The sequence below is a fragment of the Mytilus trossulus genome, chromosome 10 (assembly GCF_036588685.1).
Source record: "Mytilus trossulus isolate FHL-02 chromosome 10, PNRI_Mtr1.1.1.hap1, whole genome shotgun sequence".
NCBI classification, from domain to species: Eukaryota; Metazoa; Mollusca; class Bivalvia; order Mytilida; family Mytilidae; genus Mytilus; species Mytilus trossulus.
In genome coordinates this window covers 36,437,120-36,502,297 of record NC_086382.1, presented here as the reverse complement: position 1 = coordinate 36,502,297, position 65,178 = coordinate 36,437,120, and the positions used below count along the sequence as shown (strand labels likewise).

Here is a 65,178-nt window from a genome sequence, read left to right as displayed (position 1 = left end):
ATGTGCATGTTTTTTTTTAACCTTACATTTTTAGCAAAGTATCTTTATCGGGTCAAAACAAGGTTTAATTTAATACGGTTAATAGATTAAAAAAAAACCAACCGATTTAAATCTTAAAGTTCCTATGTAAAGGAGAGGCTAAGATACCAAAGCGATATACAAACTCGAACTCGAAAGCAAACTGACGATGATATCCAATAATGGCAAAAAAAAAAAACACGAAAATTGCAAAAACCTCAGTGCACAAAGCAAAATATATAGAAAACTAAAGACCCTTGTGAAAAATAGGGGTAATTTCAGGATATAAGTAAGAGTAAGCAATACCATATTGCACCAGACATGCTGCTCATGTAAGTACAAAGCCGGACAAAATTCGGTAGGTTCTTGGTCAATCAACAAAATGTTTAAAACTGTTATCTTTTGGGGACTTTTAGTCAACAACACATACTTTATCGACTAAAACAATTGTTACAAAAAAATGCATTTGACAGAATATACATGTAATTAAGTTTTGTAATACAGCTGAAAAAAGTCAGAATATTTACAAGACATTTATACAATATACAGTTGATTGAAGATATTAGAATAAGTGGTCATTGGGTGCATGTAATACCAAGTTAAAAATAATCTGAAAACAAGCAAGTGCTGTGCATGGAGTAAACGATAACATCCTGGTTAAAAGAGCTTTTATGTAAAAAATTGGATGAGATGACCTCTCTAAGACTTTTTTTTTATGTCTGCGGATTATGGGGAGAGTGTTGAGCGATCACAATCATGTCATTTATTTGTCTGTTAAAAAAACCAATAGGTTGTTTGATGTCTGCAATGTTTGTTCTCTGTATGCTATTAGCTTTAAGTAGCCATATAATAAGATAGGACGTTGTTTTTTTCTTTTGAATTGTTCTACAGTTAGTATGGGTTTTTGCTTATTTTTTGAAGGTCATACTGTGAAATGAAGTTGTATACATCCTTTTTAATAGAGTTTTGATGATAGTCTTCAGTCTCATTAGCAGCTGAACACACCACATCTCCTTATTTTTTATACAACTTCAACACTATGGTGCCATAAGAGCGAAAGCAAAAACAGCACAACAAAAAGAGAAAATTTACTATAGTGAACGAACAGATTATCTTCAGTGGTACATTTTGAGAAATTGTCCGTGTTAAACGAAATATAAATTACGAAATGCACAATTATTCGGTACCTTTTCTCATTACTGTACAGTGTAAAATTTCTTCAAAGTAAGTTCACTGTGACACATTAGTTTAGTATAATACTTAGAAAATTCGTAATTATTGCAAGACAAATATCCTCATGTAACAAGATTTACGAAGTCAATCTTCCAATGACGGATATTCTAAGAAGATGAAAGCGCTACAAGTTAAATTCGGAATGAAACGTCAAAATTATTCAACTGAAAAAAATACATAATTTATAATGATCGTTACTCTCTGATAACGCATAAAAAGCAAAACCAATAAATTAATTTAACTTAAAGTATGTATACGTCCTATTCTTAAATTTTTGTAATATATATATCTACATGCATTTCGTACAGTAATTAATTACTCCATCTTTATCAATATGTGTCAGTTAAAACAACATTTTTATGATGATTTTTTGCCCCCTGCAATTTGAGGTCGTTTGATCTTCTTAATTACTGCAGCAGACCACAGGTATCTAAGAAAAGCAGACGGCAGTTGCCAAGGTCACCGAGAAGGTCACATTCCGGACATTATTTCTAGTTCTTATGATTGAACTAGTAAGTTTGTAATCTATGATGCTCAACCGAAATTAAACAGTTTCATATTTCTTATTTTCACGATATCATATTTATGCTTAATACATTAAAAGAATATAAAAATATCAGTAATTGACTAATGGCAAAATATATCACACATTTTGAAAGACATAATTAAGTTTGATGTTATGTTGTTGCTGTGTTTATTCACACATGCAAACATGAATGGAGTTCTTTATTGCCCCCATTGCCTTCTGATACATAGTAGCTAGGTTCGAGCAGAAACGAATAAGGCTACGTCCACTTGTATTTTTGTCCATCTAATGAGCTAAGCCTTTTTCAACTGATTTTTATAGTTCGTTCTTATGTTGTACTATGAGAAGATAAATTAACCAATTTCTGTTAACCAATTCGTTTATGGTCCGTGCAAAAAGTTAAAACCCTATGCTTCTAAAGTCAGTTTGACTTCTGTATCTAAAAGAAACTGTTCATAGTACACGGTTTAAGTTTTTGGACGCTTCGTGTTTAATGTTTTGGTTAAGGTAGTTTTTGATGCAGTTGAAGTCCAATCAACTTGAAACTTAGTACACATGTTCCCTATCATATGATCTTTGTAGTCTTTGAAAAAAATCAACGGTCCACAGAACATAGAAAATAAAAGCAAGCCGCCTGAGCGCAAAAGAAGGCTACATCGTTGCGGGAGCTAATTCAAATATTTTAAGAAAGGGACATTTATAACCTAAGTCGAAGCGAAATTGACAAGACCGTGACAAGAAACGGAAAACTACAATACGACAACACTACACTAAAGACTGAACAACCTCACTAAACGAAGCAAGCTAGTTTGACCTCTTTTTCGCTCTTCATTCTGTCCAAAACATGTCTTTAAAATTGACGCTTCACAGTACTTTTTCCAATCACTGACATTGATAAAACAGTTAAAATCTTAATGAAAATCATTTAATGATCTTCATTTTTTTGCACATCTGATTGGAACCAAAGCGGTTCGGGTGTTTCCTAAGAAGAGCACTCGTTCTTCCCTTAGATTAAAACCGATTTAACTTCCCATTTTATTATTTCAATCTAAATTGTGATCCAACCCATGTTAGTAGTATAAACTGAAAATGGAAACTCTCGCATAAAACTTTATTTTTAGTACACTTAAGCCTGCATCTTATAATTGTCAAGTTTTTATAGTCGTTATTATTATGTACAATGCATTAGCTATATGTCTTAAAACAACCCATATCAAATCTGCTATAATTTGTAAGACTAAAATACCAAAGATACAATCAAATTAAAAAAGAAATAAACATAATAAAATAGAAGGAGATAGATACCGAATTAGCTATTTTAGAATATGATAGACTAATCGAATTAAAATCTATACCATATGACTGGAATGCCTATTGGATTCTCTGAGTGACGTTTGGGGAATTGTACTGGTTATCGGATAGAAAACCGTATCCTGCAAATTTAAAACCAACATATATAAGACTTCGTATTATATAGAAATTTTCTTACATTGCTTTTGAAAATATTCCCTAAAATGCATTAGATTATGAAGCAGTAAATTACTCATTATGTGTTTCAGCATAAAGTTGGTTTACTTAAAGTACTTTTACCATCGCATAAATTCAAAAGTAATAGATCGTCTTGCTAGAGAACTTCAGCCATACTCGGATTCCCTTTAAAATCAGATCCATCGAATGGAAAAGTTCTCTTAGCAAATGTAAAATCTTTTTATGTGATTAGAAAAAGTATGTTTTTGTTTATCTTTTTAACGCGTGAGGTCATCCTCCCTTCCCACCATAAAATAAACCCCAAAACAAACTCGAACATATATATTTGAAAAAATGTTTTAAACAAAATAAAATCTTTAAAGGGGCATATGTCCTTTATCCTAATTTAAAAAAGACACACCCTAAAAGCAGGATTATAAACTTAGAATGAAATGATGGAGAAAAAAAAATATTTTGATATATATCGAATTATTTTTGAATGCGTATTTTCCTGTCTGGCTGGTAGGTTTTGAAAATTTTATAAGACGCAGAAAGAATGAAAAATTGACACTACCTGATTTTTGCGGTGCAAATGAAAGTACCGCCCATGTCGAGTCGACATTGCGATCAGTGTACGTGGTACTTCTTTTTTTTATATATAAAATAAAGGATAACCAATTACTGAAAGTTAAGTTTTTGATCTTCGTCTGGTACCCATGAGTATAAAATACCCGATTATTTCCGCGCCCCTGCATTGCAAATAACTTACAACTCCTAAATTGTAAATATAACTTATATGTTAGCCCTGCCTTTAATGTTCAACAAAATCATAAAACTGAATTTCATTTTTTCTTTAGTCCAAAGTCGATACTTACAAATGCCGAATTGACCGCCTAATAGTTCTTCATACTTTCAAGAGCAAAATTCAAAAACTGTTTTGACATAATCATCACTGATCATCACTATAAGTCTAGAGTATCTAATAACCATTTATTGCAATCACTAAAAAAAAACCAAGCTACAACGACCCTCAGCAACGAAACACCAAAAGGAGTCAAAACATTGGCATCCCTCCTAAAAAATAACCCAATAAAACAACAGTACACACAACACTTCAGTGAGCAACACTATTACTAAACCAGCTGATGAATTGAGGTTGTCCGGAAGGGTTGTCATACAGTTCAACACTTTAAACCGAAAAATCACCAATACCACCCTATCCCCAAAAAACCCACACACAACGAAAAAATAATAAGACAACCTTAGCTCATCAATTTTCGCCTCAGTCAATCAGTTCTTCATTATATGAAATATATATAAATCATACTAGTATATCAAAGGATTGAAGCCTAATTCAAGATATTCTGGCAATAAAATTTCCAAACTATCGATGACGTACAAAAACTGATTCTTAATCTTGATAAAAACGACCTGAAGTAACAGACGAGATTTAATGAAGTATCTGGTTTTTAAGAAATATTTTCAGATCATTGACAGGAAGTTGCGGTGAGGATAAGATAAGACAATTCTTTCTGATCCCGAGGTCACACCAATACTGCGACTTGTTCGTCAGAGATCTGCTGCTGTGTGTGGGAGATAAGATCTATGAGAAACAATTTGAGTCTTGAATATGTTTGTTTTGGAGTTAGACCATGCTGAAGTAAGACTGTGGAATATTGTCCTGTTAGTTTCAGGGTAAGTTAAATATCTACGGACAGTTGCTTTAAGGTCATTGCATAGTATTTGCATTTTAACCGATAACCGTGTTTTAGATGACGAAGCTGAGATCATTGTTGTACGATTGTATTAATAAGATAAAATATTGAGGCTGAATATAGTTTTATAATGCAACTAGTTTCGTGTATATTATGCAATCATACCACAATAACAAGGAATTAATCGACAATTCGATGTTTTATTGTTATTATAAATTACGAACACCATTGCATCAATTAAGTTCGATTAACTTCGAAATCACGATAATTTTCTTCTGCATTATTATTATCATAACTAATCTAAATGACTGGTGTAAATTAAAAATACGGCAGAAATTTGAATATCGTTTTCATGTAAGAAACTCAGAAAATCACACTTGACCATGACAGTTGGAAGTGAGAACGTCCTTTCTAGCACTTCTTGTGACCACTTGGTTACAGCTGTTGTTTTGTAGAATCGAAAAAAAAACCCAAGCTAATAAGTTTAAAAGTTGTTAGAGAAGATGGTAGCCAAAACAGGCAAAAGTCAGCAAAATAACCCTTTTGGTCTTTGTCTTTCTCACAATGAGACAGTTGCAAGATCTTCTGGTTTGACTTGTTCGTTGATGATATATAATTGTTCTTTTAAAACTCTTTAAAATGTATACGTTTTATGTCTATACTAGCAAAATACATGTCTTTATGATAGTTAAAAATCAGACACTCACAAACATTTTATGACGTGGTTGTTTTTGAATTTTGTTTGCTATCACGATGTTATTAAATGTATAATGACACCCTACTTTCATCATACTTGATGAACCATTATGAACTATGGCTAATTTTTTTAAAGACCAACTCCCAACTTATTGATGGCTATCATTTTGCATGACCATAATTGAGACTCAGATACATCAAATCGGGCTTATGGGTAAAGTTTGACTTTATTCATATTTTCTGTAATTTGTAAATTCAAAATAGTTATTAAATATGTATTCAAAAACATTATAAACCCAAAGCGGTTCCTAAAATTAAGGAGTAAACCGATTTGAAAAAAAATTATCGACCTTATTTCCAGGCCCGTAGCCAGAACTTTTTTTCCAAGGAGGGGTTATTTGTACTCACAAACTTGACCTAAACAGTCACAATTCGAACAGAACGTTGACTTTAACAGTGCTTATTTGTTTTCAAAGGGAAAAGGGGGGGGGGGGGGGGGAGGTCGTCCGAACCCCACTGGCTACGGGTATGATTTCCAACCTTCTTTCAAGACACAACTTTATACACTAGCATTAACCAAATGTAAACAGAGTGATACTCTGTATACAGATTGATTGATTGATTATGTGTTGCTAACTTCCAGTGGCAAATATTTCATGCATGTCAAGGGAGATAACAAATTAACATTAATTCCAATAGGTAGATCCTGTAATAGACTGCCACTAGAAAATGTGGGTATATTGAATATAGCAAAAATCTAACAACAGGCCACTCACTGATCTGCCAAAGATTTGTTGCAAGGATTTTAAGCGTACAAAGTTCGTCGCACTCTCCCTACACGAGATATCGGAATTAACGTTCATATAACTGAAAGTGGCTGCGTACTTGTTACAGTACATCACACAAAACCAAGCGGACGCTCCATTTTGGCAAGGATTTTACAAAAAACCAAGAGCGTTGTCGGAAAAAGACCTTGAGCGACCATATTTCTAATTTCCATTCATCCTTCGGGTGATACCTTATAGAAAAGATACGATTTGTAAGGTGGTCGACCAAAGGTACCGCCGCACGGACATTCTGATCACTGAATGCATCCCGCCTACTTGTGGTCATGAAATGAAGATAGCCTATCCTCAAAATTGATGATTATAGTTGTTCTGTAAACACATCAAGGAACCCTTATGATGAATATCTTCATTACTATAAAATGATGATCAGTCTAAGTGTCATTGATATATCGTTGTAGGTTATAAGTAGATCATAACTAAGATATATTGGTAATAGTGTAGGTAAAATTATCAAGAGTAAACTAGAACAAGGATGATTAATACATGTACTATTAAAGCGACATGCATAGAATGATTCAAACAGTAAATATTTTGCTCATTCATAAATGTATTAAAATAAAAAAGGATATCTGTTGGCAATTAAATTGGAAGACTAGTGTCAAGAAATCCAAAAGAGTTGAACGTGCGATTTTAAAAATGTGCCATACCATTCATTTGTGGTTCGTATCTATTTGACGAGTCCAGTCCTTTCAACTGATTTTTATAGATTGTTCTAACATTTTGCTGTTACATACATGTTTAACCACGCCATTTTCTACATGTACCTGTCCCTAGCAAGGAGTTTGCGATTGAGTGGTTTTCTTTTGTTGCTTTATATTATATTTGTAATTCGATTTTTTTTCTCAGTTTGTTCTTTTGTTGTTCTGTTCCACAACCGTCCCAGGTCAGGAGGAGAGTTAGGCGCCCGCTAGCATCTTTTACCCCGCAACATCATGTATGTGCATGTCCCAAACTAAGCTACGAGCCTGCAATTCAGCTGGATGGATACTTCAGCTGTTGTGGCAATCATATCAAATATTTTAATTTAAATTATAATACATTTGTACTGAACTAAATATTTAATGGTCATTTAATTGTTACTGGTGGCAGTTTTAAAAACAGATAGTCTTGCCAATAAAAATATGATATAAATATATAATTATTCCTGTTCAGTCTTTCAGTGAACTTTAAGTATCAAATACGCATAGCACTTTATTTAAATTTTGTATCAGCATACTGTTCTGGCCAATTAAAACCGGTTCAGTTTATTTTCGTATAATTTAGTAGTTTTTAATTAACAGATGCAAGAAAACAATACATATTGAACTGTTTTATAAGTAACTAAACAAAACAGCTATCGAAAATTTCTGAATTTAACTAGAAAATGATGTGAAAAATATCTAAAATCAATTTACTAAATACGACATATTTGAGGTAAAGCATGATAACCGACTATTTTAAGATAGATTGATTGTTGGTATTTTAATGCCACTTTTAAGCGCCACTTTTGGGTTATTTTGTAGCGGCCAGTTTTCATGGACGGAAAGAAGCCCGAGTGCTCGGAGAAAAACAAACGACCTTCGATAGGGAAACTGACAACCCTATAGTTGAATGCACGACAATTTTAGAATGAAAGCCGTTTCTGTGCGCGCTATTATTTTTAGCGGCTAAAGCATTTTAACAGGATCGCTTTTACTTTGCAATTTTAATATATACCAGACTTACATATTTATTTTGTGTTGTTTAAGAGTTCGTCGTGATTCGTTCAAGTAATTCCTTAAAAACTCAATTTGACTTCCATATCTGTTTGACTATATTTGATCTTAAAATAATGGGTTCGTTCAACTTTTGTCAACACTTTGAAATTTAGGTTGAAGACTCCAAATAATGGAAGCACTATGAAGCGTACTGACTATTTTCTTTGTGTTCAAATATTGCATGTATTTATTTTACAGATATTATTCTAAGATTTTATGGAGGGGTTTATACATTGCATAAACCCCCTATATTACAAAAGTGCTTTTGATGTTGATGCTGTTTCTCCAGTATACCATACTATTATAATTGTTATTTTTATCTTTATATTGTTAACATTCATGCTATCCGTTTTGTATTAAAAAAAAATCTATTTCTCTAACTAATTAGTTAATAACTGAAAAAAGATGACCGGAAAAGTATTTTCAAACCGTTTCAGACAGAACCGTCGGTAATTTGCTAATTTCTATTTACAGTACATCTAGTAAATTTTATTTCAAATACAGTATATATTCATAAATACATGCTATATTTTAATGCAAATAAAAAAATTGGTATGGACCCTGGAACAATTTATCACACTTAGTCCATTTCTATGTGTGGCTATATCATTTCGTTCAGGGGCGGATCCAGCCATTGTAAGAAGGGGGCTTCCCAACCCAGGACAAAGAGGGGGGGGAGTTCCAACTATATGTCCCCATTCAAATGCATTGAGCGGCAAAAAAAAGGGGGGGTTCCAACCCCCGTACCCCCTCCGCCCCCTGGATCCGCCACTGTCGTTTATTTTCAAGTATACAGTAGTCACATTCTTGATTATAGAAAATAGTTTCGAGCTTCTTAATTTAAAAATTGGGGCGAGGCATTAAGACATGTAATAACAATTAGACTAAATTATGTAATAACAGATCAAGCTTAATCTTCATATATAGGGTTAATCTATCTGGTTAATTTTCAAGGCAATTTACTTTTATTTGAAACGAATTATAGTTTGATTGTAAGGGATCAAAGTTTTTACTATAAATGTCAGTTGCTGATGATGTAGTAACAAGAAGCGCTGTGATCAAAGATAGTTCTGTCTGGTAGAGTTCACCAGTGTTTCTATATTTTTCTTGGTTTTGCCTTGTCTAATTCGTCATTGACATTATTTTTTTACCAATGATCGTCTATATGATAGTTTATTATACTTATTCATTTATGGCCAACTCCTTATTATTTTTTTTTAATTCTTTGAATACTTGCATGAAAGTTTAAGTTTTACGATATTTAGGAGTCTTTCTTTTATTTGACGATTCGGTAGTTATTACCAAAATATAAGCTTACTGTTCGGTCGTTGAAATGACGAGCACTTGTACTAAAATGAATTATCACAACATCCACTGCAAAAAGATATCTTCATTGCCGTTATGAACACTGTATAATTTACGACATAAGCACGTTTGCATAATCTAACAACTGTTTCAGTTATGATTCAGTTATAAAATACGGGATTTTCTTCTAAGAAAAAGTGTTCATATTTTAACAATCTTTTGTCTGCCACTACCTGACGACTGGAATCAGTTGTACAAGTGGTATACTTATCGACTGTAATTTCAGCTTTGATCAAAATAAAATTGTGAATTTAAGAAGATAGTAATTAAGATACGGAGACGGGATTGCTATATATATCTTACATTTAGTTTTTTTTCTCTCTCGTGATACATTGTTACCACATTGTGGGTATAATTGCATACATTTTTTTGGAAATAGCAACCTTGCTTAATACAATCAAGGAGGTCATATAACCTCCATGATAAAATGAAACAAAGAAGCTGCTAAATAAATTATCTTTCTTCAATAATATGCCATAAGTTTTTAGATTTCAATTGATGCTGAGTTCACACGTAATTTCGTCAATTCTAAATCGAATTACAATGCGTGTCAAATTCGCTTTACTGTCCAAACGACATTAACTTTAAAGTTCGTATTAACAAAAACGTATTTCTAATGCGAATTGGTTGATTCGAATTAGCCGGGGGAAAAAAACAGTGTGTGAACGCGATTAGCGAATCGAATTTTGCATTCGATGCGTTTTCAATTTCAATTAAATGTACGTTTGAACGGAGCATGATTAGACTTCATTCACCAGCCATTCAGTTTTGATATTTGACATAACTTTCTGATGACTTTACATGTATCAGTAGATACAAAACAGAAAGTCTTGAACACCAACATTGACAGACTAGACAAAAAGATAGTAAAACTGGGTTGAGTGAGTCTGTCACCATATAAACAAAACAATGACTTGGCATATATAAGAACTGTCTTTGAAATGTGTACAAAATAGTAAATATTCTGCACCTTTTTGTAATCAATTTGAAGTGATACACTTGGACCTTTTTTTTTTTAAATTATTCAGATATTTTCTACACAGCTACTTTTGCATAGGTACGCTTTCTGTAAAATATGTAGTACTGGAAATTTACTTTTAATGTTACTTTTCAGTACTTAATTTGTACCTTAAGTTTTGGTACAGAAATAATACCAACAATATTCCATATTTGGAAATTATTACGTTAAGAGATTTGAAATAGTACTTAAATTTTAAGTACAAAGACCTAAATATTACAAGAATTTTAAAGTAACAAAATAGTACTGAATATTAAAAGCAGATTTCCAGTACTACATATTTTTGGTACATGAATAGTACCTATGCAAAAGTAGCTGTGTAGCTTAGCACCACTTAGATTCTTTTTATACCCAATTAAATATTAAAAAACTGTATATAAATTGAGAAAAAAAAAAATGAAAAGCGTGTATGCATATTCATAGATTTAAATATAATATACATCCTTTAAAACAGATGCAGTGTCAGTTTATTTGTTTCTCAACAAATATAAAGTTTGTCATCTCAACAAATTATCAACTCTATGCATTTCAACATTTCAAGAAATGTATATTTATATGCATTACAATAAATGTTCAGTTCATATGCAACACAACAAATATAAATTTGCATGCAACTCAAGAAATATAAGTTTATATGCATTTCAGCAAATGTACAGTTTTTGCATCTCAACAAATGTACATTTTACAAATGCATCTTAACAACTGTAACAGTTTAAATGCATCTCAACAAATCTACAGTTTATGTGCATTTCACTAAATGTACAATTTAAATTCATCTAAAAAAATGCAGTTTATATGCATCGCAGCAAATGTACTTCAAGGACGCTGAAGGACGCTTCCGGGTGTGGGAATTTCTCGCTACATTGAAGACCTGTTGCGACCTTCTGCTGTTGTTTTTTTTATTTGGTCGGGTTGTTGTCTTTTTGACACATTCCCCATTTCCATTCTCAATTTTATTCAAGATCACTTTAAATCTGTAGTGTCAGACTATGGTTGCATTGTTTCGTCGATGAATAAGGGTGTCTTAGACGGTGTTCTGAGTTAAGTAAAATGAAAATCAATAATATCCTAATTTTGTGACGGAAACTAGAAGGCCTAAACATAGTTTTGATTCATGGTTTATATTTTGTCTGTAGTATGTGGTGTTGCTTTCTTTTGAGTGAGTTAGTTACATGTTCTTTGCATATATTGTGGTGTTGTTCAAAACTTGAAGTGTTTAAAAAGAAATATAAGATAAAAAATGAGCTTACCATATTTTGAAGGAGTATCAGAAGTTTTTTCCGTTCGATATTGACTCCATGATGATAATAAAGTTATGTTTATATTCTTACGCTTCACTGGTTACACGTGAACTGGTTTACACATTCTATATGTAGCGCATATTGTTATGGTGTTGAAATACAACAAAGGTAAAGGAATCACAGTTAGTCCCCTTGATTTCATGGCGATAGATATTTTCTAAGGAGGCAACATTAGAAAAGATATTATGATAATTGTAATTGAAAAACAATGATATATTGAACAAGTAAATTGTCAATGGAATAAAAAATAAAGCAACTTTATATTTCAAATTAAAATGCAAAATATAAAAAAATAAAATACCTCAAAATATCTACTTAAGATAGACATTAAACGTTTATAAATTTTAATTGGACATATTTAGTAAGCATACCTAATGAAGGTAACTGAAGGTATGCGTACCACTCATTCCCAAACAATGGTAAGACGCACTGGTGCTGTCCCGACAGCCCTGAAGGAGTAGAACATCAGTAATGTCGTTGCCATTTCAATCTCTTTAATAACTTTTACTTGCTGAAAGTAAAGTAATTAGAGTTTTTACCGGGAGTGGCAATAGTGAGAGTGAGAATGTGTGAGAGAGTGAGAATGTGTTAGAGAATGTGTGAGAGTGAAAATGTGTGTGTGAGAGTGATAATATGTGAGAGTGAGAGTGAGAATATGTGAGAGTAAGAATGATATGTGAGAGTAAGAATGATGTGTGTGTGAGAGTAAGAATGATGTGTGAGAGTGAAAATGTGTGAGGAATGTGCAAGAGTGAGTGTGAGAAAGTGTGTCAGAATGTGTATGTGAGAATGTGTGAGAGTGAGAGTGAGAATGTGTGAGAGAGAAAGAATGTGAATGAGAATGTGAATGAGAATATGCGAGAGTGCGACAGTTAGAAAGTGCGAGAGTGAGAGACAGTGACAGAGTGAAAAATTGCGAAGAAAGTGCGAGAGGGAGAATGTGCGAATGTGCGAGACTGTAAGAATGAGCGAGAGTCAGAATTTGCGACAGTGACTGAGCGTGAATGTGTGAGAGTGACAATGTGCGAAAGTGAGAATGTGCGAGAGTGCGGCAATGTAAGAATGTGCAGCGGGATAGGGATAGGGAGAGTGATAGAGTGAGGTAGAGGAACAGTGAGATAGCGAGAGACCATGAGAAGGAGTGGGCTAGTGACTTAGAGTGGATAAGAGGAACAGTCAGGATTTGTGAGTGAGAGGGTGAGAGAGAGAGGAAGAGTGTGAGCGAGAGAGCGTCAGGGTGTGGGAGAGTAAGAGTGTGACATTGGTTGCGTGAATGTGGGAATGGGAGTGAAATAGTGGAGCAAAGTGAGAAAGATATAGAGACAGATAATTGACAGGGCGAATGAGATTGAGCGGGAGTGTGAGAGAGTAATATGTGGATTAGAGAGCGGTTAAGTGAACGTGCGGAGAGGCAAAATCTGAGTGATTGTGTGAGGGAGGGAGAATGAAAGTGATCAGTACACGTGGTGTAAGAGAGAACAATAGAGTGCATAAGTGAACGAAATGTTCGTCAGCAGAACATCTAGTGAAAGTAGAGTTAAGAAATGTGAACGAGTAAGAGAGAGAACAAGACAGTTAAGATATATTTAACCTACATTTACAACTTACTTAATCATGTACATCAACTGGTCCTTGGTAGATATATTTTTAGGCGAATCAGCATCTATCTTACTTTTCAGACATTTGTATTACCACATCTAAATGCATGCATTTGAGGCCCCTATAACATCTTATTATAAGCTTCATAAGTGCACGTTGCTATGACAGGTGCATACAAAGTGTATTTTAATCACAGAATTAGTTAGATGTATCATTTTATATCATAAAAGCCTCCATAATGCAGGTTTACACTTGTTATGTCATGATCCCGTTAACAGAAACCAATTAACGTAAATAATCAAATAAACTTTATAAAAACGAAGTTTGTTTTTTTAACAAAAAATCGCACTTGAAAAACTCATTACATCTGTCACTAGTATCTTCGTCCTTGAAAAATGCACAGGTGATGAAATCAATGCTGTTTGTAATTTGTGATAACGACTTTTAATATTTGAATAGGTAGTTATTAGATTTATAAACTGAAATGAACGCACGTGTAACTTATTCTTATTCAAGCATACATGGATATAAGAAGATATGAGTGCCAATGAGACAATTACCCATCCAAGTTACATTTTGTAAAAGTAAACCATTATAGGTCAAAGTACGGTCTTCAACACGGAGCTTTGACTCACACCAAACAGCAAGCTATTAAATAAAGGCAACAGTAGTATACCGCTGTTCAAAACTCATAAATCCATGGACAAAAAACAAAATCGGGGTCACAAACTATTACAGAGGGAAACGCAGTACATATAAGAGGAGAACAACGACATAACACTTAACTGTAAAACACACAGAAACGGACGAAGCATCAGACAAAATCCCACGAGAATAACAAATATAACATCAAAACCAAATACATGAATTTGGGATAGACAAATACCGTGACACGTCTTATCGTCTTATTAAAGTTTATATATAAGTAGTTTTTTTCTAATATAGTAATATCAAGTCATCTGGGAAATTTTAAGACCACGAATCATATTTACTCAAGAACTGAATGCTTCTTTTTGTAGTTTTATTGAGGTGTATAGTTGGTGACCAAAAAGTATTTTTTTTGGAGCTATACTACAAATATTCACAGGATCAACGCGTTTACAACCTACATTGTCGAGGAAGCACGCGCAGAGTTGAATGCTTCTTTTTGTAAATTCTTTGGGTTGTAAAAGCGTTGACCGAAGTTCATTTTGTATGAAGCGAGGAAACGCTTCATTCTAAAAATGTGCGCACGATCGACGATAATACGACCCTATGAAATTACTAAAAGAACAATTCAATTCAATTAAACTTCATTGGTATATGAAGGTGAATTTTAGTATGACGCACACGCGTTGTTATCCAATAAATAACGGATTTTTCTGAAATGTAATTATTGGAAAATAAAATCTGTGTTTTTAAAAATATCGATTGTTTTTAACCAATCAAAAGTACGGATTCTTATGAAACATTCGTGTATACGACGAGAAAAGCATTCATTCGCAGACTTTCTAAATAAATAAGACTTATTGTTTTATATTGTTCTTCTAACAGAATTCCACAGGCTTGTACATTTAACACAGGCAATCTTATACTTTAACTTCTTTACGGTCAGTGAAATTGATGATAAGACAGTGTGAAATAGTTTTCATGTGCTAAAGATAAATGTTTCAAATCTTTTTATATCTCTTTCAACTTATATAATATTTCAGGTGAATAAACTACCGTGTTCGAAGCAAAGTGTTGTTAAACTGATTACCTTTGCTGATCATACAGACTTGATCATCGCTTACAGCCAGCAACCAAGCTTATATATACATTAGTATTACCAAACTCAGGGATACATAGAAGTCATTAGAAGCATTACGCTTTCAGGATTAGCTTTTAAAGGATAATCAACTTTGGGAATAAGAAGGTATGTACATTTTGTTATTCATCTCAGTTTCTCGAAGTATTTTGCGTCTGCAACAATGCTATTTTCATTTTCATGGAAAATCCTATTACAAATAGAATACTTCTACCGTTGGCCTGCCGTAGACCCATGGACCATCTATGGGAATGTTACTGTAGAAAAAAATGAAAAAAAGCTCTCAAATTATTGTTTCGTTCTTTGTGTGACATTTCAGTTCGAAAATTAAGTAAACTATACCAGTAACACTAAAGAGTTATATAAAGATACACAGGGGTTCGTGTTGAATAGTCTTTAGTTTTCTATGTTGTGTCTTGTGGACTCTTATTTGTCTGTTTGTCTTTTTTTAGCCATGGTGTTGTCAGTTTGTTTTCGATCTATGAGTTTTAACTATCATTCTGGTATATTTCGTCCCTCTTTGTTCTACGATTTTGTTTTAAGTGTGAACAATTAGTTATTCATAGGAAAACAGACAAGCTGTTAATGTTTGTCTTATTTTGGTCTCATTGGCAATTATACCACATCTTTTTTTTCTCTCCATATATATTTAAAGGAATATTACGTATTAAACAAGACTTTAACCCCACTTTGCTTTTAATTACCGTGTTCGAATTAGTGGTTACACTGTTTATAGCTGCGTTGGATAGTTTATTTTTGTTTTTTTTCAACAACATACGATATATAAAGATAACTTGGAAGTTTCATTTCAATTCGTCAGTTTTGTTCTGGGAAAGATTCGATTTGAAAGAAAAATGCACTTAAAGTTTAATATGAACAATGTATCTAGATAATACGATATATATATTGTTATTGGTACATCAAAATATTTAAAAAAATAAAAAATAAAAGAGTTGTTCAACTTTACAACAAAAGCAAGTATTCAATAGTTGATTTAATTTTTCATGAAGGGGAAAAGATGCTTTATCCTTTCTTGTTATAAACTGATATTAATAGTACACAATCATAGAAAAAGATAAAGTCATGTATTTTCAACAATATTTCTGTTATTTTTCTACATAATTGTGTCAAAATCTGTTATGCAGGCTGACAGAAGCATTCCGTTACCATTGCTTTTTATGTCGCAATAAAAGCAATGCTGAAGGGTGCCAAACCAGTTTGAAACTACTAATTAACTACCACTTATTTATAAATAGCAATTTGTTCTGACAACTTACAATGGTTCATTGCAACAAATACACTATCTGTTTAATATAACCCGCAGATCCTGGTAATGTTTCGAAACTAATAGACAGTAGTAAATACCCAATGGGACAAGTATTTAGAGTGCAATGTAAGGATATTTACTCTGGTGAACGCAAGAAATAGTATAATTGCTTATCTTGTAGCAGCTTTTTTTATTTGATAGTTAAGCATACTCCATTGGTCAGTTAATTGAGTAACTTTAGGTTAATCGGCGGAAATAGAGCTTTAGAAAAGTTTGTTATTCGGCTTCTATAGAGTCACGGGGGAAACCATTTTTGTGGTTGGAATAATCAGTTCAGAAAAAAGAAACTAATACAGGAATATCCGTATTTTTTTAAGAAAAAAAAGAAACATTATGTCACAGTATTTTCATGAAAAACATTTGAAATGGAATTTGCACTGTTTGTTTCTATGCCAAACCTACGGTTTCTTGTTTACGATATGTAATTTCAGAAAATGTTTAGAGACATGAAACTAACGACAAAAAGTAGGATATCAACAATAGACCCAAAAGTGTTTTTTTTACAGAGCTGTTAAGTTATTCCGAATAAAAAAAAGGAAAACATTTATAAATAATTATATACATGAGACTATAAAATTCACCATCAAAGCATAAACAAAAACATATATCCTTGAAGTCTATAGAAAATTAAATCCAAATTAAAAAAAATATATCTTAATCAGTTGTCTCATTGGCACTCATACCACATCTTCATATGTTTGTTAATTAATTCATTTTGTAGAAGTTAGGTCATTTTGTCTATGATACCGTCATATATTCTAAGGTCATAACCGCCCTAGCCCATCCAAGATAGCACTATCAGAAACAAACACGGAAGAGCACATATTATTTGTGACAAAATGCCAGTTTTAATCATTTCAGCATGTGCACCCACGTGTAATATAGAATTGACTGTGAAGTTAATCATTTATCGACAACCATCCACTTCAACCATTTGTTTATAATCAGATGATGCTTTGGCAATAGGTTGCTTTAGATTTAGTTTTTTGCTGAATACATCACAGATTAAAAACAAAATCAAAACATACAAAACAATTTTTCGGATTATATAATTTCAATAATTGTAAGTATCATAATTTAATTTACTATATATACTTTAATTTATTTTTAATTCAGCTATTACAAACAATTTGTGTTCTACAAATACATGTTTGTCAAATAATTGCTTAGACTTAAAAAACTCGTTATAACCTTGAAACTTGTTTGATAAGTTTAAGTGTTTTTCAAAGCAACATTCATTGCAATATTGCTTTGCTACTAAAATGAATTTACCCGACTTCGATTTAAATCTAATAGATATTTTAAAACAGAGTGTGCGTGTTGAACTAATTCAAAAAGTTTTTGGTATGATATCTATGTTGATTTTTTTCGTGGCTTGATTTTGCTAATGTTCCCGCGGCATCGCCTTTTTTGGGGTCGGGGCTATGACAAGTATTATATTAGTTATTCCCGTTACATTATCAATAGTCCCGCTATTTTTAAAACCTAAAACTCGTATCAACAGGGGAAATGTAAGTTTATCATTTTCGAATAAACAATAAACACCGAAAGATGTTATCGGATAGGAACGCGGCAAGTACCAAATCCAAAACATCAAACGTTTATCATCACAGCCCAAAAAGATAAACAATGTCACCAACAACTTTAGCTTACAAGATATTTTTTTAACTGCAAAATTTAGGGCTGTTTATCTTTTTTTAATATTTGTTATATCGTATATATTTGTTTCAATAAATCTTTCGATGCTACTCTTTATATATAAATCATACTCGGGTTTCATGAGATCTGTGATAGACAACAACACAACACTACAATAGACACTCGCAAAAAAACTCTGTAGCATCAAGCCTGTAAAATCTTAAATATTAAGTCCACGCGTTTGCATGGTTATAATTTAATTATATACTGAAGCAACCTTTAATCATATATATACTTATTCTCTCCATGTGGAAAAAATTAAAACAAATCAAGCTTTGTCAATCAACACGTCATAGTATAAGCCAAAGCATTAATTTACTGTTCTACAGAGTAGTTTTGTGTTATTGAATCTTTCGATAATTTACTCTCATTTCTGTAATATCAATCATTTTAAGCACCTGTTAATTACATTTAGGTAGCATCAGCAGTTCATTATGGCGGATAGGAGACTTCGCCATATGTTTATATGAATGTCAAAAAGTCGGAGCATAGTCAGTGGTTGACGTTGTTTCTAAAACTTTAAGGTTCATGAAGGGGTTTTGGTTTTAGTCACTGTTGAACACTTGTTTTAACTCAGAACTGTTGTAGAGAGTCTGACATGATATGGTTTAGACACTACATTGGGCTCAAAGAGTTTATGATCCTAGCAAATGATAGCTAGCGCAGATGTTAAGATACTTGTTTACTATTGAATAATGTTGAACTTTCAATGTCTATTTTTTTTCCTTCCATGGGTTTGGTGGGATGCTGTATAATAAACTCCATTTCTCCTTTTATTCTTATTAAATCGACGCTGGCATGGTTTCCAATATGTTCTATCAAATGCTATCCAATTCGATGCGAGTATTCGAATATCTAGAGGCCAATACAAAACATTGAAGAGAATTTGAAATTAAAAAGGACTAAAAGTATAATCAAACCAGAGCTATGCATGAGAAAGACAATATACCAAATGCACTACGCGGTTCGTATCAATAATTAAGTAATTAGTAATTGTCTCAGATCGAATGCAATCACTGATTATAAATTCTCAGGTACGAATATTTTTATAAAAAATATGATATGTATCAGTTGTATTCATATTTCATAAATGATGCGGTCATAAGCTCAAAGTGACGTTACGTCATTTGGTGAGTGTTCGACGTATTCACAGGTGTCTTTATGTTTATTATATATTTTTTTAATAATGATCTATAATGAGTAATGAAAAATAAATATAGAAATCAGAATGATACTCTATACGTGCATTGTTTGGTTTTACGTTGAAATAGACGTGTTTGTTTCATGACGAAATTTTAATTATTGTAGGCGGTTAACCAATTAAAAAATATTGCATGGCATAAATATAGTTTTCTTTTAAATTTAGCATTTTAGAATTATTTTTAGAAACAAACGATAAGTAACTATGACAATAAATTAATTATTGTTGAATTGAAGTACATTGCTTGTATATTAACTGTTTTGTTCCATAAATAAAACAGACGTCTAAGGTGGATAGTTGTCTCATTGGCAATCATACCACATCTCCTTTGTTTTGTGTTCAGAAAAGTACATCTGATTCAAGAGTTATCAATCTAATTCTAAATTAAAGTTTCATTTTGTTATTTCTTTTTAATTTCGACTTATATAGTTTAAAATTTTTAAAAGTAAAACAAAAAACCTTTTCAAGGATATTTTGAATTTATTTACAATTTTCCAGGTCTCTGGTTGACTTAGAAGATCTTGAACCTCCTACATGATGTAATTGTAGTCCATCGTCTATCTTGCTTCCGTAAATTCACATAAAAATTGTATCCACTGTATATTTACATTCCCACACCTTGTCTCATTGATAAATTGATATAAATCTATTTTAGAATAACTTTCAATAACAATATGTAGGTTTGGCTTCTATCTCATTGGTGTTTATTTCTCAACTCTTTTTATCATTATAACCATGTTATGTGACTTTTGGCAGCATTTATATTAAATAAGTCTGAAGCGTCCACCCATTTGGCGAATACTATCTATAATCCTAGACAATTGTTGGCATTGCATTCATGGTTATAGAACCACAGCCAAATACTAATATACTAATTAGTTAATATAAAATTTTCATTAAAAGTTACTTTAAATCTATGGTTTACCAAATTTCCGTTCGAGTGGTTAATTTAACTAAATGCAAAGCAAGTGGTTTTCACAAAACGCTGTAATAAGATTTAACATCTTAATCCGACCTGACATGACTGCGTATTTCTATATTCAGCCAAAATAGTCGTCCTCTACAAGAGAGTCGCACATTTTAAGAGGGACAAACTAGTATTTATATATAATCTAAAGGGTACATTAAGGATTCGTTTAAAGTTGGATAGCAAGTCCATCTGGCATATTTACTGTCTCTGGCAAATTGGTGACCAAGATTTCGATATTGGTTTATTAAAATGCGGGATTTTCACCTTCTTTTGAAGACCCAACGGGGCCTTCGGCTGTTTTCTTTTCTTTGGTCGGGTGTTGTCCCTTTGACACAATCCCCATAATTTATATATTTATATTCTCTTTTTTTTCTCTGTGCTATAATGTGAAACGGGCGGGTTTTTTTTTGGGGGGAGGAGGGTATGACACTGGGTTTCATCATGTATATAGTCAATGCAATGTACCCAATGTTGTCCTTATTGTATGCTTTGTTTTTCAAAATGTGTTTGTAAAAATGGTTTAAGAATTAGTGGTCCCACTCATCGGAGGGTTTGGCGCCCTCTATTATATTTAACCCTGCCTCTTCTATGTGTGTCTGTTCCGATTCAGGAGCCTGTTTATGAGTAGTTGTCGTTTGATGTTGTTTATCACATTTGTTCTTTGTTTGTCATATGGGATTTTTTGTTGTTGGACCTCTGTTCCAAGATAGAGTAGGGTTTGGCGCCCGCAAACACGTGTTACTCTGCAACATTCTGTAATGTATATGTCCGTCAGACGTCAGGAGCCTGTTTAATAATCGGTGCTGGTTGTGTGTTGCTGTACATGTACAACAAATGTGTTTTGTACTTGATACAGGTCATTAATATTCTTTTGAATTGATAAACAGTTGTTATATTAGGGCTTTTCATTGCTTGCAATACAGTATGGATTTTGCTCATGGTCGAAGGCCGCATGATGACCAATAGTTGCTTATTTCTATGTCGTGTGTTCTCTGACGGAGAATTCTAATTGTCAATCATACCACATCTTCTTATTATTTTAATTCATGCAGTTGGTATAGAATGATGCTGATGTGTTATGAATAGAATATAGCGATTGCAATTTCATGATAACCTGTTGCATGTACTCCTGGTGTTGGGGTTTTGTTAGTGATTTATAATATGGGGATGTATGCCCCTCCGTTCAACTAACCAGCGTTGCTGAATTATTGATATACTCGGAAGCAAAAGCTTAAGTTTCCGCCTTACTCAAGTGACACCACCACTTGTAATATAAGGCTAAAACGTTTTAAGTAATAATACTATCCCCGACCGTGCGAGTGCTGTATATATAGCCAGTCAAGGTCGTTTAAAACTTCCATCATCATCCTTATACTATCCCCTTTATTATGATTTGAACAGCAAAACATATAAAATCTGTAATATAAGTTGTCAGTCTATCATTATTATGTACTATACAATTATATCTGGCAAATCAATTACTTTAAGAACATGCTAATCAATTTGAAAGTGATTCCCTATCTGTAATTACGCTGTTTAATGTAATAAAACAATGACAGTTAAACGAGGAAATAATGATCAGCTGATTATGTTGTGCTTATTGCCATAGCAACAACAACCTGCAATTTGAAGAACTGAACCCTATCGAGTGTTGTCTTTTGTGTTAAATTAAGCTTTTCGTGCTATCCACTCTACATCAAGAATTTGTCGATGAAGCAATTTTTTTTCATTGATCGGGAAGTTTTGAAAAATATAAGCCAAAGTCATGTCAAGTTTTGGATAAGTTAACTCGCCCTAATCTTGTAAATTCTCGTGTAATGAAGCCCTCACGCGGAGAGAGATGTTTTAAATTATCTTGTTCACTCCCACGCTTGAATAATAAAACTTCTCTGAATAGTTATACACGTTAGTTTTTATCAACAAAAACATTGACAAGAAGCAGTATTTGCGAAAAGTCCGATTGTGCTACTTCCGTTTATGAACATGCAATACATTATTTTACATTTCTCTCAAAATTAACTGCATGTCAGCCGGTAATTTGCGTTAGTTGTTTATTCGTTTATGTATATGTAAAGTATTGGTTTTGTAGCACTAAAATGCATGTTTAAAATAGTCAAATTTTACTACGTGTAACTTCATGGTTTCAATTATTAATAAAGTATTCAAATCCGTTGAACGGGCACGGATTAAGTAACACTGCAGTTTCAGATGCATGTAAAAATTTTCTTAAGATTGTACATTGACGAAGTCATTTCGTTTAGTAATTCTATTTCAAAGATGTTGTACCCGGTGTTTCACACCTGTTTCAATGTCGTTTTGAAATAACTAAATTAATGTTTGAAAAAACACACCAAAGATAAGATAGTCGCAGGGAGACAGATATTATCTGCTGATTTCATCAACTGATTGTTTAAAGTACTTACTTTATCAGTAGTCTACGTAAATCTTTTAACATCATATTACAGTACTTGACATCAAAGTATAATAGCTATACATATTATATTTATGCTACAGTAACTGATTAAAATAATCACTTGAGCAAAAACCTACCCTAGCGTGATATTATTTTTTTAATAATGAATTAAAGCATAGACAGAAAATTATGATAAATAAAAAAAAACCAAGACTGAAGTAAATCAGGATATAATATTTTTTATCACGTTTTTAAAGTACAATATTCACATATGAGTGCAATACCCCTATCTAATTTACACCAAGATATTAATTTCAATGCAGAATAGAATTTACTATAATTTAGGATTTCGGCGATTTGACCATATGTTATTGAAAAGCATGATAAATGCAGGAGATTCAATTTTATTAACACAACTCTGTGCAAATATCTTTATAGTAGTGTTAGTTCGAAGTTAACGAATTCTACCATTTTTTTTGCTATTAGGGAGCTACACTTTGATTTAAAAGGAAAGGGGGTGTCCTGCATTTGTTTTTAAATGGTTATCTCTGTCTTGAATTTTATTTTTCACTCTATTCGGTCCTGACTTCTTTTATTAGTTTATCCTGACTTTTTTTTACATAATTTTTTTCCAAGTTGCCCATCACCCCCCCCCCCCCCTCCCTACAACTCCTGTCCAGGCCTTGCTTTTGAAAATTCATACAAGTCCCTCCTCTCCCCATTAAAAATCAAATGGTCGCTCTCTAATGTACCCATGCACCCTTTCCGTTGGCATTTTATATAAACACAAGAAAGATTTCAATATCCCATTACGAGTTATCATGCTTTACATTTTCAGACACTTATTGAAATATTTCGAGTACGACTGCAAGAACAAACATAAACATATCCTGAAATGTTATGACTGTATCAATTCAGTCCCGTATCTATATTTTACATGTATATATATTTTTACGTCTGAGTCGGGTTATGTGTTTTGTTGAACTGTCTTATAATTGGGACATTTTCTAAGTTATATATTTACAAATCGTTTTAAGATTGGGCCATGGTTGTGATACTTTCTGTAAAGTCATGTAACCGGTTTTTAATGTTCTTAATTGAGCAGGTCCAAACGTTCGGTTGTATCTATTCGTGAATTGCAAGAACCATTTTCATATTTTAGAACATTGCAAATTCCAAAAGAGAGTTATGATAAGCGTTATGATTATCCAAACAAGGAAGACTACATGCAATTTTATTTGAATAATGAGTAAAAGGATATGTGGGTAAACGTCAATAAGACAGCACTACATCAACAAATATTATTAAAATATATCTGGAGGGGAGCACACTGTCCTCCAACTATGAACAGGTGTTTATACTAACAAAAACCAAGCTCAATATCGATTCAAGTCTATACAGATGTAAAATTTCTTCGTGTTGCTCCTGGTTTCTATGTTGTCTTGTGTACTGTTGTTTGTCTTTTTGTCTATTATACATTTTAGCCATGGCGTTTTAAGTTTATTTTCGACTTATTCATTTGAATATGTATATAGCATCATTTGCCCCTCTTTTTCTAGACCTGGAACGATTTAGGGCTACGTATATTGTTAAATTATTTAAAGATATTTAAAAAACGTTCACCCAATGCAAAATTTTTCAAACCGCAAATTGTATAATTTTGGAAAGTCATATAAAACGTATCCAATTAAAAAAAAACACTTTTCAAATCGGCTTTTATAAACCATAATAACTGCAAACCAGATTTACATAAGGAAAACTAATTATTCTAACAATTTCTTCTTTTCAATATTGTACTAGAAATACGAGAATCGAACAATGACCGTGTAACTCCTAGATAGCAGATGATACTGGAAATAAAAAAAAATCTATCTTATTCTCAGACTAGTATTCTCTTATTTCTATAAATATGTTATCAATTTTTTATTTTGTCTGATTTCAGATTTATTATCTTGGAAGAAGCTATAGATTCATACAGATTTCCGCTCATCGCACGCCAAATTTATATACCAAGGATCATTTCAAAATAAATTAAAGAGATAAGATTTCTTCTGAACATTGAACATACGGGCGATAGAAATCACGAAAAACATAAGGAAGGCGACTTATCAAACAGCGAACTTCAATCAGAGCAAATGAAGAGTCATAAGTCATGTAGATTTCTACGTTTATTCTTTATATAATCAGGAATCAAAATAAAGAACAAGAATACCTGCTGTCACTATGACGTCAAAATGAATAATCATGCACCACTTGGATTATATTGGGGATTTTGGATAATCTTCTGAATTTGATAGTGCTAGTCCAAGTATTCATTAACAGCAGCAATTCGTTGTTACAGATTATATACAGACTTGTTTTAAAACATACGTTTTCAATCCGTTAATTTGTATTGTAGTATTGGCAACATTCGCTGCTATTAACATATAACAGTTTTGATAACAAAAAGTGTGTTAAAACATACATTTTCATATCGTACAGCTTACAAGTGATATAACCATGGCGAAAAATCATAAGCTTATGAAAGAAATATCTGACCAATTTCTATCCTGCAAAATTTGTTTGGAACCATTTAAAAATCCTAAAACTTTGTCATGTCTTCATACATTTTGCTTCGACTGCCTACAGCAACATTTAGATGCAGAAAGTTCCCGGTCTCGTTTTGCTATTTATAATCGTAACATAACATGTCCTCTTTGTAGAAAAAAGACGGAGCTACCGTCCGGAAGTATACGACGTCTCCCGGATAACTTCCTTCTTTCAAATCTTACAGAAATAATAGATCGGCGACGACCGTCGACAGTGCCACCATGCGAAATTTGTCCTTCCGGTGTTAGAGGTAATAACGCATCATCAAAATGTCTTGACTGTTCAAAACTGTTATGTAAAAGTTGTGTAAAACTTCATTCAACTACTAAGGTCACTCAAGATCATACTATAATTGACATTGAAGGTCAAAAAGATATTGAATGTAAAGAACATCCAGAGGAAATAGTCCGATTTTATTGTGACCCTTGCGACACGTGTATCTGTGTCGTCTGCACATTTCAAGAGCACAGAGACCACGAAATTTGTTCTTTTACAGATGGATATTCACGATATAAAAATTCCATGGAAACTTTGCTAGACAAATGTAAAAAACGTCTGGATGATGTTTCAGAACGAATTGGGATGATAGATAAATGTGAAAAGACAATAAAAGAAACGCGTGAGAATATACGAGACTTAGCAATTAGTTACATACAGCAAGTTAGACAAACAGAAAAAGAATTGTTGAAAAAAGTTGAATCATTCTTCAGTGAAGATACAGTTAATTTCGTAAACAATAGGGAATGGCTACAGGAAAATGCAGACGGACTACAAAGTGCATGTAACCTGGCGGAAATTGTAATGTCTGACAGAGGTGTCGAAATGCTTCTTCTTAAGAAAGAAATGGAGGAGAAGTTGACCTCATTGTTGGATCCAGGATTACCTGTCGTGCCTCCAGACTTTCAGCCACAAATGATCAGATTTGTTCCAGGTTCTGTTTCATTTGGAACACTGAATGTCAATAATAATAATTCTGAAGAAAACTTGTCTGATTCTATCTGTCGAACGGCGGAACTCGTCACATCAGAAACGCAAACTGACCAATTAGAGAATATTGTGAAACAAACTCAAATGGAAACATCAGAAACACAAACGGACCAATTAGAGAATGTTGTGAAACAAAATCAAAAGGAATCTAAACATTTTTCAACCCAAACAACATTTGAAAAACATACACAGAAAGAATTTAACACAGAACTTCTTACGTTCCGTGATAAACTTACAAGACCAAAACCTCAACTTTCTAATGGATATCAAGAACAAAAGATAAATAAGGTTAAAATGGTCGATAGTGCTTTACAAGTTGTAACCGATGCAGGATCTCCAAGTTCTGGAATATGTATCAGTTGCTGTGAAGAACTAAAAGACAAACCAACTCCCGTTGAGTTTGGGGAAGCGCCAAAAATTCAAGAAATTATTCTTATGAACAGCTTAGACAAAAGTGGCAAAGAATGGAGGCGAATGCGTAGAAGTATGATCAGAAGCCGACGGGTTCAAACTGACATATCGTTGTCAAATGAAAATGTTGCCATAAGTCATGGATTTACGACCAATGTTGCTCCCGTTTCGCGAAGCTTCTCCTGTGATGATGTTATTGACGAAAAAATAGTCAGGTCAATTGGCCTTGACCCGATTATCATTGAAACGCCCAAAACTACTGTCACAGAACCACCTCGTAAGCGCATGCGTCATAAGACTACAATGACCACTTGTGAAATGAAGCCAGTTGTTCCAACTAGTGAAAAAAGTACATTGACAGCTCCGCCATCTGTAGGAACTTTTTCTTCTCAAACTGTGATTGAGACTTTATCAATTCTTACACAAACACCGATAGTACACAAATCAAACAAAAGAGCAGGAACCGACTTTACTGGACAAATTGATAAATCGACAACAACACCACAAATAACACTCATGGACAATGAGACCACCATGCCAGTTGTTACCCAGAATACAACAGGAACGTGGACTGAGGTTTTACAGACTTCAGAACGTGCAGTCTGTACTGAAGGCTGTGAAACCAATGAAATTGGAACTGACATGAGTCATCCAATAAACTGTGACCAAGGCGTACAGATTGTACCGGATCAATGTGATAAAAATGTCAATACAGGACCAGTCGATGTAAGAAACCAGAAATCTCAAACTGAGGCTATGGAAGATGCATCAGAAAATCGAAAAAGTTGGCATGGAGGTGGCGGTTTCTTTTCTAAATTATTTAAAGGGAAAGGGTCGGGATCAAATACAAGTCTTTCGTCTACCTCATCTATACAAGTAAGCATGGTCGACTCTTCCACAGAGACTAATGAACTAGTTCTCTTTGATAAAGAAACTGGTACTCAAAGCCCTGTTTTAATGGACCAATGGACCGAAACTCCAAAACCGGTTATGATAAACACAGGTATATCTCCTCCAAGACCTTTGTATGTAGATTCATGTGTAGAAACAAATCACATTACATCTATGGACCAAGCAACATATACAGAAGTTGTGCACCATAAAGATGTCGGGGTTGACACTGTCGTTGTTGTACATGACAACGAAACATTGACCGATAAGATAAGATGTCAAGATGCACAAACAACAGTTGACATTAATTTCGAAACCAATGAAACGAATACAGAAAGCAAAATATTGATGGACGCATCTGTTTCGACTGTGGACGACTGGGTTCGGCTTTGTAAACCAGATTCGTACGATGTTTGGACGGCGACACCGTCACCTGATATACTTAACACAGGGACCAATACAAGTTATGTTTCGACGGCGGAAAATGCGACAAGTATAAGTCCACACGAATTAGTCAATAGCGTTGAACGTTCAACCACACCTATCAACGTTGATAAACGAGACTTTGGAACAATGGCCCTGTCATTTGGTCATTCGTCATCTTCTGTTTCGGATGAAATGACACAAACATTTACAGTTGCTCTCTATGATAAATCTGTATCTACTTCCAAGGAATATATACCGGACCATGAAAGAAAAATCGAGAGCTGTGAAATGTCGACGTCTACTGAATCCTTACCATATATTGGACTTTTGAGTGAACTAGAAGGAGACGAATTATTTTTGATACCAGAATCAGCATTTGGGAAGAGATCATCGATAAATTCATTATTTGAAAACAAGGTCGAAATGGTGGATGATTGTACATCGATGGAGGATCTCTTTCAGGAGGAAACATCAACACAAACATTGGTATCTTCTGGTACAGTAGACCATAGTCTATTTTCGGATGATGAAAAATTCAAAATGACCAGGGAAGAAAAGGGAGATAACTTAGTCGATGTTGGTGTAAACACCTTACCAAAACTTACCTTTGAAAAGGAAACGTCAACGCCTCTCCGCCATTTGTTTTCCAAAGGTACAATGACATTTTATATATCCAAAACGGATAAATCAACAAGTACTTTTAGCAGTACTCGTCAGATTGCGGAGTCCGTATTTAACCAAAGACCAACGCTGGACAAGGCTAACAAAGAGACAATGACGATGTATCAAGATCTGAAAGATGCATCAACAGCGACAGAAAGCATTATAACCGGCGGCAAAATGGCGGAATGTATATCTAAATTAAAGAATGTTTCAGACCGTCTTCAAAGTCCTACAAATAAAACAGCTCCAGATGCTCCGTGGACGAGAAATTCAACCGATAATATTGTTGACTCAAAAAACAACGAAGACATTCGGAAAAAGCAAGTAATTGACCTGGCTAAAGATACTTCAACTAAATCTAAATTAAAAGGAAAGGAAAAGCAATCAAATAGAAAAACACAACCTATTACATCATTGAAAGGAAAATTAGCTCCCCCTGAAACAAGCCCAGAAGACTTAAAGTCAAAAAGTCTACCACGACATGCATCAACAACAGTAAAAATGGGGAGTCAAAGTAATGCTTCAACTCGTAAAACCATGCCAAGGTTTAATTCAGCACCTGGAAGAATTGCCACCGTTCCTAACCAACAAGCCACAAAGAAAAATACAAACACACAACAGCATTTAACGCCGAGTAGTAAACTTCCTGTGAAGGATAGTCAGGATCGTCCAAAAACACCAGTTGGGACACGTAAAGGGAAATCATCTTTGCCAGCAATAACCGAATCCCGAGCATCATCGGCTAGTTCCGATGCAGATTCGTATGTTTCCGCTGTTTCCGATCAGTCGTCTGATGTACTTGACTTGTCCTCATTACGAATTCCTAGTCCTCCTACGGTTTCAAATCGAGCATCTTCAAAATCTCCCGTTCCAAGGCGAAAAACCAAAACATCTGAAGACAAAAAAGCGCAAAGCAATGTTGGGTTTATGCAAAAACTGTTTTCAAAGAAGAAAAAGCCAGAAGAAGAAAAGACCCCTGCCTCGCCTAAGAGACAACATAAAAAGTTTACTCTGCCGCCGCCGCAGCCACCCGAACCTGTTAAGCCTCCCAAACCACAAAAAACGAAGGCGTTCGTTTATATGCGACAGCGAATTTTCTCAATAGAACATGACAACGAAAAACCTGCGAGAAGAGGATCAAAAGAGGGTCCATCTGATGGGAGACCTGCTTCATCAGATAGTTCTTCGTCACAAGTAAGCGCCACCATGGACGACCGACCACCATCAACGTACGACAACCTATGATTTATTTCAATACCGCTGTTGGTACTCTGGTTTTCGATACTTTCATAAACAAGTTACCAGTTAGCATTCACGGGTCTCTTAAGATATATCAGTAAATGAACTATGCAGCCAAAGTAAATATAATTGATTGCTTGGTTATGAACAGTTTACGTTTTACCGGGAATATCATTATATGATACGCGAATGATTACTTTTCCATTTCTCGGACACAAACCGTTTGCAAATTGTTGGTTAAAAAAAATGAGGATGAAAATGTGAGGAAGTTTCCAAAATTGGACAATCCAAAATTATTTTAAAATATCTAGATCACATAACATACATGTAGTTTCTGAACTTAAAAAAAATATAAGCACATGTAGATAAATTATAATAATATACATTACCATGACTTTGTAAATGGTCGGTTTCATTGTAGTTTCTTTTTATTAGCTTGCTTTTGCTTCAATTGCAACTTTTATAAATAACTTGTTTGAGAACAATAACCGCTGCTTCATGCTTAAAACATAATAGCACACACTTGATAATTAGCAGAGGGAATTTATTAATCAAGTGATAATAAGAAACTACCTTGAAACAGGTCATATTTAAAGTAACTGTGATAACATTGACTCATCAAATTTATATCATTCATAATGTGTCATAAAACGGATTGTTTCTATTCTCGTGTAGATGAACATGCACTTGAGGGGTTTGATACAGGAGAAAATGCACTTAAGGGGTTTGGTACAGGGGATTCGTGAATTAGTCAATGTCTATCACTCATTTTACGTTTAGCATTGTTTTTATTGATTGGAATTGAAACAAAATATCAAGTAGAATATTATTAAAACACTTCTAGACAATCACACAGGAGTTACACATAGAAGTTATCTTATCTTTCTAGCATCAAATCGTGCTATTTTTACAGTACTGCAAAAATCACTATTTTTGAAAGGTTTATTGTATCACTTTATGTTATAGTTATTAATTTTTCATTTTTACGCATTCTATTTTATAAATAAACATAAACATGCTAAAACATTTCATATAGTAAAAAATCAATTATAAAAAATAGATATTAAATACAAAGAGATAGTATGTAATTCGAATTGTTTTATTTTATTGTCTTGCATTAACAATTATCCCTATAACATTATGGATGTCGTGATGAATGTTATGTTATGTTAATTTCAAAATAGGCGATATATTTTTACCAGAGATCAAATGGAGTAGAAGTTATGAAAACTGCTCTAGAAGCCCAATGCCTGAATGGCTTTCAATAATGAGCAAAACAAATATCAAATAGCGCGCTATGCGCCGACATGAAAACTGTTAAGTTGTACCATCATGTCTGCCGGGCAGTCACAATATTCTGAATATAGATTATGCAAGATGAGCATTTTTCATCATTGTCTATAGCTTATAACGAGTTTTGAGACAAAATACTTCGCATTAAGTCGCTTATAATTGCCTACTATTAAGAAGCATTTAACGGCTATAGACACTAGACTATAGATGTGGTACAATGAATGATTGACAATGAGATAACTCTCCATCCAGATCACAATTCGTAAAAGTAAACCATTATAGGTCAAAGTAAAGTCTTCCACACGGAGCCTTGGCTCACAACAAACAGCAAGCTATAAGGGAGCTACCATTTGATTTATATGGGGGGGGGGGGATGAAAAATTGTGTCCTGCCTTTTTTTTTTATTTGTAATCTCTGTCCTGCCTTTTTATTTTTCAGTCTATTCGGTTCTGCCTTTTTTTTTCTAAGCTTATCCTGACTTTTTTACAACAATTGTCATCCTGCCTTTTTTTTTGCCAAGTTACTCATCCTGCTTTTTTTTTTACTAAAAATCCTGTCCTGCCTTTTTTTTCAAATTTCATCCTAGCCCCCCCCCCCCCAATCCCCCCCCCATAAAAATCAAATGGTAGCTCCCTAAAGGTCCCCACAAATGACTAGTGTAAAACCATTCAGACAAGAATACCAACGGTATAATCTATAAAAAAACAACACAAGAAACATTTATGAACCATACCAACAAACGACAACCACTGAACACCAGGTTTTGACTTAGGACAGGTGTTTTAATAGGTACCAACCTTCACCCTTACTGAAAAAATAGTGTAACATCAAAACATAGAAAGATACAGTCACTATGAAAATTAATTGAAATGTTTCAACGCAATCAAAAGACGTATTAACTCAAACATGTGAACATACACTGAAAGAATACATTTGAAATAAGGAATGAGCTAACGATACTAGAAAGACAACCATAACATTGGACAACAATATATAGTCATACCAAACACTTATCAAAGCTGTTATAACCAAAAATAGAGAGACAATAATTAAAGCTAAATTAGTAAACAGTAAACAGCAAAAAAAAAAACATAACAAATTGCATAGGTCAAATTAACACAAAAGTATGATTTGAGATTACTCGCAGTTACTGAAAGATAGTTTTACCGGAGTTTTATTACATGCAATGGTTGGTCTCATCGGTGATATTTCAAACCTGCGCCTTAAAATAAGAAAGAAAGCAGATGTTGGGTAACTGTTAATTGGACACTTGGTATCTCCAAGATATATCAAACTCTTTGTCGACGGAATAAAACAAACGATTAAAAACCACATTATGGAATGAATTGAACTAGATGCTGGATAAACGTTATTGAGACAGCATCCTAACAACACAGATTATGAAATAGATATTAAGAGGTTAACGCAGGTCGTATACGATTGATAAATGGCAGAGTGATTCCTCCAGTCTAGACATATCGGGCACCAGTCTAGACATATCGGGCATCCGCTTATATATGTAGCCTCGCAACATTCTGTATGATTGTGTTTGTCCCAAGTCAGCAGTTTTGCATGTAATACAGTGGTTGGCATTTGTTGCTGTATATCATATTTATATTTCGTTCATTGTTTTTTTTTCTTTAAACCAGATAATTAGTTTTCTCGCCTGAATAGTTTGACATTTGTTATTTTGGGGGCTTTTATAGCTGACCATGCAGTATTGATATGATTGATTGATTGTGTCATCTAGTGACCAATATTTCATGCATATTCAAAACTAGAACAGATAAACTATCAAAATAATCGTTTGGTTCTGCTAGGTACATTGTCAATCGGAGTATAGAACGAACAATAATAAATTGCCTTTGGAAAATGCTTGATAGGACAGACATCTTGCCTTGTAGCATTTTAGCTATAAGGACTTTGATTGCGTTGAAACATTTCAATTATTATTTTATAGTATATCTTTCTATGCTATGCTACTACACTATTGTTTCAGGTAAGGGTGAAGATTGGTACTATTAAAACGTTTAAACCCGCAGCATTTGTTTGCACCTGTCCTAAGTCAAAACCTGATGTTTAGTGGTTGTCGTTTGTTAGTGTGGTTCATAAGTGTTTCTTGGTTACATTTTTTAAATTGTTATTTGAATGGAGAGTTGTCTCATTGGCACTCACACTACATCTTCCTATATCTACATAAAGAGAGGCAAGGTGTCTTTAATATGCAGTGACCTAGCTATCGACTTCTGGGTTTTGTTTGCTAAACGTTCATTGGCAAATATTTCATGCATAACTTTTAGGACTAGAACAAATGAACCATTAATACAATAGGTTATGTTTGGTAAATTGTATTATCCATCTGATTGAAAAGGGGGAGGGGGGGGGGGGGGGTTGTAGAGTAAAACTGCATAACATTGCAATAAGAAAATGCTGAATAGCGTAAATATTTTCCCTTGTAACATGTAAGCTAAACAGACCCCGACAAATTTGTTGCAAGATTGAACAAATGGCTGAGTGTTTTTGTTAGTTAAAAGTCCAGTAGCAAATATTCCATGCATATGAAGTACTAGAACAAAATAAGTATAAATGTAATCGATATGTTCTTCAAGAAAATTTTGTATAGGGAGAAGAGTTTTGCAGTGAAACAGGTCGAATTTGTACTTCAGATAGTTTTTGCCAAGCATTTTAAGGGGAAACTATGTTCAGGGGAAGTGGTATTTGCATTACCCGATGAATTAGATTTATGGACAGGTCAACGGCTACTATATCTATATAAAAGGGAGCTTACATTTTGAAAAATTGCAGAATCTTTAACCAAAATTTCAGAATCTTTCTCTAAATAAAGACAAGAACAAACCAGGGGTTCACTGGATGTGCATACTTTGTAGTTGTTCAACTGATTTTCATAGTTTGTTCATATGTCGCATTGTTACACCACCGTCCCTGTCCCAAGTCATGAGCCTGTAATTCCGTGGTTGTCGGTTGTTGTTGTATATCACATTTGTATTTGAATTCGTTCGTTTGTTTCTACATATATAAGGCCATTTGTTTTCTCGTTTTACATTTGTCATTTCGGGACCATTGGTTAGAAGGATCAAATCTCTTGGTTTTAGTATGTTTCCAATAACCATCAAATCAAAGCTTCATGTACCACAACAATTTTACTGGATGAACTCCAGGTTCTCCTGATAGAGGAGGGATTTACAGAAGGTAACAGGTAACAGGTAACTGTCTTTCAAATTTACTTAATTCGATAATTATAATCTTATCTTTGTGAAGTGTACACCAAAGTTGAGGTTGGCTTAAAATGTTCTATAATAACAGTTTGTAATTTAATTTAATAACCACAATCCTTTTAGTTCTGAAACAAGCAAGTGTTTCTTTATATCTAAAACGGCAGATTTTTCTCAGCAGAACATTTTTTCTTTTTCTCACTTGAAATCTAAATAAAATGACCTCTTTCCGAGAGGAATTATATAATAAAAAAGAAGATCTGGTATGATTGCCAATGAGACAACTATCCATTGAAGACCAAAATGACACAGGCATTAACAACTATAGGTCACCGTACATGTAAAACAATTCAAACAAGAACGCACGGCCTTATTTATATAAAAAAATGAACGGGTTATGTTTAACAGAATGACACTGGCACAGTACAGCACATAATAGTTATCAAAAGTACCAGGATTATAATTTTATACGCCAGACGCGTAAATTATACTCTAATATCCATAGGAATTTGATATTTTGGTTACAAACAAAACTAGAGGCTCTAAAGAGCCTGTGTCGCTCACCTTGGTCTATGTGCATAATAAACAAAGGACACAAATGGATTCATGACAAAATTGTATTTTGGTGATGGTGATGTGTTTGAAGTTCTTACTTTACTGAACGATTTTGCTTCTTACAATTATATCTATCATGAACTTTGCCCATTAGTAACAGAGAACTATATTTGGTAAAAATTTACAAAAATTTACCAAATTAATGAAAATTGTTAAAAATTGACTATAAAGGGCAATAACTCCTTAAGGGGTCAATTGACCATTTAGGTCATGTTGACTTATTTGTAGATCTTACTTTGCTGAACATTATTGCTGTTTACAGTTTATCGCTATCTATAATAGTATTCAAGATAACCAAAAACGGCAAAATTTCTTTAAAAATTACCAATTGGAGGGCAGCAACCCAACAACCAGTTGTCCAATTCATCTGAAAAATTCAGGGCAGATAGATATTGACTTGATTAACAATTTAACTTCATGTCAGATTTGCTCTAGATGCTTTGGTTTCATAGTTATAAGCAAAAAACTGCATTTTACCCCTATGTTCTATTTTTAGCCGTGGCGGCCATCTTGGTTGAATGGCCAGGTCATCGGACACATTTTTCAAACTAGATACCCCAAAGATGATTGTGGCCTAGTAGTTTCAGTGGAGATTTTGTAAAAGATTACTTAGATTTATGAAAAATGGTTAAAGATTGACTATAAAGGGCAATAACTCCTAAACGGGTCAACTGACCATTTTGGTCATGTTGACTTATTTGTAGATCTTACTTTGCTGAACATTATTGCTGTTTACAATTTATCTCTATCTATAACAATATTCTAGATAATAACCAAAAACAGCAAAATTTCCAAAAAATTACCAATTCAGGGGCAGCAACCCAACAACCGATTGACCGATTCATCTGAAAATTTCAGGGCAGATAGTTCTTGACCTGATAAACATTTTTATCCCATGTCAGATTTCCTCAAAATGCTTTGGTTTTTGAGTTATAAGCCAAAAACTGCATTTTACACCTATGTTCTATTTTTAGCGGTGGCGGCCATCTTGGTTGGTTGACCAGGTCACGCCACACATTTTTTAAACTAGATACCCCAAAGATGATTGTGGCCAAGTTTGGATTAATTTGGCCAAGTAGTTTCAGAGGAGAAGATTTTTGTAAAAGATTACTTTTATTTACGAAAAATGGTTAAAAATTGACTATAAAGGGCAATAACTCCTAAACGGGTCAACTGACCATTTTGGTCATGTTGACTTATTTGTAGATCTTACTTTGCTGAACATTATTGCTGTTTACAATTTATCTCTATCTATAATAATATTCAAGATAATAACCAAAAACAACAAAATTTCCTCAAAATTACCAATTCAGGGGCAGCAACCCAACAACCGATTGACCGATTCATCTGAAAATTTTAGGGCAGATAGATCTTGACCTGATAAACATTTTTATCCCATGTCAGATTTCCTCAAAATGCTTTGGTTTTTGAGTTATAAGCCAAAAACTGCATTTTACCCCTTTGTTCTATTTTTAGCCGTGGAGGCCATCTTGGTTGGTTGACCAGGTCACGCTACACATTTTTTAAACTAGATACCCCAAAGATGATTGTGGCCAAGTTTGGATTAATTTGGCCAAGTAGTTTCAGAGGAGAAGATTTTTGTAAAAGATTACTTTTATTTACGAAAAATGGTTAAAAATTGACTATAAAGGGCAATAACTCCTAAACGGGTCAACTGACCATTTTGGTCATGTTGACTTATTTGTAGATCTTACTTTGCTGAACATTATTGCTGTTTACAATTTATCTCTATCTATAATAATATTCAAGATAATAACCAAAAACAACAAAATTTCCTCAAAATTACCAATTCAGGGGCAGCAACCCAACAACCGATTGACCGATTCATCTGAAAATTTTAGGGCAGATAGATCTTGACCTGATAAACATTTTTATCCCTGTCAGATTTCCTCAAAATGCTTTGGTTTTTGAGTTATAAGCCAAAAACTGCATTTTACCCCTTTGTTCTATTTTTAGCCGTGGAGGCCATCTTGGTTGGTTGACCAGGTCACGCCACACATTTTTTAAACTAGATACCCCAAAGATGATTGTGGCCAAGTTTGGATTAATTTGGCCAAGTAGTTTCAGAGGAGAAGATTTTTGTAAAAGATTACTTTAATTAACGAAAAATGGTTAAAAATTGACTATAAAGGGCAATAACTCCTAAACGGGTCAACTGACCATTTTGGTCATGTTGACTTATTTGTAGATCTTACTTTGCTGAACATTATTGCTGTTTACAGTTTATCTCTAACTATAATAATATTCAAGATAATAACCAAAAACAGCAAAATTTCTTCAAAATTACCAATTCAGGGGCAGCAACCCAACAACCGATTGACCGATTCATCTGAAAATTTCAGGGCAGATAGATCTTGACCTGATAAACATTTTTACCCCATGTCAGATTTGCTCTAAATGCTTTGGTTTTTGAGTTATAAGCCAAAAACTGCATTTTACCCCTATGTTCTATTTTTAGCCGTGGCGGCCATCTTGGTTGGTTGACCGGGTCACGCCACACATTTTTTAAACTAGATACCCCAATGATGATTGTGGCCAAGTTTGGTTTGATTTGGCCCAGTAGTTTCAGAGGAGAAGATTTTTGTAAAAGTTAACGACGACGGACGACGGACGACAGACGACGGACGACGGACGACGGACGACGGACGACGGACGACGGACGCCGGACGCAAAGTGATGGGAAAAGCTCACTTGGCCCTTTGGGCCAGGTGAGCTAAAAAGGGATTGTGCACCAATGAAACAGTAACAAAACGACAAAAGTAACCAGAATACTTCTTTTGAACAACTATATATCTTATTATCTTCCAATTCAAAATAAAAAAAGTTTTTAAATATGAAAAATTATTTGTCTTTTACTGACAGGAAATATTATGTTATAGATAATATTTATGTTCAGTATAATGTATCTTTACAAAAAAAAGACATATTTTAATGATCGGAAGTCTTTATCTGTACACAAGCTGAACTCAATTTCAACTCTTTTTATTATTTATTTTCATGAATAGTATAAGATAAAACTCTACTTAATTGATTCTTAATCGGATATGTCAAAAACTAATTTTGAAAATGACACCTGCTAAAACATATGAAAAATAGTACTTGAAGACCAACCTTTTAAGATGATCGATTCTATGTAACGCAAAAGATTACCGACTTTAAGATGTAATAAAAGAAGTATCGTCAAACAAATTATATATATATATAGCATCTGTTCAGAGTAGTAGGTAATCTTTATATCAAATTCCATTGATACGTGTTTTGATAGCACCATCAGCATTCTGGCTACTGTATGTAATATCGTATGATATATAGGTACTCTATCATTAAACCCACTGTTGTGAATGCTGGCAAACCGTAAAACGTGGTCACGGCATTTAACATGGATCACACATTTGAATGCATTATGAAACTTTGCTACATAAGTCTAGTACTGTCTGACTTTTAATGTTTACCAACAATGCTTTATATGTTTTTTAATGAAAGTAACGATTAGAATTCTTATGTGTAGCAACGAGAACTTAATGTCGAAATTCAAAGAACAAGAAAACGAAACCAGATCTAGTATACAATTTTTACAAAAAAACGCAACATCATTGAAAACATTGACAGTACAAACTATAAAACTATTACTTTTGAAAGATATCTTGATTTTTGCAGAATTATGCGAAACTATTCGGACAGATAGATTACTAAAATCATAAAAGCGTTAAGGCAACGGATACATTGCGAGATTATAAGTAGTCTTATTATCGGAATTTCTACGAACATTATATATTGTACATTGATGCATATGTGGACTTTTATTCAAGGGAGAAAACCCCATACCATAGTCAGCTATTAACGACAACCACTGAAGGTTGCAGTCTTGTAATTGACTGCTCCATAGGCTTACATGCTAAACAGCTGATCTTTGAAAATAAAAAAATAAAAAATGCTACATAGAAAAAATATTTCATGTTCATATCATGTATTTACTAATGTGACATTGTGATTTAATCGAAAAAAAAGGGGGTCTTGCCACGAAGAATAAAAAGTTACGCAATCCTGAAGTCAAAACATTTTTTTTCTACTTTCTGTTTGCTATTTTTACTAGGCCGCACCACTTCCAGTAAACATGATATCCTTCCACTTTCCTGGATTGATATCCCCAAAAGATGCAAGATTTTTTTAAAAGTCTATATATATGTTTCAATTCAGCATAAACCTATAATCAAACAGAAAAAAAATGAGTTCAGAAAAAAATTCAGAAAAAAATGCACTATTTTGTTTCCCTCCATGTTTTGTGTTTGCACCGGAAATTGGAGTTGTAATACAAGACTGGTACCTGAATTACATGCTCCTGACTAAGGACAGACACATACATAATGTGGCGTGGTCAAACTTGGGACAGTGGTGTAGCAGTTCTAGAACAACATAAGGACAATCTATAGAAATAAGTTGACAAGGGCTTAATAAGGAAAGGGGACAAAACAATCTTCACAGAAAAGAGATGTGATAATACTAGTGCAACGTCATACTAAAAAGCACTGATCTACCATTAAATGTTCCCTATAAAATAACTTTTAACAACCAACAACAATTGCTGATGTCCCTGTCGACATAAACGATGGCTAGAGTCGGGTGCCCATATTCGCCTTCGCCGTTATTGTTTTTTTTTATCGCAGAATTATCACTCCTAAGGCTCATGTCCATGGCCTGGTTGAGACAAGACTGCTAGTATTTAGGATAACCAATGTTCAGTCATTTAAACTAAACTCTATTAATGATTTTCTGCTTTGCAAATTAAAAATTGTAGAGTTGAAGAAAGGGGAATTGATTGAATGAACGCATCTCTTGTTTCATGCCTAAGTCAAGCAGTCAAGCTATAGAAACAAGTCATGTCCGTGTATACAGCAAGCAGTTATTTATCGAAAGTTACCATTGATTGACAGTAACAAACATGTAGCATATGAATAACAGGAAGAATTTAATTTTGAATGCTGTACTTTGATTGTATTCCAGTTGAGACAACATTTTACTTCCGACATATATCTTCCTCTACGGAGGCTCCAACGTCATCGGTAGTTGTCAGATAAAAGAAGCGATTGAATCAGTTATATGTTTTTCACCTGTATATTACGTAAAGCCATTCAAGTTTCATCAACATTATTGTTTGTAATCACATAAAATCAGTAACAAACATTTGATTAAAAGAAAGATTTTAATTTTACTCCCCCGCAGAGTAAAAGCAGACGACCGAATTTTAAGTAAATAAACAGAAACAACAAAAAGCGTTGGTTTCTTGACATTTATTATTACAAATTATTTCAATCAAGAAGCAAAAGATAGAATTGTTAAAAGGTCAAACAATTTGTTTGTTCCTTTAATATTTCCCCGATCAAAATCATATTGTAATTCTGTTAACACAAATTGCCTATGTTTTTATTTTATCGAACTCTACAATGATAACAGGGATAACAGATACTACCTTACAATGGTGCAAGTAATTGTAATCTGATAAACCAGTTGCTTAAGATGAAGAAAAAAACTTTAAAAAAAACGGAGCAAAACACTACAAACATGCGGTATACATGAAATTCAATATTAAATGATAAACAGTTCAGAAATAATAAATCTTACAGTTATCCTTCTTTCAAATTGTAGAATTCAAAGTCGGTACTCAGAAAATGAAAATTCTTTAAAAAATTGTCTGAAGTTAGAAAGAAAATGAGAACAATTATTATAAACCGTTTTAAAAATATTAGAATCTAGATAATACTTTTCCTGTTTCATTCCATGTCTAAGTCAAAACAGCAAATCTTTAGAAACAAGTTCGGCCTAAGCTTTTACTGATTACACCAGCGATATATTGAAGCATTTGAATTAAGGTAGATTTTAATTCAGAATGTCGTTCTTTGAATGTTTTCATGTCCAGCCACCATTGTTTTCCAGAATGTATTTTTTCTTCCTCGTCATCGGTAGTTGTCAGATATATGTTTCTCACCTGCATATTACGTAAAACCATTCAAGTTTCATCAACATTATTGTTTGTAATCACGTAAAATCAATAACAAACATTTAATTAAAATAAAGATTTTAATTTTACTCCCCCGCAGAGTAAAAGCAGACGACTGACTTTAAAGTAAATACACAGAAATAACAAAAAGACGATGGTGCCTTGCCATTTATTATCACAACTGATATCAAAAATGTTAAAATGTCAGACAATTTTTTCGTTCATTTAATACCCCAATCACAATTATATCGTAATACTCTCAACGAAAAAGTCATTTTTTATAAAAAACTAAAAAAAAATTAAAAAAATAGAAAAATTAACCGAAACTAAACTATGAAAAGAGGAATAATTCAATAATGTTATTATATTAATATAAATGTAAGTATTCGACTTGTGCAATCCATGATGATCATCGTAGTATAAATCGTAACGTCCCCCCTTTTTGATGGTAGATCTTATAATTTTGTTTTTACTAGATTCAGGCAAGTATAAATCTCAAATACTAAGGACTTTCTACCTTAGTAATAGATTACCTTAGCCGTATTTGGCAAAACTTTTAGGAATTTTGGTCCTCAGCTCTTCAACTTCGTACTTTATTTGGCATTTTTTTAAAAACTTTTTTGGATTCGAGCGTCACTGATGAGTCTTTTGTAGACGAAACGCGCATCTGGTGTAAATACAAAATTTAATCCTGTTTTTTTATGATGATTTAATTCAGAACTCAAATTTCAGAGTAGAAAATTCTGCTTTTAAATGGTAAATGTGTGTGTTGTGGGATCACTTTCCTCCTTTATTCAATAGAGTAAATAAAGTAATATTGTACATAAAATTTGGTTGGGGTTATTTTTCAATACTCCTATCGCCGGATACATAAAGGCAACAGTAGTATACCGCTGTTCGAACGTATCAATCGATTGAGAGATCAACAGAAACACTATAGGGGTAAATTCAGTAAAAAGTCGCCCATTGACTTGAATGCTAATCTATGTATGGAATTGAATTTATAACTGATTTATCTTAAGAAGTTGGAAACTTTCATATAACATTCATAAAAGTACAAATGTAGCCCTATCTTTTGCACTAATAAAAACATAGTGTCATGCGGCATTTTTGGGCATTCACATGACCTTGTTTACAAACTGAATTCCTATACTGACCCCATTACTTTTCAACCCTGAAGGATTTTTTTTTAGTATATTCAGCATTCAGCATTTATTTTTTTATTTTTTTCAACTCTAGTTTTGATCCATCTGCCAAAAATATTTATTACAAACATTATCTACCAATCAGAAGAGCATATGACTTCAGTGTTATATAGAAAGCTCTCCCCTAAATGGGCGGTCCCTGATGACGTATATTTATTTACTGAATTTACCCCTGTGTTCAACAGAAACCCAAAACGACAATGCAACATATACAGAAACGAACTATAAGATAACAACTGCCACTTTCCAATTTTCAATTTTTCGATGTTTAATTGTTTTCGATTTTTAAATGTTTACTTATTATGTCTAGTTTTCAATTTTTAAAAGTATACTAGTTTTCAATTTTTAAGTGTATAGTAGTAATCACATTTCTTAAAATGGCGTCTCGTTTAGGTGAATGCTTCATTACATTATGAAAAAAAAAGAGAATAGTTTTGAACTTTTTTATTTGTTTATCAAATAACCACAAATGATTCATCTGTAGCCTTATTTAATAGGCATACTTATTTTCCCATAAATTTATATATGTGAACGCAATAATCCTTCAAGTCATATACAACCTGTTAATAGAAATAAGTTATACAGTTGTTTAACTTTTTACTCATGTTATTATGTACTAAAGGGTCGACACAACAGCATTTTTACATGACATTTATGACCCGTGTAAAATATGTTACAAATTTCAAGAAAATTGCCTCAAAATATTTAATTATTCAACTGTGGTGCATACACATTTTTAAAGGTAGATTAATAACTTCGTACTAGTGGAAATACTACAATTCATCCTACACATTATCTGTGCATCTTGCAAATATATATAACATGTTAAAATATTTTTACTTCGGGCGACATAACAATTTTTCTTTTTTGTTTTCTTTTTTGCACTAAATCATTATAAAATAGGAAGATATTTGCTTTGTGTTTTATTTTATCCAATGTAAAACACGTCATTGTTACATCTGTTTGACATTTTCAACAATATGCAACTTTATCTTGATAATATTTTCGTTAATAAATCCAGAGTTCTCTAAATATACTACGGACGTTTCATCAAAGAAATTTATTTGGAATCAGTCTGCACATAAACAGCATTAGCTGTCCTTATCTAGATTTTTGACATTTTAATTTCGAAAGGAAAACCCCATACTAACGTTTACGACAATAGTTATCAAAAGTACCAGGATTATAATTTTATACGCCAGACGCGCGTTTCGTCTACATAAGACTCAGCAGTGACGCTCCGATCAAAATAGTTAAAAAGCCAAATAAATACAAAGTTGAAGAGCAAAGAGACGATTTTTCATTCCTTATTTTTAATTTTCCTTTTTTTTTAGACAGCCATGTTCCTTTGGCTCCATAATACGTTGTAAATATATCCCGATTGGTTCGTTATGCCCGTGTGTATAGTGATGTCAGAGATTTTAACGAACGTAATCGTTGCATCACTGTCAAATTATTAAATAAGGAATTTCGTTACCATAAATTACTTAAATCATTTACTAAATTCGTTCACAGTTACAAAGATTTGAGTAGTAAATTTGACTGTACCTGTACAAACATATTGAAAACAGTATTTCAGATAATTTTACGTTAATATTAATATAAAGCACTATGTGATCCATGTAAACTCATCGAATATTTAAATATTTACCAAAGGTACCATGCTTATAATGTAATACGAGTGTTTCGTCTACATAAGACTCACCAGTGACGCTAAGATCATATAGTTTGAAAGCCAAACAAGTATTCACAAATATAACAAACTTATTAGCAAAGGTTATTTTAATGTAATAAGATCTTTGAGTATTGGTAACATTGGCACTTACATCGATTTTTGCCATCAAAAAATTAAAACATAACTCAATTTGTGACTTTTTTTCATGTTTTTTGTGGATGTATAAATACACATCTACCTTTATTTTCTTTTTGGAGATTGCTTATTATATAACTTGGGAACATGAATTATATACTATAAGGTTAAATTATAACTACTAGTATTCTACTGCCTGTAGGTATTTTTTGGCACTTAACAAATCTTGTCCAATGCGTAAACACTAAATCCCTTGGATGTGTTTAATTGATTCAAGTATCCGATGCATTATATTTTATAATTATATTTTTTGTCTTTTGACTAATTTCCAGAAGCTGAAAGTACTCTCAAATCGTACCTTTGTGTTAATTTGACATGCAAATACAACTTTTAATGCATTAGTCTTCCATCTTATTCTTGAACAAACAATTCCGTCTTCATTTTTGAAGAAGATTATTCACAGTGTCGAACTCATAGTATATAAAGAAGAACCTTCCAATTCATAACTTTTAGAACGCCGAGTCAATTTACACGATGTGCCTAGAATATTTCCTTTTTTATATAAAAGTAAAACTCTCCTGTTACACACATATGAGATAAAAATAAAAAGTCCTTGCAAAGAATTCATTAACGATATTATTGTTGAAAATATCAGTTTTCCTTCATTAGAGGTATCCGGTAAATAGGAGTCAATCACTTGTAACAGCCATCCAATGCCCGTGACCGTGAATAACTTCACATAAATGATAAATTGTGAACGATTGTTGTGTATGTGTTGTTCTTTAGCAACCATTGTAGTCCTATGAATTGTCCGTGTTGTCACAAGAAAAAAGAATATATTTGATAAGCAAATGAATATTATTGGAGATATAAATGTTACAATCAATCCTATTGGTTGATTCAAAAAGCATATGTGTCCTCCATATCCAATGTTGTTTTCTAGAATGAACGTTACACCAGCGTTTGTCAAAACTATTATAAAAGGTATACAATAGGAATAAAGCACGTACAACAGAAAAGTTTTCTCTTTAAACGTGTCTGAATGGCGTATGGCGCTCTTAAAGACTCGATACATGTGAAAAGAACAGACACTGATACACCCAAATGTAGCCAACCAAAAATAATGTATGCATACACCAATTATTTGACATATTATAATCGAATCTGTTTGATTTAATCCAAACTGGTACAATAATTGTGCACAGAACATAGCAAAAACCAAACACATGTTGTTTTTGCCTGGCAGGGTTCGAAGACTTTTATATGCAAGAAATGTTAGAAAGGTAAACAACAAACACACGAGTGATATACATGTACACACCATTAAAATAAAACCTATAACATTTTCGTGCGATATTTGTTTGACAAGTTCGGTACATTTAAAGGAAATTAATGACTCGAAATGAGCCGCACATATTCTCACTTTGAATGTTGGCATTATTTCATAATCCATTATATCCAGTTCAACTCCTAAAGACTTTATTGTCAAACGGAATGTTTTATTGTCGATATCGGTGTCATTTTCTGGGAGCTCTATTTGTTTACACAGAAGCAACCGTTTCACATGCGAATATCGTTTTAAATGGTTGTGGTTGTCATCCATTGTGATACACGTGTTTGTAAGTTTATTTTGACTTTCTAGTGTCAACAACAGATACATATCTTTGTTTGGCAAAACAGATAAGTTAAACGTCGTATTAAAATAGTGTACTGGTAAACTAAAATTTGTGAACGATAAGAACGAATCTTCTACTGAAGTTCTGTTTACGTAGTTTGGAAACGAAATGATCATATTTACCAGTACAGAGATATTGGTGCTATTCCTGGAAATCCTATTTAGACATATCAAAATAGACTCTCTCATCGTCCATCTATACCAATCTTTATTTAACATGACGGAGTGTAAACCTGTGTCAACATCATGTAAAAAAGATATGACATCACTTATTTCTGTGCTGAGCTTTCCATTTAATGCAAAAGTAAGCATATAACCGATGTCTTTTGTCATTTCTAGTAATGGTTTACATCCTTCTTCTGTAAGAATTCGACCAGGATAACATTTTAAGTCTATGCAGATTTTCTGAAATAGTGAGAAGAAAAACTTAAAAAGTGATAATTAGTACTGAATGAAACAATAATGAAAATGTTTTTCACGTTTTGAAAACTTTCAATCCATACGCCATTCAGCCGGTGTAATTCCAACGAGTAATTGCGAAAAAAATAGTAATTTTCCGGAGAAAGTGGTAAGAAGTATGCCTTATTATAAAAGATGAGTCCGCAGTCAAAGGGAGACAGTGGTCTACCATAGAAATGCCGAATGTCATTTGGAAGACAAGGCATTCAAATGCAATAAATATAAGTAAAATGTTTTTTTTTTTTTTTAAAGATTTAAGTTTTAGTGCAATTCCTTTTGAATTCAGAGTATTTTCTATCAAAGTTTGTAGTTGTCCCCTCCTGAAATAAGATATTGTTGCATGCGTTGATCATTTTGCTATATATAAAACAAAGTAAGAACTTTTCTTTACTCTGACCAAGATCGAAATAAGAATAGTGTAAAGAGAAAATCAGTCAAATGTGTTTATACTACTGTATTAAGATAGAGACTTTGTTGATGCAGATTGTAGGTATTGTAACAGATCTTTTGAATTTTGCAGTGCCTAAATACGAAACATGAGAAATAAAAATAGATAAAGAAATGAAAAAAAACCCGTTTCCTAACATCTTGTTTCACTTTAATTACCAATAAATTTTGTTTCCTTTTTCTAGTAGGACATGTTTGACTGCTTTATGACAACAGGATATGTTTTACTTATTATATCAGTTTATAGCAGTACATATATGCCTTTTTATATCAGGACATGTTTGACTATTTATAGATTGGTTGCTTTTATCAGGACATGTTTGACTGTATATAGTAGATACTGTGTAACTGTTTAAACAGAACATGTTTGGCTGCTTGTATCAGGACATGTTTGACTGTATATAGTAGATACTGTGTAACTGTTTAAACAGAACATGTTTGGCTGTATATAGTAGATACTGTGTAACTGTTTAAACAGAACATGTTTGACTGTATATAGTAGATACTGTGTAACTGTTTAAACAGGACATGTTTGGCTGCTTGTAGTAGGACATGTGTTTGGTTGTTGTAACAGGACATAATACAAGTATGTTAACTTGCATACATATTAAATGTGTTAACAGCCTTATTATTTGGTCTATGATGGACAGTTGCCAAATTGTCAATTGTACTATTTCATCGTATTTTATAAATTATAACCTTCCATATTAAAAACTGCTTCATTTTTAGGAAATTGTGGTTGGTATACATCTTTTGAATCGTTGACAGTCAGCGAAACAACAATATATGTTGGTATACATCAATCGTTGACAGACATATACAGATTATTCACTGAACAAACTAAGTCACCAAATTAAAGCTCATAATTTTTTGAAACTGTAATTCAATAAATAACTCATGTTAAATCATGTAAAATATCGAATCCATGTAAACAATCGTACCTCTAATGGGTTGTAAATTTGATTCTTCGAACATTTCCCTTCTATATCTGACTCTGCACTTGTGAATTTATAGTCAGTAAATTTAAAAATGCTTCGGAATCTCGGAATAAATATCCTTTCATTGCTATCCATCATAGCATCTTTTATACAAGAAGTACTCTGGTTTCTTGGCATATCTTCTATAAAAAAATGTCTACCATTACATTCTTTACAAAATATATTTTTGTAAGGGGAATGATATTCAACTGCAGGCATGTTCAAACAGTTTTCTTCAATGCTCCTATCATATTCACCCCATTCACCCGTCTGGTTACATGAATAAAACAAAATATTTTGCCGAACACTGGGATTGCACATGTAACAAAATTCGTTTTCTGTAACATATGGTGCTTTATGATCATTACATGCTGAGACTATATCAGGATCAAATAATTTCCAATTCCCAGTCATATTGCACGTGGTAAATGTATTTTTAGAACACACTCTTGCAGAACTTGTTGGTGTATAAAGAAACCTACATCTATTATTGAGTCCAAAGGCAATGAAATCTTGCACAGAAAAATGATAGAAAATTGGGACAAAAACTTTGCAAATAAGCTTAAAACCCCATAATACTATTTCGTTTTCGTAGTTTCGAATCACTTCCTGATTTTTATTGCAAAAAGCACAATATATATTTTTAAAGTCAATGAGACTATTCTTAATCAGAATTTGAGCCGGTAGAAAACTTATCAAATCATTGTGGAATGATTTCTGCGTTTTTGTCTGACAAAGATTTTGAATTGTTGAGTTTCCAAACTTTTCACATCCTTCGTATAAAAGAAAACGGTCATATTCATGATACGTATGGTTGGTGCATATTGATTTTTTTCCTATAAAACTATCAACACAACAAATTCCATTATAGAATTGTACAGCACAATAGTCATCACAGTTACAATATTGAAGAGAATTGAACAAGGAGTAATTTGTACAAAAGCTTGTTTTTCCTGTGAGAGCGAAATATTTTTTCATTAGATTGGTCGTCTTCAAACTACTGCGGAAGTGTTCAGTCACATTTTCTGAGTCTGATAAAGGTATCAAATCTGTTTTTGAAGTAACTGTGGTTTTCTTTAAATCTTCCTCACTAAATATGCTTCGTATATTGACATTTTTTACTTTAAATCTATACTCAAAAGGTTCATTAGATCCTATAAAATCAAGATAATCTACCTTAGCATCTGCGCCATAAAAAGTCGTATAATTACCATTGACACTATTATTTTTGTTGCAAAGGTAACAAAAGATGTTTTTAAATTTTCCAGTTATGGCTGAAGATTTTTCTTTCTCGCAAGCTATTTGTAAGTTGTCGTCATATTGCTCCCATTTCCCAGTGGTGTTACATGTAGATATAAGATCCCCCGTATCACTAGGTGGGTTGCATAAATAACAAAACACATTTTTAAAGCTGACATATACATGATCATATGACTGACAGGCAGCATCTATATCATGATCATAGTTTTGCCAAGTTCCAGAAATGTTACAGGATGATATTATATCCAGAGCGGTGGTTTTAAAATCTGGAACACATTTTCGTTTACTGATTTTGTCATTAGGTTCAAATGCAATGGAACAGTTTTCATTCTTAGCTTGCTCAATAATGTCATTGTATGATGCTATATAATTGAAATCTTCGAAACGATCATATTCACATTCTATTTTTAAACTCCATAGCATTAAGTCTTCTACGCTTTCTTTGTGACATTTTAGGCAATGAATGTTTCTATAAATAAGTCCTGTTTTGTTGGACGAAACTGGTATGTTCTGAATTTGTTGATCCTGACGATCACCGACATTGCATAGACTTTTCTGGATTGTTGTAGCATCTTTAGGACAGCTACTTACCATCAATACAGGAGGGCACGTATCTGCATTTAATTTACTGTCCACAAATTTAAATGGATTATACCAGTAAGGACTTTCTACAATACTGGTCTTGACACACGTTGGTTTCAATGAGAAAAACAAGTCTGGACAACAATTTCCGTCTTAGACACACCCTACTTGACAACTGCATTTCGGACAATGCGTCTTATAAGTTGTATGAATAAGATCTAAGTTGTTTATTCTATACTTTTTAATGTTGCAAATTTGACTACCACAAACAGATATATACTCGTCTAATATATGTGTCAAATTAATGGCATAACTTTTGCGAGAAGTGATCAATATCACTATACATCCAACAATGACAAACAAACCCTTAGGAGTTTTAAATTCCATCTGAAAGAAAGTACAGTAAGATATTATACTCACAATAAGTTTCTCAATTTTGAAAGTTGACGATACATAATGAACAATACTTCACCAGTCATACCATTATAAAACATTTTGATATATAAATCTAGTTAGTTTCTCCAGAAAATTGAAGATTTTGAGGGGACACTAATTCAAAGATCTCTTCTTAACTACTCCGTTGTCATAGAAGTTAATACTAGGGGGAAAATTTTAGTATCACACGACAAAATAGTTTATATTACATTTCTATAACAGAAAATAGTCTGCTAACATGTAAAATAGTTATCAAAGGTACCAGGGTTGTAATTTTATACGCTAGACGCGCGTTTCGTCTACATAAGACTCAACAGTGACGCTCATATCAAAAGAGTTAACAAGCCAAACATGTACAAAATTGAAGAGCATTGAGGACCAAAAATACCTAAAAGTTTTGCCAAATACAGCTAAGGTAATCTTTTCCTGAGGTAGAAAAGCCTTAGTATTTCAAAATTTCAAAATTTTGTTAACAGTTAATTTATTATTATGAACATATATATCAATGATAACTCAAGTCAACCCAGAAGTCCTGACTTCTGGGACGGGGATAGCATCGGGGAAATAAATCTCCACCAGCAGTGGCATCTACCCAGTGGTTGTAAATAAAATCATCATCGGTATCAGGATTAAAATTAGATTTTGGCTTCTTATCTTTTCCTAGCCCCTTCTCGTCACATGTGGACTTACATGGTAGATTAATTATGCATCTATGTAGCAGGTTACCTGGATTAAACCTGTTGCTCATTAATGGAACCTTATATATGTAAGTATATCATAATGAATTTATAAGTATTGAATTTTTTATTTTCTCCCTATTTTGTTTTTTTATATCCTAATAACTATAAAACAAACTGTTTGATCATGAACCATAATCCTACCTCCTGTACACTTCTATGAATAGCATAGGTTAAAAGCAAGCTTGTGGGAATCTTTAATTGATAATAGCTCAGATTGCGTGTTATTTTTCAAATACACATTCATGGGAAATGCTGTTTTATACGCTTCTAGAAGTGAAGTTACGTTCTTTTAAAACAGTCCTGTTGCTAGTATCTAATTAACATACATTTAAAATACACATAATTATAGTTGATTTATGTTTTTAGTATGCTCTCAACATATCTTTGAGTCAGATATTGACAGTCTCACAGTCTCATTGTACAAATACCAGACTCACACTTCCCAAATATTTTAAACACTTATTTTTATCGGATATTTTGACATCTTTGACAAATAGGCAAGTATTCTGAGCAATGCATGTTGACCATCTATCCAAATTAGTTGAATGACAAATACTCGTTGTGTCAATCTTTAATGATTTAAGTCGTTTTGTTTGTAATCGCTACATTGAATGTTTTAAACAAAATAGGAGTTTGCCTAGTTCTTATCAATTGTGTTGTCTTGTAGACTGTATTGTTTCGAATTTCGGAATGTTCGATCAATCATTCAATCTTATATATTTGTTTTTCAAGTATATTTATTTTTCATTCAAGCGGTAACTATGTGTCATCTCATGACTTCAGTACGGAAGTTACTTTTAGTTTTTAACATACAAAAGTTAACAAATATTTTTTTGGGGGTCATAGTTTAAATGTTAACTTTGTCTATTAATCAGTGCAGATTTAAAAAAAAAAAATAACAAGAAATTTACAACATTGGATATTGTATATAATAAACTTCCATCATTACCGAAATGTACAAAAAAATAACACGACTGGTGCCGTATACGGTGCAGGAAATGCTTACCTTTCCGGAGCATCCGTCGTTCCCGGTTTTTAGTGGAGTTCGTGTTGTTTCTTATTCAATATTCATAACTGTTGATGTAAATGTCCTTTGGTTTTGTGAGTCTTGGTTTACTTCTTGGTTTTGATTGTTATTGTCTTTTTATATTATAATTTCATTGTCATAGGGTAAAAATTGTAATCATTGTACGAAATATAATATACACAAGGGCCCTTAATTGGATAAATAAAAATAACTGTTTATATTTCTTTATATGCATCATACTTACAATTTCGTGTTCAATAATATCACATCATAAAAAAATTTAAAAATCTACTTCCACCAGCCTTTCAAACCAGAACTGTTAACTATTCGTAATTTTTTCCAACTATCATTTACACAGTTTATCTCTATACAAATCACTACAGTGCTGATCAGCTAAATAAATGTAAAATTATTACAATAAGTTGCATATAAAATCACATTATCCTTTATTCGTATAAGTTTATACCTTCAGGTGTAACTGAAAATGTAATTTTGACGCCATAATTGTATAAACGTGGTTAATATCATATCACCTCACTGCACAAATACGTTAATTCATTTATCAAACTGACATAAAAATAATGTGATTTCTAGGTTCGAGTTCTCGATATGGAGGGCAATAAATGATTTTGTTTGCGGTTCAATATTTTTTTTAGTGAAATTGGCTAGAGTTTGCGTTAAGTAAAGCCGAGTGAGCTTAGATCGGAATTTGTACCTTTTGTCTTTTTGTTATTTGATTTTGAGCTTAAAAGCCAGGAAATGGTTATAATGATCTCATAAGCATGTTTAACCCCGCCGCAATTTTGCGTCTGTCGTAAGTTAGGAATTTCTGGCCTTTGTTAGTCTTGTATGATTTTAATTTTAGGTTCTTGTGTATAATTCTGGATTTAGTATGACGTCCGTTATCACTGAACTAGTATACATTTTTTAAGGGGGCCAGCTGGTGGACGCCTCTGGGTGCTCTGTTTCTCGATAATTGAAGACCCATTGGTGGCCTTCGGCTGTCCTCTGCTATATGGTCGGGTTGTCGTCGCCTTGACACATTCCCCATTTCCTTTCTCAATTTTATACATACCAGCCAATACATGCAATAGTGAGGTATTCATATTCTTTGTGACTTTTAAGTAATGGTCAAATTTTGGGAATTACTTTGTTTCAAAGAGTTATTTTCAAAAAAGTATTGTCACATCACAGAAAACTGAACTGTACTATCTGTAACAGGATAAATAATTGAAATTGATTAACTTTTTTATAGGGTTAAACACATTTATTTTTTCTAGAGGTTATTGAAGTGCAAACTTGGGCGATTAATTCTAACAAACCAATCCATTTCAAGTATTTGTAGATATTCAAACCAGATAGGAATTATTCTGGTTTTGTTTTCCATAAAGAAATTACGAGAAAAAGGTATCTTCATTTCAAGTAGACTTTTATTAATAGCTGCCCTTAAAAAAATCTTTATTTGTTTTCTCCGAAGAAATAAGTGTTGCCATTCAGCCATGCTTTAATGCAAAATATAAAGAAACACCTTACAGAATGTATTCATATTATTACTTCTCTGAGAAATCCTGATCTGGGGTCCCAAGTATCGCAACTGATCTGTATTGTATGATCTTTTGATGTGTTCTTACATGTGGCACCACCGTATAATAATAAGGATAACACGGTTAAGTGCTCAAATCATCTTAAATAAAGGCAACAGTAGTATACCGCTGTTCAAAATTCATGAATCGATAGAGAAAAAACAAATCCGGGTTACAAACTAAAACTAAAGGAAACTTATCAACCGAAATGTAACACACACAGACACGAACTATAATGTAACAATGACCATTTTTCTGACTTGGTACAGGGCATTTTATTAAAAAGTGCTGGGTTGAACCTGGTTTTCTGGCATGCCATACCCACTTTAATGGCAGTTTTAATTTAATTTAATTTTATAACATTTAAATGACAACATTACACGACAGGGTTACAAAAAATAAACAGATAAATGGGAGAAATATAGGACAGAGAAACACACGAATTATAGCCGCCAAAGGTAACAGCTATGTCCCATGTTTATCAGTTTACCAATAGCCAGGAACATCTATTTAATGGTTGTCGTGGTTGTTGTATGTCATCTTTGTTTTTAGCTCATTAGTGAAGTTCATCATATCGTTGCATTTTTTAGCCAGCTGTACAATACAGATTTTGCTCATGGTATAAGGGCGTACAATGACCTGTAATTATTCAAATCTTTGAACGTTCTTCTTTATGAATATTTTTTTAATCTTTGAAATAGCTTTGTACTCATACCTCTTCTCTTTATTTTAATATCAAATATAAAATGTTTCCACGGCGATTTAATTTAATTGTCTGCGACAAAAGAAACGACTTACCTATGTATACATGGAATTTAGGAATGTATCTCCCTCTTGATTCTGATTTCTTGACCGGCTTTGGTTATTATGTTTTTGTCCTTTTTTGTTAATAGCTCTTCATCTTTTTAATAAGCTTTGGAATTTCAAATATTTTGGCTTCGAGCAACACTGAAGAGAAATTGATTGTCAAAATGCGCATCTAGCGCAGACACATTGGTACCGTTTATGATATTACTACCACTGGGTCGTTGCCTCTGCTTGTGAACTGATTATACCAAGGGTATCACCATCCCAGTAACAAGTTCTGTTTTACTGGCATAAAAATAAGAAGTTTGAGTTATTAAAATTTGCTGTTACAATTTTTTTTATTTATTTTTGAAATGAATGTATCTCCTTCATGCAAAGCTCTGATTCCTTGCCTGGCTTCGGAGTTACTTTTATGTCCGTTTTGTTTATAGCTCCTTCTCTTTTTACATTAACCTATTAACGGTATGGCTGATTTTCTGCAACAAAACGAGTCATAAAATTTGAAATTTAAATATTTTGGTCTCAAGCATTAAGATACATTGATTGTCGAAATGAGCATCTGTTGCAGACAAATTAGTACCGTTTATGATACTACACGGAGGGCAGACAGATAACTAGATGACATAAAAAAAAATAATTTTAGAATTAAAAAAAATGGTTAATTTATATCATATTTAAAAATAATATTTACGAGTCATCTCAGCCTCGTAAGTGTGTTTGAATACAACAAAAATCTTCGCAATACTAACAGTTGTTAAAACCTAAAGTGTAAATCTTATTCGTATTCTTTTTACACGTTCACTCATATTCAAAGTATCATTAAGGCAAATCTATTATTTGATACATAACATTGTGCCAAAAAAAAGTTGGACACTCCGTACTATGAAACAACGCTTATCAACAACAAAAATATCAATGATGTATGTGATACTAAGGCTGATTAGTATGCCACCTTTGAAACTTTAAGATTTTAAAGTTACTCTCTCGTCAAGGGGTGCTCAATATTGTAAATTAAGAAATCCATTTGGCCAAAACAAATGGTTAAAAATTTACATTTAATGTAGTAACAATTTGTCCATTACTATAGGTTGCACTTTGAAAATACAGCTGTTTCTCAAAACACGCCTCTTTTGGGGAGATTTAGAATACTCATAGACAATAATTTTATTTACATACTGGTTCCCATATATGCTCACTGTGTTCCATCTCATAGAGACATAACTTGGGAATGTTACCAGTAAATATACGTGTGCATATTGTTAACATTGAAATCTGTGGTTTCCATTCATTCGAGGTAGGGGTAGTTAATAAAATTAGTGTTAGTTTAAACTCTGAAAATTAAAGGGCATATAAACGTTGAAAATATGCCGCATAGCCCCATTATTTGAACATTTGTGGTGCATATGAACTTTCAATTCTAGGATAAGATTTGTTTTTAAAACTTCATAGTAAAAGTGGTACAGTGTTAGCTGTAAAAGGAGTTCCTATGGGAAATTGCATTGTCAATAATTACAGAAATGCAACCTATACTTATCAGAGGTAGCTAGTTACTATACCAAAACATTCAAACTGTATATACGAAATTAACTCTGTTTGGAACATTTGTGTGTCTGTTGTCCTGTTCGTTTAAAAACGCGCTTAATTTTAAATATAAATAACAGAGACTTTTAGTTTTAAATTATGCAGATATTTAGTTTTTTGAGTAAAAAACCAATGGATTTCTTTAAACAAAGTATATAATTTCTAGAAAAAAGTAAAATCGCAATATTACTGAACTCCGAGGAAAATTCAAAACGGAAAGTCCCTTATCAAATGGCAAAATCAAATGCTCAAACACAACAAACGAATGGATAACAACTGTCATACCCCTTACATGGTACAAACATATTCTAGAAATGATTGTATGTTATATAAGTGTTATGAATTAGTAATTGCGTAACGTCTGTGAAATAATTTTGTATATTAAGCTATTTTCTCTACATCACTAAAATCTTCATATGTAGTTTTTATATATTGTATTTTTGTTTTTGTTTTCATATTCACATGATATCAACGCCAGCTGTCCTCCAATGGCAAATAACAATGGTAATGTATCATATCAAGTTAAACAATTATCTACGACACATAGCCGATACACTTAAGTACCATGCCCATGGCTAGAAGACGACATCCGGGGACTGAAATGTATATTGATGTAGACTTAGATGATATAAATTTAAAAGTTAATAAATAAAGGTAGAAAATATCGAGAAGATGTTGTGAAACTTGGCAAAGTTATGGAGTGATTATACATTAACAATCTTCAATTGTATGTCAACGAATTCAGAACCCTCAATTAAAGACAGAAGATAATGATCTACTTGAAGCTGATGATAGAGAGTTGCTGCTTACAAGTAATCTATTAAACCAAGAGGTACAAATGTTGCAGTTGAAATCGTTCCTTTGAAAATTTTACGGACGCCATCACGAGTTGATTGACCGTTACAGAATATCCGTTTCACAGATGACATCGAATATGTTTCTTATATTGTAACTGCACTCGCATCCCCTTTACACGAATTATACTATTTATCGGGTTTGTAATCAAATAAGCAAAATAAAGGGTGCAACATATCAAGCATGATCTCCTAATCCTTCCTGAGAACCAGGTATCACCCCCAGGTTTTGTAGGGGTTTGTGTTGTTAAGTCCTCTATGTTGTGTCTTGCGTATTGTACAATAAACAACGAAGCTACAGAAATTATCGTCAGCGTGCAAAAGATTCACACTTATCTCTATGGTCACACATTTCAATGATCAGGAACCATTTGCCGCGTGTGTCATTATTCAATAATGAAAAAAAAGGAATTTCTTTCACTTCTCGAACTTGATAGCAGATATATGCGTTGTTTTGAAATGGATAAACATATACTATAAAATATTGTGTAAAGAGTCTATAAATTTGCACAAAAAGGTTGGACTCCCAAAGATGAAAAAAAAATCAACCGAATAGATGAATTCTGATTCGCCAAGTTGGTTAACATTTGGGAATGCTTACTACTGTTACATTTTGCGCTCCAAAGGTCGGTGAAAACGAAATTGTGGGCGAGTAGCTTTGTATGGGAGCCCATGATTGGTTGTGGGATTAAATTGCTACCAAAGAAGTCAAATGCACTAGCAGCATAATTTTTAACAGTCACCACTCCAACAATGGGAGCATCCATCAAGTACATATTGACTTCGCTTGACCATTTATAGATCAAATGGTTTTAATTGTTATTGATGCTCATTTAAAATAACATGAAGATTAAAATGGATAACTTCAACAAATACCACTGGCTTGAAAGGACTTTTGAGAGAGCAGATAGTAAGCGCAACAGACAACAATTCGTTTTCTAGACAGTTTTATATTGTGTTTTGATTGAAATATGGGGATCGGTGTTGACATGCATATCAATTATGTGGTAATTTATATGAATTTCCTGTTTACAAGACTTTGAATTTTTCGGAAAGCTAAGGATTTTCTTATCCCAGGTATAGATTACCTTAGCCGTATTTGGCACAACCATTTTGGAATTTTGGATTCTAAAAACTCTTCCAATTTGTTCTTGTTGGCTTTAAAATATTTTGATATGAGCGTCACTGATGAGTCCCATGTATATGAAACGCGCGTCTGGCGTTCTAAATTATAATCCTGGTACCTTTGAAAACTATTTTCACCGTCAAAAATCTCATATATTAAAGCGAATCATTATGATAGAAAATTGTTTTGGAATGAAGTTATGTTCTGTTTTACGGTTATAAGTAATCCTAAAATTACTACAAAATAATTAGATGAGGCAGTTTCTTAATTTAGTTTTTACCTATCAGTTGTTTTGAACTGTCTCAAAAAACGATTAGTAAACTTTAGGCAGGTATCCCTGAGAGTTTTGAAACATCAATCAGGAGGACTCTGGATTATATGATAACAAGGTTATGCAATAGTGAAAACATTTTTTCAATTTTTGATTTAACTTCAAATTTCAATTAAAGTGCAGTATTTTCACAATGGCTGGAATCATTTGACGATGGCAGAAAACAACAAAACGATGGTGGATATAATTTAAAGATGTTTTGAAGTGAAATGTTCTGTTGTACGTAAAATGGGTGAACATGTAAACAAATATCGAATTATAGTTAGATATTTGTCTGAATTAATTCGTTTTTCGTTAACTCTACTGCATTAATTTTTTTTTACAATTCAGATAAAACGTGACATTCGAACACATAAGCCTGTGACATTTAGCTACAACGTAGTATCGTCACGCTTGTTTAACACAACAGTTTACGGGAAATATCATGGTATACCGTTGTCCGTCTTCATCCATCGTCAATATGTTGGACAGTAACTGAGAAACGCTCAAACTAAATTGCATTATACTTTGTTGATTTTTTTATAGAATGATTTGAGCTCCCTATCGATTTTTATAAATTGAAGATTACACGTTTCCAAGTTTTATTCATAGACAAGGAAGTTTAGTTTAGTTTTCGGATAATTACTCAAAAATTCTTTGAGCAGTTTATATGTAACTTCGGTGAATTGTTTATATCTGTTGATGTGAGCTCCCTTTTGAATTTTCGTTTTTAGAACTATCGGGTTATGACATTTTCAATGTAATCGGACAGTTACTCAGAAATTCTTTAAACAGTTCAAATAACACTTAAATCTATGACACGCATGCCGATTTTAATTTCCCAATTCTCAGCAGTAACATATCCTTTGTCCCATCGTATGGTGTTTCCATATGTCAGTTGTTACGTTATGATGGTGCATGTTCGCACTTTAAGGACTTCATTTACAGGAGTGTGCTCTTTACGTAGATACCGCTCCAACAAATTTATGAGGAGGAAATATCAAAAATGAGACTTCGTAAATTTTATGGACACCATCAGGAATAAGTTGATCTATAAGATGTGTCAGTGTCTAAACTAACTAATGGCATTTTTACCACGTCTTACATTGTTGTCATTCATTTAGTATATAACGACATTTTGATACGATCCCTCTATATTGTAGGTACCAGTGTAGGTACAAGTGTCTAGCTGTTATAACAGTTATCTGTTCAAAATATTATAAAATGAAATCTAGGTCACCATCTTTAATCAAAACGAGGAACTACGTTATCAAACCGAAGTCGTTCTATAAATAACTTCCATTTCAGTTCTAGCTTTTAATATTTTATTTATTAAAACGTTTACCAATACCACTTAAACTAACAAGTATTTATCTCCATATACATATAAACGTTTAAAAATGTCGGTATCAATTTGAATTGTTTTAAACCATGCTTCTTGAGGCAAATTTCGCAGGCTCATAAATGCCATGTTATTATGATGTATAATTGCACTTCAAGCAAAAGAGTCAACGTATGTACGTATTTTAAGTAACATGTTATATATGACTTGAATAGTTCTGGTTGTAACCTTTTAAATAATTTGTCATTGCTTGAACGTTTAAATGTGTATCATACCCGAACCTACAAATTCGGCGAAAAATTGAAATTCAACGCATGATAAGGAGTTCACAGTATAATTCCTTTTCAAACTCTCATACCTTCATATCTTCTTTATAAAAATATGAAAATGTAAAAAGATACAAGATGTGGTATGAGTGTCATTGAGAAAACATTCCATCTAAGTCACAATTTGTAAAAGAAACCATAAAAGGTCAAAGTACGATCTTAAAAAAGGAACAGACCGAACAGTAAGCTACCAAAACTGACTAGTGTAGAATCATTCAACAAACGGTCTAATTTATATATATAAAAAAAGAAGAAAAAACCGAGAAACACTTATGAACCACATCATCAACAAACGACAACAACTGAACATCAGAATCTTGATGAAAACAGACACTCAAATAACTAATTTTAAGAGTGCCATTCATTAACATAATGTACAATGAATACTGTTTCAAAAGAGTTTCAAACAGATACAAAGTTTTTGTTTAAGGTGGTACTTATCACTACAGGGAAATAACTCTGTAAAATCAGCTAAACGTTTTAATTATGTTTTGATGTTAAGGGAATATTAAGCTTCTCAATGATCAAAATAAGTGTTTGTCAAACTGCTATATAACCAGTGTAATTTTCCAGATAAAACCGTTGGTTCAAATTTTTTGAAATTTTTATATTTTTGTCAAAGTGTCAAAGAAAATACTTTGTCAAAATTTTATGAGCCAAAACGAGCCAAATTAATTTAAGTCAAGTTGTTTGGTACCACCTTAAATGGATTTAAAACGTGACCAAAAGACTCTCGGTGAACAAAATGTTTGTTAGGTTGTTGTATGAATTTTGTTATCGACACTAGAAAAAGGAGACAAAAGTCCGTCATTAATTTTAAATTTGAAGGCTGGTTTTATATATAATATTATTTTTGTCTCATATTTTTATGCTCTTTTTACCCTCATAGTACTTGTAATATGATCATAAATAACTAGAAAAAGGTTCAACAGATTAAGAATTTTTTAAGTATATAATATTTCTGGCATATAACAAATACAAATTTGATTGAGTAATCTTTATTCGTTTCCTAACTGTCAGATGACACATTTAATGATGGTCTTCTTTTGTCTTTGCCTCAATTCATTGACGAGTGTGCTTCTTCTTTCTACAGCGGCTCTTCGTAGTTTTTGGAACTGCTGTAGTAGTTGGTGTTGCAGTTGTTGGGCATGCTTTAGGGATGGTGTCACTCGTATTACAAACTTTACCAGGAGGTGAACATGCTGATGGTCTAGTGCAGTTTAGCGACAGTGTGGAGTTAGCTGAATGTACATTCGAAAGAGGTTTTTTATGTTGTTGGTTTTTTTTTAACTACGCAAGGTTTAACAATAGAAATAACGATTATAGATCATTATAATTATGATAATAATGATCATAATATTTATAATCATTTAATCATTTTTCCTTTAAATAATTTATCATTCTACTGTTACAAATGTAATTTTGATAATAAAACTAATGATAATAATAAAAAAAAATATTACAAAACAAAATGAGCGACGATAATATATAAGAAATATAAAGCACATTTATATTTGGGTTCATGATTACAGACAGCAAAACAATAATGTATGTAACATACTTACACGGTGGTCCTGTTGCTGCAAAGACATGTGTACCGGTCAATAAAAAGTTAGTCATTTAACAACATTTGATTTTTATTCGCCTGCTTCCGTACATAATTTAAACCTATGAATATTTTTTACGTTTTTCGAGCTTATCGATTCCAGTTCCTGTTCAGCAAATAGATAACAAACAAGTCGTTTTTTTCCATAGATCCGAGTATAGTTCTTTTTTACGTGGTGACTTGTATTTATTTCTACTTTAAGCATTATTCTATTTAGCTTTTTTTTCCTTTGAAATTTAATTGGAACCCTTAGTAATGAAAATAAATCTAAAAATCGTGACTTAAAAAAGAAAAGAAGTTATGATTCGTTTGGAACTAAGGGGAAACACAAAACATGAAAAAAAACCAGTTGATGACGCATAATAAATCAAAATGTATTATTTAGTGATGTCATACAAAGGAACATGTTTAACAATACATTACACATAAACACTTAGTATCAAAGAAAATAACGGAAAATGATAAGAAACAAACAACAATAAACAAAAGTCAGGAGCCTGTAATTCAGTGGTTGTCGTTTGTTTAAGTGTTACATATTTGTTTTTCGTTTTTTTTTACATAAATAAGGCCGTTAGTTTTCTCGCTTGAATTGTTTTACATTGTCTTATCGGGACCTTTTATAGCTTACTATATGCGGTATGGGCTTTTCTCATTGTTGAAGATCGTACGGTGACCTATAATTGTTAATGTTTGTGTCATTTTGGTCTTTTGTGGATAGTTGTCTGATTGGCAATCATACTACATCTTCTTTTTTTATAAAACGCAGCATAGAAAAAAAGAAGATCACCTAAATCTTTGGTTGATCTTAGATGCTTCAGAATGAAAATGATCTCAGTAATTTATGAATGAACTTTCTGTCGTATAACTTTTGCAATGTTCTGGACTTTTATTGAAATCATGATGAGAAATTCATAACAAATCCATCATAAACGACAGTGTCTTGTAGAAACGTGTTATTTATTCTGTTAAAAAAGCAAGAAAACCAAACAGCCAAAACATGCAAGGATCATGCCTTTTTTTTTTTCTTTTTTTTTTGATATAAACAATTAAAAATTGATCAATTAATCTTTATTAGTGCTTAAAACCCGGAAACCATTTTTGCTAAATTGTTCATTGAGTTGACATTTTCTTTCAACAACTATGAAAAAAAAGATTTTCAAAAATGTTTTTTTTAATATTTTGTTACAAAATTAAGGTAAAAGGAGTTGAAGGGTAAGATATTAAAAACACCATATGGATAAAATCAGAAGATTAAGAACATCTGATCAAACGTAAAAAAACAAGATAAAAAGAGTATTAATATAAAATGTTCTTACCAGAATGAATTCTTGTATAACGCGGCTCTTTACAAAATTCACATAAATCTGTAAATTCTCCTGTCTGGTTTATAGACACAAAAGAATCTAAAAAGTGTACAAATGGTTTGTTATTAAGAACTTGTTTTCATGATATAGCGAATTGTTTTTTGGCCGAAGGGTTTCTACTAAATAAATTCGAACATACATAATTCTACAGTTAAATATGCTAGATATACTTATTGGAGGTGTGATGGGACGATAAAAGCAGAAAATGTTCTCCTTGACAACCTTATTGTACGTTTTGGCAATAAAGTTTACTGGCAGATTGTAGGTATTCATATGGGCAACAATTGTGCCCCTCTAATTGAAGATTTGGTCCTTTACTCTTTTGAATCACAGTGTATGGCCAAAGAACCGTCTAAGTTTCCTTTTATCGATAAATTCAACAACACTCACCGTTTTCTTGATTTTTTTGTTAGACAATGTTAGACGTTTTTTTTTAATTGTATCCATCTGATGAGTTAAGCTTTTTTCAATCGATTTTTAAAGTTCAATGCTGACATAAAAAGAGGCAAAAAAGACAAATTCGACATTCAAAACTTCCAAGTTGAAAAAAAACTAACAACGCCATGATAAAAACGAGACTTATCATGAGCAGCACGAACCCCTTTAAAAATCCGGTTTGAAGTTGCGTGCTCCGAAAGGTTGAAAAATTCCTGCTCCACATAATGCATCTGTCTAGTTGCTAAAGCAAGTACAAATCTAGTATTGAATTACATTTCTTGACATGACAATGTAATTTTTTTTTAACAAAAATGAATTATGCAAATAATTCATACTATGGAATAACGTATTGTTTAATAACTTTGTTCTGTAAAATTTTAAATCATCCATTATTTCCATATTTGTGAAAGGTGTTATTCATGATAGTTGAGGACATAAAATTATCAGATGTTTAATTACTTTTAGAAATACATTTGATGGTGTTCTTCATGTTTAGAGAAATCTTTCCAGAATAATTATGGTTTTGATAATCTATTGATATACACACGTATCATGCGAATATGCCAAGGACTCAACTTTGAGTGTATAGAATATGATACTATAATTATGAGATCAACACCATATAAACTTACTCCCACCTCCCATTAAAAACTCTAAAGGAACTTCAGGATTATAATAAATCGGGTAGCATCTAAAGGACTGACTATCACCATCCCTGAAAAAAAATGAAAAATGATTACTTTATCTTGTTTAAAGCACGAATTACCTTACCTTACCTTTACCTCATGTACATAATTTCATATTTTATTTTATAATTTTTACTTTTAACCCACATTGCATACTGTATCATGAATTTGATTCTAACAAATACATGTAAGAAAACCAAAAATTCAACTCAACTATTGAATGGCTAATAGTAACAGGTTCGATTGTTGCATAATTGTCGCCTCCTGTGATATCGATTTGAGAGAAGGTATTTAGATCAATATTGGACTTAAAATTACTTGCGCTTTTATCTTGTCTTATCTTTTTCTGTGGTTTTTTTTGCACTATCTCGTTTGTCATATTTTATATTTTTTTTAGCCATGACGTTGTCCGTTTATTTTCGACTTTCACTTTCTCTTATCTTAAAACTGTAAAAAATAAACAATAATAGTGAAGTTTCAAATACAGAATAATCAAATTAATTCAAATGTGCATATCATACCAATCACGTTTACATAGTCTGATTAACAAACAAAGGTATAAAGTTTATACTATAAACTGTTCGATATGATATACCAAATAGGTTTAACGACATTGTTTTTAACAATAATACTGCATAGAAAACAAATTAGGCGGTAGAAAAAAAATAGTTATTAAGAACCAATTGTTAAGAGAACAATTGGTTGTCTTTCATCATCAATTTTATAAATTATTGATGAGAAGCTTCTTTCGATTTACTCAAAGTTATTGTTCGCGTCAAAGCATAGGTTTCTTCATACTGATTAAATAAATAATTGTTTCTATATATTTTTGCCTGAAATAAGGGAGATAATTGTCATCTTCCGGTAGTTTTATTTACATTGATTCCAAAAATATATGGTGTCTATATACTTTTGCCTGTAATAACTCTGATATGGAGTAAAAATTGGACAAAAGCATTTGGTAAATAAATTGAAATTGTTGCTTTCTTTTACGGTTACGGAGGAGATCTCATAACAAAGAAAACAGTGTTTGGGGAGATAACTCTAACAATGAAAAGTCTTCGACTAAACAGTGTCAGTCTCAAAAGCAAAAAAAACTGTTCAATAACATATGCAAATAACATCTAAGCGACATCTTGCGAAACCACAAAACAGGGTTTGAAATTTTGCGAAAGAAAAAAAACTTCTAATCAGAACAAATACAAAAGGTCTTTCCACAGAAAAGTGGAAATATTCAATAAGAACAAAAGAAAAGGTT

At 32.7% G+C, this 65,178-nt stretch overlaps 2 protein-coding genes across 3 annotated transcripts in view; one reads left to right on the top strand and one right to left on the bottom strand.

The window, feature by feature from the left end:
• The first annotated feature begins 4,825 nt into the window (after positions 1-4,825).
• LOC134687278 (mucin-3A-like) lies at positions 4,826-31,149 on the top strand. Of its 2 annotated transcripts, XM_063547430.1 has the most exons (3): positions 4,826-4,939; positions 15,214-15,416; positions 24,860-31,149. In XM_063547430.1, exon 3 carries the CDS (start codon positions 25,417-25,419, stop codon positions 30,127-30,129), a length of 4,713 nt encoding a protein of 1,570 aa, XP_063403500.1. In that variant the 5' UTR covers positions 4,826-4,939; positions 15,214-15,416; positions 24,860-25,416; the 3' UTR covers positions 30,130-31,149. The 2 variants fall into 2 exon arrangements, with proteins under 2 accessions (XP_063403500.1, XP_063403501.1); XM_063547431.1 differs by lacking the exons at positions 4,826-4,939; positions 15,214-15,416 and adding an exon at positions 17,572-17,698.
• A 29,680-nt stretch (positions 31,150-60,829) lies between these two features.
• The window catches only part of LOC134687868 (uncharacterized), a 9,063-nt gene continuing 4,714 nt past the window's right edge, over positions 60,830-65,178 (bottom strand). Inside the window, exons 3-6 of the mRNA XM_063548327.1 lie at positions 63,867-63,949; positions 62,749-62,835; positions 61,392-61,406; positions 60,830-61,067 (exon numbers count right to left, since the gene is read on the bottom strand). Coding sequence (XP_063404397.1) covers positions 60,889-61,067; positions 61,392-61,406; positions 62,749-62,835; positions 63,867-63,949 — 364 coding nt within the window. The 3' untranslated portion in view covers positions 60,830-60,888. The remainder of the gene's footprint in view (positions 61,068-61,391; positions 61,407-62,748; positions 62,836-63,866; positions 63,950-65,178) is intronic.

Coding starts and splice junctions, on each gene's coding strand:
- LOC134687278 (XM_063547430.1), top strand. CDS start 25,417: ATGGCGAAAAATCATAAGCTTATGAAAGAAATATCTGACCAATTTCTA.